General features: G+C 39.6%; 1 protein-coding gene across 5 annotated transcripts; it reads left to right on the top strand.

Moving 5' to 3' along the window:
* Window positions 1–30,282: 30,282 nt before the first annotated feature.
* ezh1.S (enhancer of zeste 1 polycomb repressive complex 2 subunit S homeolog) lies at window positions 30,283–63,996 on the top strand. 5 transcript variants are annotated; one of them, XM_041578380.1, is made up of 22 exons: window positions 30,283–30,313; window positions 31,092–31,190; window positions 31,891–32,011; window positions 32,841–32,969; window positions 37,527–37,646; window positions 38,686–38,806; window positions 42,424–42,534; window positions 43,779–43,943; window positions 47,666–47,768; window positions 47,952–48,115; window positions 49,603–49,694; window positions 50,799–50,979; window positions 52,477–52,673; window positions 53,340–53,431; window positions 53,927–53,967; window positions 56,968–57,093; window positions 57,970–58,148; window positions 58,862–58,957; window positions 60,448–60,529; window positions 60,791–60,871; window positions 61,706–61,790; window positions 62,577–63,996. In XM_041578380.1, the coding sequence occupies exons 3-22, from the start codon at window positions 31,895–31,897 to the stop codon at window positions 62,635–62,637; spliced, it is 2,343 nt and encodes a 780-aa protein (XP_041434314.1). In that variant the 5' UTR covers window positions 30,283–30,313; window positions 31,092–31,190; window positions 31,891–31,894; the 3' UTR covers window positions 62,638–63,996. The 5 variants fall into 5 exon arrangements, with proteins under 5 accessions (XP_041434314.1, XP_041434313.1, XP_041434315.1 ...); XM_041578379.1 differs by lacking the exon at window positions 30,283–30,313 and adding an exon at window positions 30,319–30,425; XM_018238353.2 differs by lacking the exon at window positions 30,283–30,313 and adding an exon at window positions 30,620–30,912.
* Window positions 63,997–72,089: the final 8,093 nt, after the last annotated feature.

Here is a 72,089-nt window from a genome sequence, read left to right as displayed (position 1 = left end):
AGACAGCACTTTATTTGCTTTAGTAGCCACAGAATGAAACTACCTGAAATTATACAAATTATCTACAAAAATCCCTATCTACAAAAAACAATAGGGGGCACATTTACTAAGGGTCGAATATCGAGGGTTAACTAACCCTCGATGTTCGACCATCAAAGTTAAATCCTTCGAATATCGAAGTCGAAGGATTTACCGCAATTCGTTCAATCGAAGGAAAAATCATTTGATCGAATGATTAAATCCTTCGAATCGAACGATTCGAAGGATTTTAATACATCGATCGAACGATTTTCCTTCAATCAGAAATTGCCTAGAAAGCCTATGGGGTCCTTCCCCATAGGCTAACATTGGTGCTTGGTAGATTTTAGGTGGCGAAGTAGGTGGTCGAAGTTTTTTTAAAGAGAAAGTACTTCGACTATCGAATGGTCGAATAGTCGAACGATTTTGTTCGATTTGATGGTCGAAGTAGCCAATTCAATGGTCGAAGTAGCCAAAAATAAAGTAAATGTGCCCCTAGGTGTTTCAGGCACCTCTCTCTATGTTTCATTCTTAAGTCTTGCTTATTAATTTACTTTATAATATTATTGGATTCAACTGCATAACGTGTCCTTGCTGTATTAATAAATGACAATGATGATGGAGGGTGCCTCTGTGCCACACCCTAAAAGAGGAGATAGAATGTCCCATTGTCCATAGACAAGGCAAAATACAAGCACAAGAATGAAAGCCAATTTTTTTGAATACTCACTATATAAAGAGCCTTGAGGAACAGATAAACAAAATTAGTTAGTGTGCAAGATTAGTTAGTTAGAGGTGAAGGGACTGACTAATGGAAAGGACGAAAAGCATGCACAAAACCTGAGGTGGATACCGACGAAAAAAGGGTGTTACCTTGGCTAACAAGAAAGAAAGGTATTTCCATCCCTGAATGCCTCCATAAGTCTATGATGGGGTCCAGTGTATAGTGCCAGACACAAATTAAAATCTTCAAGAATCATACTCCTCAAGCTGTAGATCTAGGGATTTTGTTCCTGGTCGCAACATTAATATTGACTAACCTACACCCCTATAGTGACAGTCCTTACTGAAACCTTCTACTGTGCCGAGGAGGCTGGGCCCAATAGCAAAGGATTCCTGTTTCTCCATCTTCTAGTCAGAGGTGATGTTTTACCTATGGGGTTAGAGGTCTGTGTTTCTGTTTTTCCTTGAAGTGATAAATCTTAATAAACATAAAAGCAATGTTGCCTTCAAACTCCAATACCACCTGAGATAGAACTAAAGCCCATGTATTATCAGCTTCCATTCACTGGAATCTTAGCCTATCCAAGAGCACTGATATAAGCAGGTATTACATTTCACAATAAAAGAACCACAATTTCTACAGCTTCTCGTCATAGCAAGGACAAACAAATTCTAGAATAAAGCTGAGAAAGTATCAAGATTATATCCACCAAAATAATAGGAATGGATGCAAAATATAAATTAAATACACACACACACAAATAGAGAATAATAACCAAGAAATGACTTATGTCCATTTATTTTTTAATCTACATTTACAACATGTTCTCATATAGACAATACATTCTTTGAATGCAACAATAGATACAGACTCTTTGGGAAGAACAAAAGGAAAAGAGATTACAGTAGGTCTCAAATATTTCTTATCTCCTCACCCAGAGTCTCATTTTACTGAATACAATGCCAAGCCTGCATCTTAATGATGCCGCTGTACACTGTCTGTGTTTTGTTAAGCCCATCCTCACAGTATTGGCTAACCAAGAGAAAGTGAATTGCGAAGGGTGGAGGTTAACTGATTGCTATTCTTAAGGGTGGAGAGGAAGTTGGTAGAAGTTTTGTTTACATTCTAGTACAAACCTCCTTCCTCACATTTTATCACTGTAGTTAGTACAAATCCACCCACCCTCCTTTGCTGAGAATCTTAAAGGTGCCGAGTACACCCTTATTCAACAAAAGTTCAATAAAAATGACTGTTACTGACTATTGTTTTGACCATAGAAAATCAATTTTTTTTGTTAGTTTTTTTAGTTAGTTTTGAGCTAAACAGGAAAATTGAAGTCACACAATGGTAGGTCCTTGCAAGGTAGATAATTGGGTTACCAGTAAATACCTCCCTTCATCCTCTGTTTTGTTAGCAGGAGTTCATTATGCAGGGGGATAATTAGTGCACTGGAAATCTAATTATCTACCTCTCAAGGTCTAAGCATGGAACGTCAATCACTCTGTTCTGTTTTGCTAAATAACCACTTTATTTAGCACTAGGGATTAACTACAGATCTATTCTGCATATACACAATACATATATGTAGTTTATTTTGGGATGCTATTTTAATAGTTCTATAACTAAAGGTCCCTTTAGCATCTTCCCAAAAACATTCCTTTACAAGTGAGCCAAGATATTTAATTAGAAGCAATGATTTTGTCCCCTGAAAGAAAAATGCTCATTTGCTGTCACCATTTTAAAGTGTTCCTTATGACCCTTTCCCTTCTCGTGTAGGCATCTGTGTTCATCAATGTCACTGGTCATGCCTAGTGATGGGTGAATTTATTCGCCAGGCGTGAATTCATGGCAAATTTGCCCGTGACGCCAGCGCCCATTTAAATGCCGGCATCAACTTCGATGTTATGTGAATTTTTCACCAGTTTTGAGAAGTTTGCTGGAAATTGGCGAAATTCGCGGCTAAGCGAAACAGGACAAATTCGCCCATTACTAGTCATGCCCAGTCACAGGTACCTAGAAGACTCAAAATAATAATTTTCTTCTGGGCTTTATCCATAGCACCCGCATCCTTTTGTTCAAATATGTTAATGTTGGGGACTGAATGTTGCTATACAATCTCCATCTAGTGTTCCTTTCTGCTTGCTTTCAATTATTGAAAACCTGCAATGCTGCTAGCTTAAAATTGAAAACCTCTGAATATATCCTCAAGTTTACCTTTATAATTTTTAGGGATGCACCGAATCCTTCGTGAAAGATTCGGCCAAATACTGAACCGAATCCTAATTTGCATATGCAAATTAGGGGTGGGAAGGGAAAAACATCTTAGACGTCTTTGTTTTGTGACAAAAATTCACGCAATTTCTCTCCCCGCACCCTAATTTTCTTATGCAAATTAGGATTTGGTTCGGCCAAGAAGAAGAATTTGGCCGAATCCTGCTGAAAAAGGCCGAATCCCGAAACTAATCCTGGATTCGGTGCATCCCTAATAATTTTGTTAAGCCTAATGCGGGCATAGATGTATCTCTCTGAGCAGCTCATGTGTATGGACAGCTGTGTATACTTTAGAGAGTTCAATTTATGGCCTTTGTTTGTGGTTGACCCTCCAAATGTTCCTGCTTCAAACTCCAAGGTGGCTTGGCCACATACTCCTGAACTCTTTCTAGGGTAACTTAAAATGGCTACAGTACAGAGGTTATGGCCAATCATCCTGGTAGGAATTTACAAAAAGTTAGTGTCATGTACACTCTCACTGCGCTCCTGCTTACACGAGTCAGTCAACCACTCGTTAATTATTGAAATTTATCATGTATCGTCTCTTTTAAAATATCCATACCTGTTATAAAAAAAACTTAGACTATCGAATTGCTACAATTCGATGGTCGAATTTTGAAGTTTTACCACTTCGAAATTCGACCCATATATGTACATTCATATTTTAAAAAGTAGTTTTTTAGTGTCAGTATCTCTTTAATACACTTACACTTAGGTCAATTTGAATAGGGCGAGTACATATAGGTCGTATAGAAGTCTTTATTAGTGATGCTGGTGTCAACAGGGGCCACTTATTGTTTCAATGTTAAAGGAACAGTAACACCAAAAAATTCAAGTATTTTAAAGTTATGAAAATATCATGTACTGTTGCCCTGCACTGGTAAAACTGATCAGTTTGCTTCAGAAACACTACTATAGTTCATATAAACAAGCTGCTGTGGAGCAATGGCGGAAATTAAAAAACGGCTATATGGCACAGGTTAACTAATGGATAACAGATAACACCATTAGACAGACAGAGCTTATCTTCTATCTGCTGTGTAACTTGAGCTTTTTCTCCTTTGAATGACTGCCCCCATTGCTACACAGCAGCTTATTTATATAAACAATAGTAGTGTTTCTTAGGCAAATATAAATTTTCATTACTTTAAAACACTTTTATTTTTTGACATTACTGTTCCTTTAAGGAAGCAAAATAAAGACAAAAGAGATCCTCTAATGTCCTAGACATGAGCTCACCCTAAAACAAATGGGGCATGCCAGTCAAATGGTAAAAAAAAGTTAAATAAAAATGTTTTAATAGTTACAACTTTTAAAGACAATCCCACTTTAAAATATGGAAAAAACGCCAGATTTTTTTTTAATCATTTTTATGACTTTTCGGCATACAGGATATGATGTCACTGACATAACATTGAGGAGTATGAAGCTTCATCTTATCAGTTTGCCAGGTCTAAGCTGGTGAAGGAGACTCTGGTAACATTCTGTAAAATTTGAATTTGCGGGGTAACGATCATTCACCTGAACGAAAATTTGCTTGTCGATAGAGCGTGAAACTTCGCTAGTGAATTGTCCTCTACTCCTCTAAATTGGCAATGTCCCTGTGCATGGTATTTCTGATGAATTTTTACTAGCGATGGCCACTTCTCCCTTAAATAAATCTGCCCCCTAGTCTTGCCCCTCTTGAGTCTGTTAAATCCTTCTCCCATTGAGCATTATTGGTCAATATTTATATGCAAAGTGTATATTTGCTGTATCCACCCATCTATTGTACAGCTTTGTGAAATACTTGGCAGTTTATAAATATGTGTCAATAATAACTGAGCACAGAGGTTCAAACCACAAACTTTGCCTCGTGGGGATTAGAACCCTACCAGGGCCAAAATGATGTTATAACATATTTTAGGCAATTTAATGATTATATAAATCTATATACAGTATATACTCAACCTTTTTTTTTGTCAGCCTTTAAGTAAATCAAAGTTTGTATCTAGGTTCTGGAATAGGTTTACAGAGGGTCTTGTACTGGCAGATGTGCTAATTTGACTGAAAGATTTAATCATAATTTTAGGCATTTATATTAGTTATATACGACATGACAATGAAATTGTTGATACTGTTCATTTTGTGTGTGCTTTTTTTCTATCATGTTTTTTATGAAACTGACCAATAAATGCAGGCACAGCAAAAACGCCCCTACCATGAACTCATACTTCAGATGGATAAAGCTTGGACTCTGGTCAGGAAACTGAGGCCCACCGGTAAGGTCGGTGCGGGTGGATATAGTGTTATTTGCCTTGGGCAGGTCAAGCAGATGCTGAGCTACGAGCATCCTGTTTCCAGCCATGCAGTTTGTGAACACTGGATAAGTTTTTATCACTCATATAAAAACGCCCCTTGCTGACACGTAAGGGAGGATAGAGAGGTGTCAGCTTCATGCTAACAATACACTCCTGACCCCAGAGAGCCATGGGTTGCTTGCTGAGAGCTGCCATATCTATTTTAGGGAAGAACCTTCTTCCTGAAAAAGTTAAGCTATTTTATTTTTAATATTGTTTTGTAGCGGATGGAAAAAAGTGAACAGATCTTTAAACTCTGCCTTTTCTTTTTACAAGAGTAGCGAGGTGCTTCTCTTCTTATAGTTTCTTGGCCTCTGGCATTGTTGCTTTAAGCCTGTTGTAATAATTCACCACCAACTGCAATATTGTGCACACTTTCTCTTTAATATACAGGTATGGGACCTGTTATCCATAATGCTCGGGACCTGTTGTATTCTGCATAAGGGATCTTTCCATAATTTGAATCTACATATTTTGTCTTCTAGAAAATCATGTAAATAGTAAATAAACACAATAACTGGTTTTACTTCCAATAAGGATTACTTATATTTTACTTTGGATCAAGTACAAGGTATTGTTTTATTATTACAGAGAAAAAGGAAATCATTTAAAAAATTGGACTATTTGATTATAATGTAGTCCTTAATTCGGATCTTTCTGGGTAGGGAGTTTCTGGATAACTGATCCTATAGGGATCATTTAGCATGAAGCTGCAGTCCTGCAAATTACCTTGCAGTGAGTCGCACCAAAAATCACATTTGTTATACAGTAGGTGCTTGCATCAAAGGACGATGGATATAGTTTTGCTCTGTGGTGCTCAGTCCTTTCTGTGCCCTGCTCTGAATCTAGTGCAGTTGCGTCTATTGCAATGATTGACGTGGGCTGTACCAACGTGGTGGTGGTATCTCCAGGGTTCCCACAATGGCATGTCAGTCGCCACAGGAAAGTTGTACATGTCACTTACATGCCATATGGTGGAAAACATTTTCAACATCATTTCATCCAGTTGGTGTCATGTGAGAGTGCAGTTGCACTAGCTGAAATGCTGGTGACCACAACTGGAATTCTGGAGAAAAAACTGCATTGTGGGAAAAACATGGCAATTGCTCTCAATATTGCCCTTTGCTCACTGCATTTGCAGTTGTAAATGGCCCCCAATGGCATGTATCCTGCAATAACCCTTGAAGGGTTTAGCAAGTTTTTACTATGTTACAAGGTATTATAGAATTGGAAGGTCTGTGCAAACTCTCAGTGTATTTGTAAGTGGCATAAATGTCCAAGGGGCAGATTCACTAAAGGGCGAATTGTCGCCAGCGTCCGATTTGCACATATCGCAACGGGTTACGTTTATTTTCTTTGTAAAGTAAGTATACCCTGGTACAAGTGAGTATTAGTAAAAGAGATAAAAAGGGGGAATGGAATTCATCAGAAGACAGAGGCTATAATAAATCATCATTTAGAGTAAAATGCTAAGGATAAAGTACAGAGATAAAGTATGAGAGGGTGGGGGAATACTCATTCCCCTTGTAGATTTCCCCTTAAAGGAACAGTAACATCAAAAAATGGAAGTGTTTTAAAGGAATGAAAATATCATGTACTGTTGCCCTGCACTGGTAAAACGGGTCTGTTTGCTTTAGAAACACTACTATAGTTCATATAAACAAGCTGCTGTTGAGCAATGGCGGAAATTGAAAAACGGCTCTATGGCACAGGTTAAATAATGGATAACAGATAACAACATTAGTCAGACAGAGCTTATCTGCTATCTGCTGTGTAACTTGAGCTTTTTCTCCTTTGAATGGCTGCACCCATGGCTACACAGCAGCTTATTTATATAAACAATAGTAGTGTTTCCTAAGCAAACACAGCAGTTTTACCAGTGCAGGGTAACACTGCATTATATTTTCATTACTTTAAAACACTTTTATTTTTTTTTTACGTTACTGTTCATTTAAGCAGGACTGGCCCCCAGGTCTACACAGTAGTGTTTTAACAGCCAAAGGTTCTGATTCTCAGGGGCCTTTTTATTAACATTCAAATTTCTATTTTTTCACAAATTTCTAATAATTTGTGGTTTTCCTTTATTTCTTTAAAACTGTAAAAATTCATGATTTATGAATTGAAAAAACCCCCCAAAAAATTATAATCTAATCTAAAATCTTGTCAGGTAAAAGTTGTTGAGGTCCAATAAAAGCCAATGGGAGCTGCGCTGATCCTTTTGCAACCATTTTAATCAATTTGGACTTCTAGAGGTTTCTAATTTTTTTTGCTAGCAATTGTAATTGAATTATTGGAGGTTTATTAGAGGTATTTTTTTGGTTTCTAAAACCACTAAAATGAGACTGTTAATAAATAGGCCTCTCAGTCTCTGCTAGATACAGGTCTGGTTTTGTGGAAAGGCCACCAAGGTCCAGTCTTAGGGTGGCAGGATTTTAATGGGCAGCATGCTGCCCAACCATACCCACAATGGTTCAGAAACACTGAGGATGCGCAGGAGATAAATTAGCTTTTTAAATTTCCGGTGTGGCAATCCCCATTGCTTCGTTCCCGATTATTAAAATTTGTGCGAATAAAAGGGAGGGGATAGGGCAACAAACGTCAGCAGGCCTAGGTGTGCCCACTATGTAAATCTGGCCCTGGCTAGACATCAGTCTTTTTTCTCATTACTCATTCTTTTCATCTGGTTTTAGCCATAGCAGTCTAAGGGGTTATGTAGTAAACACCCTTTATACAGATCTAAAGGGTCAATTCAGGTTGCAAGTGCAGTTGCGTTTACGCAACTTTCCTTGCAATTTTGTGTAAAACCCAATTCATTAAAGGTACTTGCGCCTAAATGCACTCCTTGTACTTCTGTATAGTTGCATTTTGTGCCACTTGATCTTTCCTGCCTCCTGTTCTGAATCTAGGGCAGTTGTGTCTATTGATGCAGAGGAACCCTGGAGCTACTGCCACCTCTGGACTAAGCAGTAGCTCAAAGGTTCCCTCAATGCCCCACATCAATAGACCTGAGCACTTGTGTCTAAAGAATTGGGTGCACACACCACTTTCATGCCAAACACCGGAAATGATGCCGGAAATTAACATTTAGAGAAATTTCATCTAATTTACATTGAAAAGCCAGTGCAATTGAGTTAATTCTAGTGCATTGCCCATTATATGATCAGGTGCAACTCTGGCTAGCACAACATTGGATTACTAGCAAAAAACACTGCATTATGGGAAAAAAGCATAGTACTAGCACTAGTAATTGACCCCAAACTTTGCAGGTTTTATTACATACTGTATGTGGGTTTCGTGTAAAAAATGTAGGCAAACTGGCCCACTGTGTTTAAAATTTACTAAATGTAATTTTTTAGCCTTTTATCATCACGTCTGTCATTTGTGTGTTGACACTTGATTTATAAATAGTTATGTGCCTCCAGATAATGAGGGGGGTCATCTGCCACTTTGTTAGGGTTAAAAAAAACTTGATTATATCACTTTATGTTGTCCTTCACTTGACACTTGTGCCATTTTGGTAAATGAGTTGAGTGGCTAGAATTGAATTCATCATTTAAATCTCAGTTAGGGTTAGTTCACACGAGGAGATGTGGGGAGATTTTGTCGCTTGGCGACTAATTGCCTCGTCTTCTGAGCGACAATTTCCCCAAACTGCCTCAGCCAGTTTTCCCATAGACTACAATGAAAAGTCGCCTGCGCTAATGCACACGCGGCGATGCGTTTTCAATAGTCGCCCCAAAGTTGCCTCAGGAAACAGGAATTTTTGTTTAATTTGTGGTTTTTATATTCAGATCTTTTAATGAATTTCATGACATTCATTGTTTTAGTGTTTATTTGTAATTTCTAAAACCACGAAAATGAGACTGAAGAATATGCCTCCCCATCTGAATGTGATAGGGATTTTAGATTGTAAGATCCACTGGGTCAGTGACTGTTGTAAATGATATATAATCTTCATAGAGGATTGCAGAATATGTTGATTTTATATAATAAAGAATAATAGTGTGTATGTGTTAAGATAAAAAATAAACGTGTCAGAAAGTAACGTGTGGTGAAGAGAACACATGAACACTTTGCTTACAATAGACAAAAAGATACAGGTTGTAAATCCTTTGTGTGGGTTTGTTCTGGGTTTCATGAATAATATGCAACCTAGAGTTCTATAACTATAAATAATTACATAAATATACCCCCAAGTCCAGATGTGTTCCTTTGTAAAAACTGCATGGCAGTTCTGATGAAAGGTGCAAAGGTCTGGTTTGCTTTGGCTTCCTTTCAAAGAGGTTTTTATTTCAGTCCCTTTGCCTCCCCTTCTCTCTACATATTTCCTGTTTAGATAAAGTAATCAGCAGTGTATGGTGGTTACAGAAAATATAATTTGATGTTTGAAATAATGTTAGAACAAATCGTGTCTTTTTCTGAGCACAGCATTTTTTGTTTTGGAAAAAAGGACAGATCCAATGTTGTATGTTCCCTCTGTGACATCCCTAAAAAATCTAGTAAACACTGCCATTTTAAAAAACCAAGTCATCACATTTCTTTGTGTTTTACATCCTCAGTGGCATTCAAAAAACACAGCAAATTAGAAAAAAAGTCACAATATCAACCATTATTTGTCCCTAAACTAATAAAATAGAAAAAAGGGCTCATATGCAGTATGTCCGCAAGTGCAGCGAGATGCAATTTTGGGCACAATATTCCATAATGCAGCATTTTCCCCAAAATTCTAGGGTTCCTGTGGTTGCAAGGGGTATTGGGACAAATTGAATGCACTTGCACTTTGCCATAAATCAGGAATGTTTTCCATTTCTGGCTGGTGTCACTTATAGTGTTTGGCATGGGAGTGACGTGTGCGTCTGATTCTGTAGATGCAAGAGTGATATGCTTATTAATGCAGGGAGGTAAGGGGACCCTGGAGATACCAACTGGTCGGAAGGTGGTTCTAGCTTCAGGGTTCATCTGCATAAATAGGTGCAACTGGTTTGAGGTTCAACTTCATTTGGAATAGGAGGCCGGAAGGAGTCACCAAGCACAACTGTACAGAAGTGCAAGGAGAGCATTTTGATGTAAGTACCTTTAATAAATAGGGTTTTACACACAACTGACTGTGTATCAGACATAAGTGAGCACTAATTACATTCCTGGGGGAGGGGCAGGTGATAATGATGCACAATGTTACAGTTATATTACCTGGTGGGCTTCCTTGGATGGGACCATTGCAAATGCCCTCTATACAACCAGATACCAGACACAAGAGGATTTGCCACTCGTAAATATCACCATTCATCTTACTTCCATCTGATGGAAAGCTGATTACTTTAGGCTGATTAGTGATTACTTTAGGCTGATTAGTCTTGCACAGGTCTGGTTGGGCAGACCCATGCCCATCCTAGACCCACTGACCCAGGCTGCTATATGCCCACCCAGTCCATCCTACCTGATGCTACCCACCCTCCTTCAACTTTGACCGGTCAGGGGGAAAATACTTTTTCACTCAGGGAGGTGGAGCAATCAACCCTGGTACCCAGACAGGGTACCCGTGGATTGCACGCATGGTCAGGAAATTGGGTAATTTCACCCTTAACCTGACTGTGTTGTACCCAACCAAATGCAGAAGCATTGTAATGATAACAACTGAAAATTAATGTGTTTGATGCTCAGAGCAGTCAAACATATTTGGAAGAACTGGCAAATCAGCTTTGATAAATGTAACAATGTCTGAAAATCATGGATAGTAATGGAAAAAATATGACATTATTAATGACTTAGAGGTGGGCATTGAAAGTACTGTTTCTATCTTTGCTGATGATAATAAATTGTGCAGAACTATAGGTTCCATGTAGGATACTGCCACTTTGCTGAGTGATTTGACTAAATTGGAAAACGGGGCAGCAAATTAGAATATGAGGTTTAATGTTGATAAATGCAAGGTTATGCACTTTGGCAAATATAATATAAATGCAAGTGTGTTGGGCTTTCCTTAACTGAGAAGGATCTAGGGGTTTTTGTAGATAACAAGTTGTCTAATTCTGGGCAGTGTCATTCTGTGGCCACTAAAGCAAATACAGTTCTGTCTTGCATAAAAAAGGGCATAAACTCAAGGGAAGAAAACATAATTATGCCTCTTTATAGGTCCCTGGTGAGACCTTGTCTGAAGTATGCAGTGCAGTTTTGGATATAAATAAGCTGGAGAGAGTGCAAAGATGTGCAACTAAACTGGTTTGAGGGATGGAAGACTTAAATTATGAGGGTAGACTTTAAAAATTGGGGTTGTTTTCTCTGGAAAAAAGATGCTTGAGAAAGGACATGATTACACTTTACAAGTACATTAGAGGACATTATAGACAAATAGCAGGGGACCTTTTATCCCATAAAGAGGATCACCGTACCAGAGACCACCCCTTCAGACTAGAAGAAAAGAACTTTCATTTGAAGCAATGTAGGTGGTTCTTCACAGTGAGGACAGTGAGGTTGTGGAATGTACTGCCTGATGTTGTTGCGATGGCTGATTCTGTTAATGCCTTTAAGAGTGGCTTGGATGATTTCTTGGACAAGCATAATATCCAAGGCTATTATTATACTAAAATCTATAGTTAGTGTTTGAGTATATATAGTTTATGTGAGTATATGGAGGGGTCATTGTGTGTATGTATAGATGCTTGGTTTCATTTGGAGGGGCTGAACTTGATGGCCTTTGGTCTTTGAAATGTTTTTTTTGTGTTTCCCAGTATCTGCTCAGTAAACTAGATTAATGACTTTAAATTTCATATATTAATTACTGGTATTCTCAATAGTAGCAGCAGCAACAGCTTCACACTAAACCTAATGCCCACCTTTCCTACACATTCAGTACAGAGAACAATTTCCTTTTTACAGACCTGATTTCTTTTAACTGCACCCTTTCCAAAATAGGCTGAATTATTACAACGTAGATTATGGTCCCAAAACGAATGACTGTTCTAAGAAAGAACTGTGGTATTTTTAAACTCTTTTAAAACACATCCTGTACAAGTAGTGTGGATTTTCAGAAATGCAGACTTTATTTAAATTCACATTGCATCTATTCTCATATAGGAAGCAAGGATGAGAAGCAAAACAAAGTACTTCTTAGGGGGTAAAATAAAATACAGATAATCCCTCTAAATCGTAACCAGAGATGAGATTTGTACAGTTTAAGATTCACTGACCCATATGCAAGAGCCAAGACAAAGTCAGTGTTGCATTTAAAATTCATAAAGGCAATTCGACTAACGTAAGACGAGTTCTCATATTAACTATGTGTTTTTGGTGGCATGGACATGAGAACAGTTGGTTGGGAAATATTAAAAAAAAACCTGTAAACTAATGGATGTTTAATAATAAAATTGTCCTTCTTAATTATTTTTTTCTTATAGTTTCATGATTTATTTGTGACTTCTGTGGCCTGTCTTTTTTTTTTTTTGCAGCTGCAACCAACTCATTCGTGCTGTGAGTCGCTGACAGTTTACACCTGTTCTAATTGGCTGATTCTGCATGAGTAGTCAATGTTAGGCAGAGTTAGCATACTAGTAAGCCATTTATATGTCAAAAATGTTTTGAAAATAAAACCTATGTGTCAAAAAGAATTAAGCGCCCACTGCAGTTTTGTATATGAATTTTTAACATTGAATTTATTCACGTTTTGACTTGTATACACAGCCAGACTGCATAATGATGGGTTCACTTTTGTGGGTTTAATGCTTTCTAAGTATAATTTATTTATTTACATAGTAACATAGTAAGTAAGGTTAAAAAAAGACACACGTCCATCAAGTTCAACCTTTTAGTTTTTCTTTTTAATTTGCCTAACTGCTAGTTGATCCAGAGGAAGGCAAAAAAACCAATCTGAAGCCTCTCCAATTTGCCTCAGAGGGGGAAAAAATGTGTTCCCAATCGGACTAGTCCCTGGATCAACTTGTACTATGAGTTATCTTCCATAACCCTGTATTCCCTCACTTGCTAAAAAGCAATCCAAATCCTTAAATCTAATGTATCAGCCTGTACAACTGATTCAGGGAGAGAATTCCACATCTTCACAGCTCTCACTGTAAAAAACCCCTTCCGAATATTTATGGGGAACCTCTTTTCTTCTAATCGGAATGGGTGACCTTGTGTCAGCTGGAAAGACCTACTGGTAAATAAAGCATTAGAGAGATTATTATATGATCCCCTTATATATTAATACATAGTTATCATATCACCCCCTTAAAAGCCTCTTCTCCAGCGTGAACATCCCCAATTTGGCCAGTCTTTCCTCATAGCTAAGATTTTCCATACCTTTTACCAGCTTAGTTGCCCTTCTCTGTACTGTAATCTTCTTGTGTGGCCATTTTGGTTAAGGGCATTTCAGCTGTTTTGCCATTGTCTTATGATTCATTCCTGTTCCTGTTTCCCTCTTCCTGTCTAAGCTGAGATCAATAATGGGACAGGCCACACCTACCTGCCATGTTGTAATAAATGTAGCAGAAGCAGGGGTGTAACTATAGAGGAAGTAGACCCTTCGGGCTACAGGGGGGCTGGAGGTATAGGGGCCCATGAGGCCCTAATTCATATACAGTTTCAATAAATATTGGTAAAACAAGTCAACCTCTAGACATTTTGGGGGCCTGAAAAATGATTTGCTGTGGGGCCCAGTAATATCTATTCCAGAAGTTACTGTGCTTGTCTGACTGACTGACTTGTCTGACCTGAACTAACACAGCAGAATCATTTAATCCACTACCAGCCAGTTTATCACACATCATCTTGCAGCCTAACTAGGGTTGCTACCCGGTAAAACACCTGCCAGGGCCGGGGCCGGTATTACAAATTTACCGGCAATGTAGCTGCCTGTAATTTGTAATACCATTTACAAAATCCCTTGCCCGCCGATGAAAACTTACATTTTCGTCGGCTTCGGTGGTGGCCCCGCCCCTTTTGTGACGCTACCCCCGTAGCTCTGCACCTTTTGTGTCGCCCCTCATCGGCTCCACCCCTTTTTGCATCACATCCCGCGCCTTTATTTTCCGCCCCCACCACTGGCCAGTAAGGTGGCAACCCTAAGCCTAACCCATCATTATAATTGGTCTAATATCCCTTCAATGATGTCTGACAAACTCTCAGAGTCAGTTATAAGTTTTGTATATGATTGTTAGGCTCCAATTTCTCCTCCTAGCTGTAATCTTGCACCAGTTAGCTTCTAGCAGTCTCTTAATAATGCTAATAATGATTAGCTATAGTTCAAATACTACGTAATAGGTTTAGCCAGAGATGTGGTACTGCTACCTGTCCGGATTTCACCCGGACATCCTAGATTTTGCAAGGGCTGCCTGGGTGAAAACTCCGGATTTCCAAATTAGGAATTCTGAAGTAAATGACAATCGCTGATTGCCCCATAATCAGTCCTGCCCCTGATGTCACCTGCACTTCCCCTCCCCCTACATCACTTAGCTGCTTTACTGAGCCACATATACCATATGCCAATCCCCTACCTAAACCATATTTTATCCCTATGGCAGCTTTGTCAAAAGCAGTGTAACAGTTTGTGAATGAGCAGAGCCTACCCATGGGTGAATTTTTCCCATACGGATTAATCTGGCATATGTGGCTCAGTAAAACACCTGAATGACCCACTGGTGGATGGAGTTCAGCAGCACAGTCTTGTTGAAAAATTCTGAACTCACATTTGTGCCACGAAATCTGCAAAACTGAAAAATTCACAAAACGCACGAGCTACAATTTTATACGTGCAACTATTTGGTCCAAATTCATTAAAGTCAATGAGGCAAATTCACTAAGATGCGAAGTTGCGCCACTTCGCCAGGCGTAGTTTCGCCAGCGCTCCGCAAATTCACTAAAATTCGAAGTTGCGCTCAGGGGTAGCGTAAGGTTGCGAAGTTGCGCAAGCGTTGATTCGCTATGTAAAGCGAAGTTACGCTAGCGAAGGCTAATTTGCATACGGCGCGAAATTCAAATTTCAATGGAGGAATACGTATCAGCACTACAAATGCCTAGAAAACCTTCAAATCAGCAAATAAAATTTTTATTTTGCCCTACACATGTGCCCACTGTCTAGGTAAGTTGCCATGAGTCAGGAAATGTAGGGGGGAAGGAGGGGAGCCCCAAAAAATTTTTCGATCTTTTTCAGCCTATCACCCATCATGTAGAAAACACGCCAGCGTTTTTTGGGACTTAGAAAAAAATTTGACTTTTTTTGAAACAATCCCTATCTACTCTATTGCGCTTCGCCAGGTCTGAGGTGGCGAAGGAAGTCTAGCGTAAAAGGTAGCGTTCAGTACACTGCGCAAGTTAGTGAATTTGTGGCCCTAATTCATATACAGTTTCAATAAATTTTGGTAAAACAAGTCAACCTCTAAACATTTTGGGGGCCTGAAAAATAATTTGCTGTGGGCCCCAGTAATATCTAGTTACACCACTGAGTCCAGAAGTTACTGTACTTGTCTGGCTGCTTTGCCTGAACTAACACAGCAGAATCATTTAATCCACTACCATCCAGTTTATCACACATCATCTTGCAGCCTAACCCATCATTATAATAGGCCTAATATCCCTTCAATGATGTCTGACAAACTCTCAGAGTCAGTTATAAGTTTTGGATATGATTGTTAGGCTCCAATGTCTCCTCCTAGCTGAATCTTGCACTAGTTAGCTTTTAGCAGTCTCTAAATAATGTGCTTAGCTATAAATCAACTACTACATAATAGGTTTAGCCAGAGAATTCACGAATTCTGTGCGAATTACCACATTTTGCCGCAAGCGAATTAATTCACCTGCAAAAAATCGACTGCATCAAAAAAATAATTTGTGAGTGTCAAAATTGTCACGTGCATAAAAATTTTTAGTGCCGAAGCGCCGAACGCTAGCGTTAATTCGCTAGCGTTTGGCATTTTCGTTACTGCGCAAATTCACTAACGAACGCTGGCGTAGTTTCGCTAGTGTTACTTCGCACCCTTACGCCAGGTGAATTTTCGCTAGCGACGTAACAAATTTGTATATGAATTAGGGCCACATGGGCCCCTATACCTCCAGGCCCCCTGTAGCCACAGGGTCTGCTTCCTCTGTAGTTCCACCCCTGCTTCTGCTACATTTATTACAACATGGCAGGTAGGTGTGGCCTGTCCCATTATTGCTCTCAGCTTAGACAGGAAGAGGGAAACAGGAACAGGAATGAATCATAAGACAATGGCAAAACAGCAGGAATGCCCTTAACCAAAATGGCCACACAGCAGGTTACTACAATAAGAATAGCCATATCACCTAAAATGATCATGTAGCGCTATAGTAAACTGACTTGTGCTAGGGCAGTTTAAGATACTTTCCTTGGTGGGCAGAGACCACCGATGAGCTCTCTTTCTCAGGGGTAAGCCCTCGCAACGGTGTAGAAGCAAGGGTGTAGTGTAACTGTAACCTGGTGGATAGCACAATGATGGGCGCCATTAGTTCTTTAACAGTTGAACAAATAACAGTATTTATTGAACAATAGCACATAGATCATTTAGCACATTGATCCACAATGGAGTATAGAACATACACAGCAGCATAAAGGAAGCATATACTCACAGCACGTATAGGCTGAATCCGCACAGGCTAGGGAATATACAGCAGAGAGTAAGTTGACAGCATGCGATGGGTCTTGCCCAGTTTTCAGGATATCTTCCAGTGGCAGACTAGGGGAACTCCTGACATCCCTATCTCAACACTTGGTTCCTTACTCTGGGTCAGTAATACCCTGGGATCTTAATCCCTCTAATCTCCTCGGCGGAGCCTTGAGCTGCTCAAATAAATAACCTCTCTATCACTCCTAGAGTGATCTATAAAACGAGTATAGCTGTCTAATTACTAGGGCCAAGGCGCCTAGGGTCAGCACTACCCATTCCCTTCCAGCCTGCTTGGTTGGGCTAAAGCAATGGACCCAGAGCACATGGTTCCTAAACCTTTTATACTCTGGCACAGTGCCATCTGGTGTACACTGTGTGAACTGCAGGGGTTACATAAGCACAAGGTCCCCATAAGGACCCACTGAGGTGTCCATATTACTAGGGATGTACCTGTCTGTAAAGTGTAAGGGTGTCTAAGATTTTCACATCCCTACAATCATATTTATATTTTGCATACTTTTCTTTCTCTACAATCATTATAAGTATATTTTTTTATCTGTTTTTGGTCAAAAATATTTATATACCATGAGATACATGAATTTGGTGTATTAGGGGTAGTTTTGTATACAGAATGTATTTGGGACAAACGGCACCCCATAGTCATGATTCAGCCACACCAATCACATCATATTTTCCCTCCAGCACCAGCACCTCCAGCTCTCCCATTTTACCAGTCAGACTCCTTGCATTTGCAAACATACATTTAATACTGGTACCACATTGAACATATGACATGTGGTCGAGTAAAATGGACGCCACAGATTATTACAATGGTCGAGTATACCGCTGGACAGGAGCAGCGCAAATGACATTGGGAGAAAATATGCACACCACCAGCGATTGGTCTGGTCGCAGAGCCCAAGTTAGGAGAGAGGGGCCACTGCAGAGAAATAGATCTTATTCTGCTTCTACCACATCATCAATTTAAGTGGATCACAAACCACAGAGGGGCTTTCCAAAAGAGAAGGCATGCTGGAAGGAAGCACAAGAAAGCGAAGGGGCGAAAAGGTGGTTTCACGCAGACAGAGATGGTGGTAAATATTTCTAGCTTTCCTTTATCTACGGGGCAAATTGAGGTGTTAACAAGAGGGTTGTCTTATGGGCTAGTAACTGGTCCTGATTTTTTCCAGTTGGACATTGAACTATATTGTTTTAGAAATTATATCTTGTTGGTTCACCTTTAAGGTAACTTTTATTATGTTCTAGAACGGACAATTCTAAGCAACTTTTCAATTCGTTTTCATTATTTATTTTTTATAGTTTTATAATTATTTACCAAATTGTCTCAGAATATCACTCTCTACATCATACTAAAAGTTATCTCAAAGGTGAACCACACCTTTAAGTAAGGTACCACATAATTTATGTAAACAGGAATTTGGGACATTTCAGCAAATTATAAAGAACATGCTTTGATTATTAAATCTGCAGACAAAGGGGAGTCCTCGTAATAATGGATAAAGTTTCTTAAATAGAAGAGGCTATGCTACAGCTTTCAGATATTATTACCTCGCCAGGTTGTTATTAACCCCCTTTTTTCTATAGAAAATAAGATTGGGAGTGTAATAAAAGAAGCATTACATATGAATATAATTGATAATTCCTTGGCACAATTCTTGCATCAACCATTTCCGATCAACCCCATTTTCAATTTTCTCCCCAAAATCCATAAACGATTGGATAGTCCTCCGGGACGACAAATCATTTCATGTATGGACTCAATTCCTGACTGTCACGATCGCCGCCCGGAGCAGGTCCAAGAGCTCCGGGCGGCACATCCCTCCTTGCCGGCGTCGCTCCCAAAATGGCGGCGCCCATGGCCGCCACGTGGGTAGCGGCGCCGGCGCGATGACGTCAGCGCGCCGACGTCGGCGCAAGGGCGTCAATGACGTCGCAATGGCGCCAAATTCAAAATAAAAACGCCAACTAGACGCCAGAATGGCGCCCAAGTATAGGATTACTTCCCTAAAGTGTATCCTGGGTTTCCTGTGTGCCTTATTGCCTAATCTTGTTCCTGATTTATATTCTGACCCTTTGCCTGGACTTTGGACTTTGCTGATATCTGCCTGCCTGTGAACTTTTGCCTGGATCTCGACTACCCTTTTGATTAACCCTTTGGACACCGCGACCTTGTTCCCTCAAGAGGGCTTCCTCCTCGATCCTGACTACCTCCCTGGAGGGAGCTCCCGGCTCCCTGACATTATACTTGGGCCATGGATCCTACCGAGGAAGCTACGCCTGATGTCGGACGAGCGCTCCGCGGACTGGCATCCCGCATGGAGGAATATGAAGCCCAGCAGTACCGCATAGGACAGGCACTCGATACCCTTCTCTCCCGAGTGCCTCCAGCGCCTCCTGCTTCCCAAGCGGCTGCAAATCCTCCCATGGCGGACGTCTCGTCTAGCACAGGTTTCTCGTCTGGTGAGCCTCGCTTCAGTGGGGACCCACAGGCCTGCAGAGGTTTCGCTACACAGTGCCAGATCCAGTTCGAGTTTCAACCCTCGCACTTCCCCAATGAACGTTCCAAGGTGGGGTATGTGATGTCTCGTTTGGTGGGCAAACCGCTTGAGTGTGCAACATCTCTTTGGGAGAAGAATTCTCCGCTGACTTTTGATGCCAAGGCTTTTCTTCAAGCATTTCGTACTGTGTTTGATGCCCCGGGTCGGGTCACTAATGCCCCTTCTCGTCTTCTGCAACTCCGGCAGGGAAACCGCAGTGTCAGTGACTATGCTATTGACTTTAGAACTTTGATGGCTGAGACTTCCTGGAATGACGATGCCTATAAGGCCGTATTCTATCAAGGTCTGTCTATTCGCATTAAAGATGATCCTGTCTCCAGAGATTTCCCTGACCTGCTGGAGGATCTGATCGCACTTTCTATTAAGGTGGACACTCGGCTCAGAGAGCATCAAGTAGAGAGGGAGCGCTGTAAAAGATTTCAACCCTTGCTGGCACCTCGCTTCCAGAGACCTCTCCTGCAGACTCCTGCTACTCAAGCCTCTCCTTCTCCTCCGGAGGAACCAATGCAAGTTGGAAGGGCTCGTCTATCCGAACAAGAAAGACTCCGTAGACGAATGGCTGGCTTATGTCTGTATTGTGGCAGACAGTCTCATTTTGCGAACTCTTGTCCGGTGAAGCCCACGAGTTCTGTCCCCCGAGGTATTTCTAGGGTAACTCATGTAGGGGGCACTACTCCGAAGTCTCAAGAGAACACTCACAGGTTTCTCCTTCCATTACAGATTCGCCTAGCCACTAAGACTATTGTCGGCTCCGCTTTCATTGACTCTGGAGCTGCTGGGAACTTCATGGACGCTCAATTCGCCAAACACATGGAAGTTCCCTTATTCCCATTGTCTACTCCTCTCCGAGTCACTGCCATTGACGACAGACCCCTGGAGGCTGAATTTATCTCCATGACGACTGGGGAATTGCCTGTGCAGGTTGGGACGCTGCATAAAGAAAGACTTTCGTTCCTAATTATTTCCTGCCCATCCGTTCCAGTTGTGTTGGGTCTCCCTTGGCTGCGCCTGCATAATCCTTCCATTGATTGGTCCGCAGGACAGATTTCCCGTTGGAGCCCATTTTGCCAGCAGCACTGTCTTCCTGCTGAACCCCTCCAGAGGGTGAATATCTCCTTGTCTGATCTGAAGACTCTACCCCCCTTTTACAAGGAATTCGCTGATGTGTTCTGTAAGAAGTCTGCAGAATTCCTTCCTCCTCATCGACAATACGATTGTCCTGTCGATCTCCTGCCTGGAACCATGCCCCCTAGAGGTCGTACTTATCCTCTCTCTCCAGCGGAGACCACTGCTATGAAGCAGTATATCCAAGAAAATCTCCAGCGGGGGTTTATTCGCCCTTCTACTTCTCCTGCCGGGGCTGGATTCTTCTTCGTGGAAAAGAAGGATGGAGGCCTACGTCCTTGCATCGACTACCAGGGTCTTAATAAGATTACGGTTAAGAACCGGTATCCCTTGCCCTTGATTGCCGAACTCTTCGACCAACTGAAGGGGGCTAAGATCTTCACTAAGTTGGATCTCCGTGGGGCATATAACCTTATCCGCATCCGGGAAGGTGACGAATGGAAGACAGCATTCAACACTCGGGATGGGCACTATGAGTACATCGTAATGCCCTTTGGTCTCTGCAATGCCCCCGCTGTCTTTCAGGAATTCGTGAACGACATTTTCCGGGATCTCTTGGGAAGGTTTGTGGTCGTATACCTAGACGACATCCTGATTTTCTCCAAGGACCTTGCAAGCCATCGCTCCCAGGTGAAGGAAGTACTCTCTCGTTTGAGGAAGAACTCTCTCTTTGCCAAGTTGGAGAAATGTGTATTTGAAGTGTCCAAGATTCCTTTTCTGGGCTATATCATCTCCCCAGAGGGTTTCGAGATGGATCCCGTTAAAGTGTCCGCAATCCAAGAGTGGCCCCTCCCGTTGAGCACCAAGGCGATCCAGAGATTCATTGGTTTTGCCAATTACTACCGGCAATTCATTAAGGGGTTCTCTTCTTGTATTGCTCCTATCCTGGCCCTCATCCGAAAAGGGGGTAAACCCAGCTCATGGCCCCCACCTGCTATAGAAGCTTTTCAATCCTTGAAGGATGCCTTCACTTCTGCATCAGTTCTCCGCCATCCTGATCCGGAGTTACCCTTCTTCATCGAGGTGGATGCTTCTGAAGTTGGAGCTGGAGCTATCCTGTCCCAAAGACATCCCTCTGATGGAAAGCTGCACCCTTGTGCGTATTTCTCTAAGAAGTTCTCTCCTGCAGAACAGAATTATGATGTTGGAAATCGAGAACTCCTGGCTGTTAAGCTTGCCTTAGAAGAGTGGCGTCACCTCCTTGAAGGTTCCTTGATCCCAGTCACGATCTACACAGATCATAAGAATCTTGAATTCATCCAATCTCTCAAGAGGTTAAATCCCAGACAAGCAAGGTGGTCTCTCTTCTTCTCTCGATTTAACTTCGTCTTGACTTTTCGCCCTGGCTCCAAGAATCGGAAGGCCGATGCTCTGTCTCGAAGTTTCACTCTGGTGGATCGTACTCCTGAAAGACTAGAGCCTATTATTCCTCCTGTCAAGATCATCGCTTCCTTGTACCCTCAATTCGCTGACCAAATCCTGGCTGGTCAATCTTCTGCTCCTCCTGATACTCCCATTGGGATGGCGTTTGTCCCCTCCGAGTTACGTCTGCCCATTCTTCAACAGACTCACTGTTCCAAGCAAGCTGGACATCCCGGTCCAGAAAAGACTCTTGAACTCCTTCGACGTTTAGTCTGGTGGCCGACTATCCGAAAAGATGTCAAGGACTTTGTTTCTGCCTGTATTGTTTGTGCCACTTCCAAGTCCAGCCATTCTCGCCCCAGTGGGTTACTACAGCCGTTGCCTGTTCCCTCTCGTCCTTGGACGCATTTGGCAATGGACTTCATTGTTGAACTTCCTCCCTCCTGTGGGAACACCGTGATTTGGGTTGTCATTGACCGCTTCAGCAAGATGGCCCACTTCATCCCTCTACGGAAGCTTCCATCTGCAGTGGAGTTGTCACAGTTGTTCATCCAGTTCATTTTTCGCCTGCATGGCTTCCCAACTGAGATCGTTTCTGACAGAGGGTCTCAATTCACGGCTAAATTCTGGCGTTCCCTGTGCAAAGATCTAGGTATTAGTCTTCAGTTCTCCTCAGCTTATCATCCCCAGACTAATGGAGCGGCTGAGCGAGTGAACCAAGCCTTGGAACAGTTCTTGAGGAACCACGTTTCCCTTTGTCAAGATGATTGGTCTGATCTCCTCCCGTGGGCGGAATTTGCTCATAACAATGCCTGCCACACTTCCACTGGAAGGTCCCCATTTATGTCGGTGTATGGTCAACATCCTCAAGCCTTCCCACAAGACTTTGTGTTGTCTGATGTTCCGGCCGCTGATGACCATGCAGCCCACATGTCTGCTGTTTGGGCTGCAACCAAGTCAAACCTGGAGAAGAGTGCTCTGGTTCATAAGACGTTTGCAGATCGTAGACGTAGACCCTCTCCTCCCTACAAGGTTGGTGATAAAGTTTGGTTGTCTTCCAGGAACATTCGGTTGAAGGTACCATCTCCTAAGTTGGGTCCGAGGTTCGTAGGTCCATTCTCCATCTCGGAGGTGATCAACCCTGTGGCTGTCAGACTTCAGCTTCCCCCTGAGATGCGAATTCCCAACGTGTTTCATGTCTCCTTGGTGAAACCCGCTACCTCCAACCGCTTTTCCGTTGTCCAGCCTCCCCCTCCTACCATCTCTGTGGATGGTCAACAAGAATATGAGGTGGAGAAGATCCTCGACTCCAGGATCTCCAGGGGCTCTCTTCAGTACCTCATCAAGTGGAAAGGCTTCGGCCCTGAAGAATGCTCCTGGGAAGGACGCTCTGATGTCCATGCTCCTCGCCTGGTGAGGGAGTTCCACTCCAAATTTCCCCAGAAGCCAAGTCCTGGTGGTCCGGAGGCCCCCCGTGAGGGGGGGGGGGGTACTGTCACGATCGTCGCCCGGAGCAGGTCCAAGAGCTCCGGGCGGCGCGTCCCTCCTTGCCGGCGTCGCTCCCAAAATGGCGGCGCCCATGGCCGCCACGTGGGTAGCGGCGCCGGCGCGATAACGTCAGCGCGCCGACGTCGGCGCAAGGGCGTCAATGACGTCGCAATGGCGCCAAATTCAAAATAAAAACGCCAACTAGACGCCAGAATGGCGCCCAAGTATAGGATTACTTCCCTAAAGTGTATCCTGGGTTTCCTGTGTGCCTTATTGCCTAATCTTGTTCCTGATTTATATTCTGACCCTTTGCCTGGACTTTGGACTTTGCTGATATCTGCCTGCCTGTGAACTTTTGCCTGGATCTCGACTACCCTTTTGATTAACCCTTTGGACACCGCGACCTTGTTCCCTCAAGAGGGCTTCCTCCTCGATCCTGACTACCTCCCTGGAGGGAGCTCCCGGCTCCCTGACACTGACGGCGATTGGGTCCAATGCGGCTCCGTCCTATGCAAACATATTCATAAATCATTTTGAAAACAGGTTCAAATACAGCAATAAAGTGTTCCACAGTCTCAAAATTCGTATGAGTGAATGCTAAATAAACCCCAGAGACTGTGGTCACTCGATACAAAAATAAATGGTTCCAAGTAATATGATTACGCTTTATTGATGATATGTTGATGATATTTTCGCTATATGGATGGTAGGGATGTGCGGGCTGGCACAAAAACCTGCAGATCACTCGGGTCTGGTCAGCTCCTGCATAAAATCTTTGGGTCGCGGACTGGTCGAGAATTTTTCGACCCGCACACCACTAATGGACGGGTACCCCTTGTACTTTACAAGCCTTCCATGATGAAGTAAATTCTGTACTTCCCCATATTAACTTTACACTGCATACTAATGATCAGAACATTGCTTTTTTGGATACTATGGTAATTAACGAGGAAGGAGGGTTATCAACAGATCTGTTTGTTAAACCTACAGACAGACATATGTTACTTCATTTTGAGTCCTTTCATCTGGTACATACCAAGAGGTCATTCCCAGGATCTCAGTTTAGTCATGTGAAGCGTATAGTTTCAGACACCAACATACTATCCACTCAGTTGGATGAAATGGAAGAAAAGTTTTTGCAGAGGGGGTATGTAGCACCACTGTTAAAACAACAGCGTACACAAATTGAGACCTGTGGGAGTGGATCTATTAGTCTAACTAGAGAAAAGAAATAGTGCTAAATGCATCACGTTTGTCTCCAAGTTCAGCACGGTGAGCTGTGAGGTGGCCAAGATCATTCGTAAATACTGGGGATTGCTGAGAGGTGGTATCCCTGAAGTTGAGAGTTTTTGAAATCTTCCGGTTATGTCATAAAAAAAAAAAAACAGAACTATTGGGTCCATGCTTGTGGTCTGATTTGGGGGGTCATTTGCAAGGTCAGCAGTTTTTGTGAGAGATATAATTTACCATCCCCCAAAGGCCTTTTAGGATTAATGTTATATTATATTATACTTGTATATCTACGACACCTAGAGACATTGGAATCCCATGGCCTAAATTCGGGAATATGACCTACATTCCATATTCCGGTAATTTTGTTTTAACTTGTGTTTTTTTGTTGTTTCATTTTCTATTCAGATATGTAATGGACATACTGTTTATATATATATATATATATATATATATATATATATATATATATATATATATATATATATATATATATATATATATATATATATATATACTTTAGCTTCAAACCAATAACAAGAATGTAGGTCTATATAAATTGTTTTTGCATTTTAATATGTTATTGTTAAAGGGGAAGCTTCCACACCAAAATTTGATAAAAAGGCCCACATAACACAGAAACCCCTAATATACCCATCACAGTTACCTGTTTCTTCAAAAAGTATGAATAAATGCCATTTTCAATGCTGAAATGCAGCCGGTTATCAGTTTTTCTCTTTCTGCATCATTTGAAATCCTGGCAGGGAAGGAGCTTACAGACAGCATGCAGGAACTACATAACCCACAAAACATTGCACTGTGATGTTCCATTCCTTATTGAAATCATGTGTGCAGGGAATTGTGGGGTTTGGAGGATGCAGGCTAAGGACAGCTGGCTGTTGATATAAAGTCACAGTAGTCAGCCAGCTCAGTAAAGTAGTCGGACAGATCAGAAGGAGAGCAGGGGGTTAGGCTTAGGAAACTGTCAGAAACCATTAAAAACCATGAAAAGTCTGCATATTTTTTAATTGATGTATATTGTAAAGTTGCTTGAAATTATGTGTACTTTTCAAAAAGCTTGTTATGTTTTTGTAGAGTTCCTTTTTAATTCTATTGTGAGATATTCTAATTAGCCTGTAGATGGCACTGTAGTAAAATGTTAGGCCAATTGTATTTCAGAAGCTTGAAAAAAGGCCAAAACTGGGGCCGGAAACATGTCAAGAGATCTAAAAACCATCTCTAACAAATAAAGGCTTTTTAAAGGACCAGTAACATAGTATACAAGGAAAAAAAACACAAAGACAAAATTAAAACGTTGAAATCGCTAAATCTTTATTAAAAGTTTCAAATTTTAAACATTAGCCCACATTAAAATATGAAAAATCTGGCGAAGCAGACTCTGGCAAAAAGGCTAATGTATGGAAAAGTTCGCACTTTGTCTTTTTTGTCTTACCATTGTCCAAGTTTCTGATAACTGGCCTTTGGATTAACCCTAATGCTGCAAAATAACAACAGTCCTTGGAAAGTACAACCTGAAGCCATCATAGTAATCAATTGACTGTGGCATAAATTGCGGTTACTCACCCGCCCCACCGCAAATTAGTTTTAGGGCCATTCATTGCCCCCTTCCCTCTCGCTCCCCCAATGTGCTTTAGATCTGCCATTTTGCAGATCTTCATGTAGTCTTCGGGTCTCTTCGCGCATTCGCAGTTGGGCCAAGTCAAGAATTGGCTTCAACCGCGCATGCACACATCAGCGTTGAGACCTGAAGACTACACAAAGATCCGCAAGATGTCGACTGGGAGATCAGAGCTCAGCTGCTGGGTGAGAATTTTTTACTCTAAAGCACATTGCAGGGAGGGGGGCAATGCCTGGAAGCTTAGGGGGATGAGTTCTTTAAATTACAGAATCAGTTTAAGCTTCTTGCTTACCCTTGACATCTGAATCTCTGTCCCAAAGATTTAATGTACTCTGGGGTTTCAGGATCAACTGCCTTTCATAATTACAGTTAGTTAAATACTTAATTTGGTTTGAAAATAAACTTTTTTTCAACTGATGTACCTTTTATTTTTCAGTCATGGTCCCAACGGGGTGTGACATTTGCCATATTGAGGCATCCCAAATTAATATGACTATAAGGAAGATGATTTGTAAACAATGTGGATGCCAATTTACAATAAGGGGCACATTTACTATCGGTCATGTATGCCTAAAGAGTCATGTATGCCAACACTGTGTGCCCAAAATGACCCAATTCTGAAACAATTGTATCAAATTGTGTAGGAATCCAATTCCCCTCAAGGTCGCAATTATGCTGGTTTTATTGAAAAACCCCTGCTTTCTGGGTATTGCATATTTGTACAGGTATGGAATCCATTATCCAGAAATCCGTTATCCAGAAAGCTCTGAATTACGCAAAGGTTGTATCCCATAGACATAATATCCCATATTCGAATAATCTAAACTTTTAAAAATGATTTACATTTTCACTGTAATAATAAAACAGGACCTTGTACTCAATCCAAACTAAAATTTAATTCATCTTTATTGGAAGCAAAACCAGCCTATTTGGTCTCTTTAATGTTTAAATTATTTTCTAGTAGACTTAAGGTATGGAGATCAAAATTATGGAAAGATCTATTATCCAGAAAACACCAGGTCCCAAGCATTCTGGATAACAGGTCCCATTTACATAAGTAAATGACCCTGATTGAGTCTGTGAGTCCTATACATTGGGCTGACGATCGGATTTTTAATTTGTAGACCTTCATTGTTGCAATGCTACCATCTTGTGGAAAGTCAAAAATTACCAAAATGCATTTTCTTTTGTACCCAAAGTCTCTTCAGAAAGGAACTCCTCTATACTTGTTCTTGCTTTGCTGCATAAGCTACAAGATACAAAGAGGTATATTTATCAAAGAGTGAAGTTTGGGATCCATGCATTTCTACGGGATTTTTAAAGGAGTATTTAAAAAAATTCACGATTTGATAAATATGCCTTTCAAAATGCCATAGAAATGAATGGAGAGTAGAGGACTGTGGTGGTCACTAATTTCACGCTTTGATAAATATACCCCAAAGTCCAGAGTGCTTCTGCACATGAAGCCCACTAGCAATGTTATTCCTGTGCTGCAATCATCACCATGTTGGCACCTGCACAACTCACACCTATATTGATACTGGTAAAATGGCATTGCAACTTGACCCCATGTTACCAACACAGACATAAATTTGTGTCTGCATTAGTAACAAATAAAAAAACAAACTAATACAAAAAGTATTGTAGAAGTGATATCTATATTGGCTAACAATAAAAATACATTGCAAGCTTTTGGAGCACCAAGGCCCCTTCGTCAGGCAAAATACAAATGAAAGCTATTCATGAAAGGTATTCATGGGCAATAAATTAGAATGTTACAGATAGATAAAGATCAAATGTAGAGATAATACAATGAATTAGGGTGGGTTGTAAATAGTCCAGGAGTCTGGATTCAGTCAGTTCACGTATTGTGACATGAAACCTGACCCTAAATTAAGGCCCTGTCTTAATGTGTTAAATAACTCCATACATTTGAATTTATAATCTTCCTTTCCCGTTCAGTTTTAAAGTTCCCTTGTAGAATTAAGACCTTCATGTCCTGAAAGAAATTAGTCCTTGAATCTCCGCATAGTTGTGCTCAGTGCTGCTGAGCCTATTGTCACTAGCGTACCCTGGAGTTACTGCCATATAGAAGGTGGTGGTAGCATTGGGGTTGCCATAGCGACCAGCCAAATTGTGTGCATTTTGATTAGGGATGCAACGAATCCAGGATTCGGTTCAGGATTCGGCCTTTTTCTGCAGGATTCGGATTCGAAGCCCGGCCGAAACGAATCCAAATCCTAATTTGCATATGCAAATTAGGGTCTGGAGGGAAATTGCTTGATTTTTTTGTCACAAAACAAGGAAGTAAAAAATGTTTTCCGCTTCCCACCCCTCATTTGGTATTCGGCCGAATCTTTCCTGAAGGATTCGGGGGTTCAAAATAGTGGATTCAGTGCATCCCTAATTTAATGCATCCAATGCAGTTGACTCGCCGCATTTTTCCTTCAATGTCATAATTAAACAGGGATTATGGGGGAAATGCTGCATAGTGGAAAAAAAATTACTCCTTGCCATACCTCCCAACATTTTGGAAATAGAAAGAGGCACAAAAATAATTTTTTGACCATGCCCATTTTTGTGGCCACACCCCCTACTTACATGTTCATTTCACAAAATTTGGCAGGTTATGAAAGTTTGAGCACATTTCTGTGGTTAGTTATTAGAGTTTTGCTAATGAAGGTGAATTGCCCTTTAACCTGCAAATCAGTTTCCCCAAAAAACTTGTTTATCTTAAATTGTTACAACTGTTTCTTTGCTTATCTTAAAGTGTTACAAAAGTATCTTAAGTGCACGTGGCACGTATTCTGGACTCTGGCAAAAGCCAATTAAGTATTAAAAACTTTGTATCTTTTTCCTGGCTGTTCAGTGCAGGAGAGAGAAAGTCAGGACATTTCAGTAACAATCAGGGACTGCGCGTTGAGCTGTCAAAATCTGGACTGTCCCGCAAAAAACGGAACAGTTGGGAGGTATGCCTTGCATCCTAAATTGCACTTTTCAGACTGCACTTTCAGTTGTAATGCCTGGTAAAGTCAGGCAAATAGTGACGTGTTGCATTGGCAAAAAGTTTCCTAAACTATTGCCTTTTTTTTCTAAAAAGGATTGCTCACCTAGGGAACAGATTTAGTCAGTTAACTCAGGGGTCCCCGACCTTTTTTGGACCGGGGACCGGTGTCAAACTATTTTTTTCTCTCCAAGGACCGGGGTCGGGGAGGGGTCAGCGGGGGACGGGGTCGGCGGTTGGCGGGGGACGGGGTCGGCAACAAATTTGGACGCGCCGGCGTCCAATTCGGCGTGCCACGTTTTTCCAGTGCGGGAGTGTCCCCAGCCCGCTTCCAGCCCGGTGGTTTTGGACCCCTGAGTTAACTCCCACGGGTGGGGGGAGAGGTAGGGTTGCCACCTGGCTGGTATTTTTCAAAAATATGAAAAAAACATAAATATATAGGAAGGCCGATGTTTGTTTTCAGAAAAGGTGGCAACCCTAGGGGGAGGTGTTAGGCATGAAACCATACATAGTGAAATTTATTTCTACAAACACTGAATTAATTATAAATTTATACGTTTTAGCTGAAAGGCACTATGTGAAAGGCGTTTTAATTTCTATGGCAACCAAACACTTCATTTGTAAATTTTTGCTGAGCTGTCCAATCAGAAATCAGAATATAATGATGTATTCCAGACAGAGGCTTGGAACTGCAGAGAGTGCTACCCCCTTTATAAACAATGGTTTCAGTTTTCACACTTCCTTCATTCCAGTTGGTAGGCTAAAGTGCTAACCATGCCACGGAGCCCACCCATTCACCAGTGTCAGTGTTTTTATTGGCTCACTGAGGAAAGCAATATTGTCATTGGTTCTTCCCCCTCCCAGCAAAAATGTTGGTGACTGTCAGCTTCAGCACAGCCCTGATGCAGTTAGGATTGAGGTAACAACATGGCATTAAAGGGTCCAACAGACTTGCAAACCAGAGAACAAACAGAGCATTGCTGGTGAAAAAGACAAGCTGCAGTCTTCTGTCTCCTGTCAGATAGCTGGAGGTAGTTTTAATTCATGGACAGATAATGGGAACACCTTCCTGTATGTGCTATTGAATACTGTTAAGTTAGAATATACCTCCATGTGACAGCTGAGCAGCAACCTCCTCAGGTACCATTGTAATGGTTGAAGAGAGTTGTGGCTAGCTGACAGCAGGAGGGCCCCAACCTAGTATAACATGTAGTGTTTTAAAGGAGTGGTATGCCCTACTGAAGGCAGTTTTACACAGTAAATGGTCTGTGGATGAGATGTGATAGCTGCAGCTCGACTAACAGCCATGAACAGTACACGCAGTCTGATCAGGTTTAGAGCAGGGAGACGGGGTGGGACTTGCGCTGCTATTGCACAGGACTGACTGTCACTCACACGTATGACCACTTCCTCAGAGAGAATGAAAAGACATGCCCAACCCTCATTGCAGCCTACACACTGAGCACTGAGTGAGCAATGGATCTCTTTGCAGCTCTGATGTCATGACAGTTCTAAGAGGTAAAACAACAAAAAAACAGCTGTAAGCATTTTTTCCGAGGTACAGGACCCTGTTTACCTTCTGTATTATGTAGTCTGTAGGCTTAATGTATACACCTTTCTGGTGTACGGAGATTAGTAATAAGGTTGTGCTTAATCAACACATGCTGATAATAATACTGTTTTCTTCCTGCCTGCAGCATTTTGATGACAATAGAAATCTGATATTAAGCCAGATATCATGTATAGCCTGTGAGGCGTTCTGTCACCCCCAAGGATTGCTCTACCATCCTGCACAGGTATGAATATAATAATTGCCATTTTCAATACAGATCTGAGTTCATATATCTATTTTATAATATGCTTGTCCAGTTTGGTCAGTTGCACCAGTAAGTGATGTAACTAAAACCAAATTGCTAAACAGTGGGCATTTTGTTTTTTGGAACACACTGCATCCATTGAAATTAATTATCTGTGATAAGAAAAAACTGTTTAATTTATACTTTCTGCAATAGCCGCGACTGTTTCAGTTGTGATTATGACCCCCCCTCCATAAAGCAGCTCCACAGTTTATATATCCCAGAATATTTACAACTGCATGGGTCAGTGTCTGACCGTTGTAGGAGGAGAAAGTCCTTTTTCTTAATCAGCTAAAATAGGTATGGGACCTGTTATCCAGAATGATTGGGACCTGGGGTATTCTGGATAATGGATATTTCTGTAATCTAGTAGTCTTCATACCTTAAGACTACTGGAAAATCATGTAAACATTAAGTAAACCCAATAGGCTGTTTTTGCTTCCAATAAGGATTAATTATATTTCAGTTGGGATTAAGTACAAGGTACTGTTTTATTATTACAGAGAAAAAGGGAAATCGGGATTATTTGGATAAAATGGGACTTGACCTTTCCGTAATTTGGAGCTTTCTGGATAACGGTTTCCGGATAATGGATCTCATACCTGTACTTACGTTTTGCTTTTTTACTTTACCTTATTAGCACAATGGAGCCTCCAGATCCAAACTACACTAAAACTTTGATGTGTTGGAAAGAAAGAGTGCGGTCAGAATACATACGGCTGCAGCAGTTGAAACGTTTTCAGTCCAACACCGCAGCAAGTGTAAGTTAAAAAGCAGACTAATACATGAACAACTCGAATTAGACATTTAAAATTTTATGAGATATGAGTGTTTATAGTATAAAATTATTTGCACACTGAGGTGTTGGATTTCTGACTTAATACCCTTTGTGATAACTGGTTAAAAAATGGTGCAGCTCAGTCATACATATGAATGTCCATATTGCACTTCTGCAAGGATGCTTTGCTACAAAATGAAATGGATCAATACCTAATAGGTTTGTGGCAAAAATGAAAGGTTTACTAGCTGAAAATATTAGTGGTGATCTGTTTCAGTTTGTGGTGTCTTTAAATGTACAGCACAGATTGGCGCAAATTAAGGGTAGGAAGGAAATAGTAAATAATAAATATAAAGGGGCAGAAATTGTAGCAGAGAAAATGGTTGTATGGAAAACAAAAAATCGCAAAACAGTGAAGAAAGTATAATGGGAAAAAGGAAATACTTTTTAAATTTTTTAATTATTTGCTGCTCTCCACTTGAGGAAAACCTCCAGTGGGGGAAAGAATATGGGGGTGTCAGGTGCCCATTAAAATTAAGTCTATGGTAGAGGGCCTTGCTGTAACCGGGCTTTCTGTATAATGGGTTTCCTGATAAGGAATCTCATACCTGTACTTGTCAAATCATGTTCACTCAGAATATTAATATCTATATCATACTAAAAGTTCATTTAAAGGTGACCCACCCCTTTAAATAAATGGATTATCTAGCTATGAATATATGTGGGTATAACACTTTTATAAGTAAAGTTTGCAGGTCACTATGGGATTACATAAAGATTTTAACATTATGTCCTTTTTCTAATCATGGCAGATGTTTTATGTAGAAAACCTGAATAAAGCACAAGAAAGGGCAAACCTTTTAAATGAAGACTGGAAGAAATTAAGTGTGCAACCCATTCAAATGATGGAATCTACAAGTGGCCACCCATTTTTGAAAAAGGTATTGCAGAAAAGCATGTTTACTTGTGCGTTATATGGGATGGTACATGCCCAATTTAAGACAAAAGGACCTGGGCGTATTAGAACTAAGCCATAGCAAACAATACAAGTTCCCCTAACAATTCCGGTTTCTCCAACAATTCAGGTTTCCCTTAACTCGGATTTTGCCAGGCAGATCAGTTGCACATTAATGATATTAATGTGTAAAAACTGCTAATATGAAATTAAAAGCAAAATGTATATACACTACATTTACAAAAGAGCTCAGAAAAGCATTGTACATTGGTATATATGTGGAATTCTCTTTTATTCTTACGAGGAAACTTCGGCGACTTCGGAAAAAGAATCGCTCTGAGTGCCATCACGCCGGCGGGAAGGCAGTTCAGGGAGATTAGTCACCCCCAAAGAAGAGGAGACTTGTCTCTGCCCTTACAGAGCAATTGGTTTTAGATGGGCTCAGTGACTCCCCATTTGAAAGAGTCAGAAGAAAAAGGCAAATAATTCAAAAATTATAAAAAATAAATAATGAAGACCAACTGAAAAACTACTTAGAATTAGCAGTTCTATATCTTACTAAAAGCTATCTCAAAGGGAAAACACCCCTTTAAGAAGTCAATATCAACTGCAAGACCACTGTTCATCTTCCTTTAAAAGCAAGTCAATTTCTTTGACATAATATATTTGATAGATCCATGCTGATGATTACTTATAATGCCATTCTTCAGGGCTGAATCTTGAATGTGCTTTTTTAAGCCTTTTTAAATGACTTGCTTAATACAGATGTTAAATTTACAGGCCTATAATTGCCAGATGGAGAACAGAACTCTTTTTTAAATATTATGTAAAGATTCCCCTATTGGTTAACACCATACCAAACGAGAGGGACTCTAGAAAAATCAATGGTCTGGTCTAAACTGATATAAGCTTTCTAAGTAAACATAGCTGCATTAGACCTGTAGTCTTGTTCATACACTTCAGATATGGGATTCATTATTCGGAAACCCGCTATCCAGAAATTTTCCAAATTACAGAAAGGCCATTCCCCATAGACTCCAAACAATCAAAATATTTAAAAACGATTTCCTTATTCTCTGTATTTATAAAACAATTCCTTGTACTTGATATACTGGAAGCAAAACTAGCCTATTATTTAATGTTTACATGATTTTCTAGTAGACTTAAGATATGAAGGTCCAAATTACAGAAAGATCCGTTAGCTAAATAACAGGTCCCGAGCATTCTAGATAACAGGTCCCGAGCATTCTAGATAACAGGCCCCATACCTGCATTAACATTGATGAGATGTTTAAGAGTAGCCTAAGCCTTGTGTACTACTACAGTGTATTGTTGTATTTAGCACTTCTCTGCAATACTACTCCCCCTTGTCAGACCTCTAGTATATCGACAAAACGTTGTGCTTTCTTCATTGATCTGCTCCTCATATTGCTGCTCAGCATGAGTTTCCATCTCTGGCCTTCCCATATCACCTGCTATTACAATGCACTCTTCCAACCCGACAGACATCTGTATTTCCAACATACAGTGAAACCTCAATTTTAAGTACCTGATTTTAAGTTTCCCCGCATTTTACATTTTTATTTGTGGTCACACCAATTTATAATGCATTTCAATGGGTGCATTTCCCTGATTTTAAGTAATGTTTTCCCAGATTTTACATCAAAATTTTGTCCTGATGTTCCCAAAAACTGTTTTTCCCCTCTATGAATGTTATTTGTGAAATAAAGAGATTTCAAATTATAACCAGATTTATATTTTGCCATGGTCCTGCCTCTAAATGGTCAATTCCAATTAGTCTGCCCCTTATAAGTCCTGCACCAATCACCTATTGCTTTAGGTTGTGTATGTGCCTTACACATGCCCCCCCCCCCATAGTGTTACAACGCTGCAATACTTAACCTTTGTTGTTTGCACAGTAAATATTGTATCTCAAAGTAAAATGGACTCCTGTGCTTATATCCTTTCAGTACTTGAAGAAAAAGTTACTTTAACTCATTCCCCTGATTTTACATCTTCCTGTATTTTACATAAGTTTTTCCTGGTCCCCTGAAAAACGGAAAATGGGGGTTCTACTGTATCTTCATGCCCCCCCCCAAAAAACGTGCCCTCAATCCTCTGCTGTCTTCCCCTTATTACAGTGTCTTGACCTCACCATAACATGGATCCATTGTCAGGTCAGGCTCTCTTCCTCAGTATTTATCCCTACTCAATGCTTTCACTGTCAGCTGTCCTGCATCATCCAGCCAAACCCTAACTCATACTCATAGATGAACCGTAACATTAGGGTTATAGGGTCAGGGATCTCTTTACAGCTAGGAGGACTAATAATGCATGCATGAGGGCTGAGAGTGGGTGGAGTATGGAGGAGGCCTGAGCAGGGGCCCTACTTGAGGGGAAAACTCCAGGGGGAGCGCCCCCTTCCCACTGTGGATGCCCTTGGACATTAGTACTGTATTTGCAAGCGAACCAATCATTTTCTCATTTCCTATTTTTGCCTTGTAGATTGCCACCCTACAAAACTTGTAATGATTGTAGGTCCTTAATGGTGTGTGTTTTCACTCGTAAACTTCTAAATATGTGTCCTTAGTATGTGCACTAAAGAAGTTTACCTTAAAATTATCTTTTAGTACATTATAGATGGACCTAAGCACCATTTCAGTTGGTCTTTGTTACGTTGTCCGTGTCATTGATGCTTCCAACAAAAAATAGTTGGTCATCATGCCCCTAATTCCCTTCCTGATCTTGATACTGATGCCTGTTTGCCAGGTTAATTAACCCTTAGCAACCAGATGGCAGGCTGCATTTCAACCTAAAAGCTGTAGAATGAATAAATGTAATCAATTTACAAAAAAAACACAAATATAGAATGGCTTCACTGATCCTTTTCCTTTTTTGTGCTTCAATGGAATTGTGCCCTGCCCTATTGCTCCACTGCCTAACCATAGGTCCAAACCTGGAATAACCATTTCCATGGCATTTTAAGTAATGATGAGACACCATACAAAACACTGATGAGCCCCAATAAAGGCAAAACAGGCCGGTGGATCTAATCAGTAGCTATGCTTTAAAGAAGCTGTGTTTTAAAGTCCAGTGGTTGAGCTTTGGGTGAGTTTAGGATATTCCATAAAAATGTACATTTTAGAAGCAAAATTCCCTTTGCATTCAAATGAGGGTGTTCTTACACTAAAGGGCAGATTTATGAAGGGTTGACTTGAGAATTCGAATGTTCTAACTTTTTTTATGATCAAAACTGTTGAAATATTTGATTTCTGAGATTTATCATTCTCTGGCCCTTTAAGAACTCAAATTCGACTATTCGCCACCTAAAACCTGCCCAATTGCTGTTTACGTCAATGGGAGAGGTCCAGGGATCAATTTGGAGTTGTTTGCAGCCTTCCTGACATTCAAGTTTTTTTCAGAGAAAAAAACTCAAATCAAATTGTTTAAACACGAATCAAATTCGATTCGAAATTCAATTTGAGTTTTCAGGACGATTTGATTCATCCTAGTTTTAAAGATTCAAAAAAAATGTTAAATAAGTTTTGATTGGTCGAATTTCGGATTTATGGGAATTTAGGGGAGTTTTTAAAAACTCCCATGAATTCGAAATTCGACCTTTGATAAATGTGCCTCCAGATGTGCTGTTCATGTGGAATCACTTCCCTGTCTGTATATGATGTTTGATAAACTTGTGCTGCAATGATGAATGAAAGGGCAAAACTGGAGCTTCAGCATAGAGGGTCTTCCTTCCAGATTTCTACCTGGATATCCTCAATAACATTCTTGATATGGGGCCATTGTGGTACATACCAGGACACATTTGTCTTTGTATGTGAGATACATTGCCTTTCCTGCTTTTTTCCTTTGTTAATTAATATTATCTCAGTAACGTACTGTATGTAACATGTACTCTTTATAGATTCCACTAAAGGGGCTGGTTCTCCTTTAAGTTAACTTTAATATGTTATAGAGTGACCAATTCTAAGCAACTTTTCAATTGGTCTTCAATTGGTATTTTCAATTGGTATTTGATTTATTTGCCTTCTTCTTCTGACTTTTTCCAGCTTTGAAATGGGGGTCACTGACCCCATCTAAAAAAAACAAATGCTCTGTAAGGCTACACATTTATGGTTATTGCTACTTTTTATTACTCACCTTTCTATTAGGGCCTCTCCTATTTATATTCCGGTCTCTTATTCAAATCAAGGCATGGTTGCTAGGGTAATTTGGACCCTAGCAACCAGAGTGCTGAAATTGCAAACAGGAGAGCTGCTGAATAAAAAGCTAAATTACTCAAAAACCACAAATAATAAAAAAATTAAAACCAATTGCAAACTGTCTCAACATATTCCAGTCTGTATCATTTGATAGACTATATTAAAGTTTAAATTTTGCAATCTCCAGTGTTATTTCCTATTGAAACTGCAAAGTAATTTTTCTTTACTAATTGTCAACAGAAACTTTAGGCCTTTCTCTGATCTTTGATGTTGGTGAGTGATAAACAATAACATTGAACCGAGCTGTCTTTTTACTTCTGCAGTCCACAGTAGAAAGCAGCTTCCCAGGTTTTGCTGTCCAGACCATATTTATGGGATCCCTGAACACCGTGGCTTTAGTGCCCATCATGTATTCATGGTCACCCCTGCAGCAAAATTTCATGGTATGTACGTATATACGTGGTTTTTATATATGCTGCATTTATTCATCACAATAGTTACCGGTATGTCCAGTTTGGCTAAGAGCAATGTAAAGAGAAGCACCGTTTGAATAAAAAATATCTTGATATTGTCCTGTGAGTTAATAAGCAGCATTTTGAATTTATGTTTACAGTTTTTGTTTTATCTGTATTTTGAGAAGAAGGAAAGGTTTAATCGCTGGGTGTGCCAAATGTTAGGCGCCCAGTGATAATAATCACTTACCTGATATCCCAGGCAGGTGCTCCTGCTGCAAAGTTTGCTGCTTACACTTTAATGATTAATAGATGTAGTTGGCCAGCTATAGTTCATACAGCACTTTGGAGGTCTAGATAAAATTAAAATGATGACCTCATATAATTAAGTCTGTAGAGCCTCTGAGCAGACTGGGGACCATAAAAAACCTTTGGAGGGCCACTCCAGCCCACGGGTCTCAAGTTGGACAGCCCTTACCTATGTCAACCAATCATTAAGAAGCAAACCCTTTTCTTGGTTGCTATGGGCAACTGTACCTGACCAAACTTAGTGCCTTTTATTACATATGGGGGTTAACCTTTAGGGGGTTATTTATTAAAGTCTGGTCAGACTTTTCAAGGGGAAAAACATAATTTTTTCATTTTTTTTTAACATTTTTAGTGATTTATTAAACCCGATGGTGTTAAAAGTCTGAATAAAAAGCTCAGACTTGCCAAGTTCAAGTAGAAGTCAATGGCAGATGTCCGTTGATATCCTGATCTGCGCTGGCCTTCCTTCAATAATCCAAAGACTTTGATGGTTTTTTGGCCGTCCAATCTGAAAAAAACTGTTTTCAGCGACAAATACGAAAAATTCATATCATTCTATCAATTTCTTTTTCCCTCACAAGAAATGTTCATAAAAATGTATTGATAAATAGGGGGGAAAGTCTGTGCAGATTTGGTTGGAGTAGTTTTCAGAAAATAGTGAGAACTTTTCATATTTTGATAAATAACCCCTTTTATCTTCCTTTGGTGTATGGTATTACAGGTGGAAGATGAGACTGTTCTATGTAATATTCCTTACATGGGCGATGAAGTCAAGGAAGAGGATGAGACCTTTATTGAGGAACTGATCAATAATTACGATGGCAAAGTGCACGGAGAGGAAGGTGGGTTTGTCTCCCTTTAGGGCAAATTCACTAAAGGACGTAGCGCCTAACGCTAGCGTTAATTCGCTAGCGTATCGCATTTTAGTTAATTCGCCGATTCACTAACGGACACTGGCGTAAATTCGCTAGTGTTACTTCGCACCCTTAGCCTGGCTATTTGCGCAACGGACGTAACTACGCAAATTCACTGCCGCGCGCATTTTTCTGAACGCTACTTTTTACGCCAGACTTCCTTCGCCACCTCAGACCAGGCGAAGTAGATAGGGATTGCTTCAAAAAAAAGTAAAACATTTTCTAAGTCCCAAAAAATGCTGGCGTTTTTTTATGGGTGATAGGCTGAAAAAGATCGAAATTTTTTTTGGGTCTCCCCTCCTTCCCCCCTACATTTCCTAACTCATGGCACCTTAACTATACAGTGGGCACATGTTTAGGGCAAAATAAAAATGTTATTTGCTGTTTTGAATGTTTCCCAGGCTTGTGTAGTGATGCTACATATACCTCCATTGTAACTTCAATTTTGCGCCGTATGCAAATTAGGCATCGCTAGTGTAACTTCGCTTTGCTTGGTGAATTAACGCTAGTGCAACTTCGCAACCTTACACTTCCCCTGAGCGCAACTTCGGATTTAGGTGAATTTGCGTAGCGCTGGCCAAAATACGCCTGGCGAAGTCCGGCGAAGCGGACGCTGGCGCAACTACGAATCTTAGTGAATTTGCCCCAGATTGTGTGTATCTGTTAAAACCGAAATATAACTCCCTAAATTTTTAATTATTTGTCTTCTGCCTGTTTCTGACTGTCAGATTGGTGGATCTACAATTTTATTGTTAATGTGTAACTTTGTACCATAATGTGTACCATTATATCTACTTTTCCTTTTTCATATTTCTCATTCAAACCCCTGTCTGGTTGCTGGGGTAAATTGCATCCTAGCAACCAGATAGCTGCTGAAATTCCATACTGTAGATCTGGTGAACAAAAAGCTAAAAATATAAAATAGTATGAGTGTCTACATTATATATTATAGAATATGAGTGTCTACATCATACTAAAGGTTAATCCAATGGTGAACCACGCCTTTAATTACACTGTAGTATATATATTTGAGAGGCTATGTTGAAAAGCACACCTTTAAAAACATGCTACATTGTTTCATGCGCTGAATGGCTACTAAGTGTCCAGTCTTATTTTTCAGTAGGGTGACCACTTGAACAATGTAACTGGAGACTCATAAAAATGCCCCTTGGGGTTGTAGGACAGCAATGATTTGAATCCAATCCCTGCAGCATCTGTTTTGCTTATAACACCGGTGACAGGATCCAGAGCAGTATTGAACTATATGTTTCTAGGCAGAATCTACAGCCAGGTGTTTAAGATTTAATTGCCCTTTGACGGATAAGACTAAAGGCTGACTGGACAGGAGAGGAAGGTTAGTTTGTTTATGACAGAATAAAAGTGGAAACAGATGGAGTCTGCAGCTGGAGCAAGTTTTATTGGGGATTGCCAACTGGATAGTGTTTTCATATAAACACAGTACTAAGGAAATGAGCAGTAGTGTCAATACAGAGGAAACAGAACCCTCAGCAATGGGCGAGGGGGGAGGTATCTTCCTGTTTGGGGGGCAATGGGTAACACGCAGCGCACATGAAATCGCAAGATGTCTGTAATTTTGCGCTTTGTGAATGGTCTGCAGTGCTTCATGTTTATGACCCATACATAGTTACATAGTTAAACTGGGTTGAAAAAAGTCAAAGTCCATCAAGTTCAACCCCTCCAAATGAAAACCCAGTATCCATACACACACCCCTCCATACTTTCGCATAAATGATATATACCCATATCTATACTAACTATAGAGTTTAGTATAACAATAGCCTTTGATATTCTGTCTGTCCAAAAAATCATCCAAGCCTGATTTTGTGCGGACAGCCAATATAAACATTTTGCAGGGAGGTCTGGGCCCCAGAAGTTATTCCACTAGAAATGAGTTTGCCATGGCCGACCAATAAAATATATTTGTGCACGCAACATGGAAGGTTACTCCATCAGGTCAAAAGTGTGGCTGCTGTTTCTTGCTAGCAATATGTACCATTTTCTAAGCAACATGTATGTGTAGTGCTTTGTGTCCTTTTACTGTCCCCTCAGTATGACTTGGCCAGTTAGAATATTGCTACTACCCACCCAGTATTTTAAATCTATAATATTTGCAACACCATCCCAGGTATCCCTTGTTGCTTCTTCAGTCTCATAGACTTAGGGATACTAACAAATATTGATTTTAATATACTGTACAGAGCATGTGTAAACCGAGATAGCTCCAACTGAGCCGAGAAATAAAGGTATGGGATCTGTTATCCTGAAACCCATTATCTAGAAAGCTCAGAATTACGGAAAGGCCATCTCCCAAAGGCTCCATCTTATTCAAATAATCCACATTTTTAAAAATTATTTTCTTTTTCTCTGTAATTTGTACATTTGTACAACTAAGATATAATTAATCCTGATTGGAAGCAAAACCAGCCTGTTCAGTTTAACAAATGTGTAAATGATTTTCTAGTAGACTTAAGTTATGAAGATCCAAATTATGGAAAGATCCATTATCAGAAAACCCCTGGGTCCCAAGCATTCTGGATAACAGGTCCCATTCCTGTAATAAAAAGATGGCAGTGCTTAAAAATATTCCCGGGCTGGTGCATTTTTGAACAGGAGCACCGGTCCAGGGAAAACAGTTTATTACACCAGGGGGCTCTTAATATATTCACTCCTGATAGGAACACAGAAAGAAATGGCAAAAACAAAACATGTGACCCATCAAATTTGCCAGCCCAGGGTTATAGCCATCTTGTGATTATGAAAAATTGCTCCCTGCACGGCCAGTATATTTTTGTCATGTTACCTTTCTCCCTTCTTAGCTTTACATGAAAAATGTAAAGGGTTTCCCGATAAGCTTTGTTATTTAGACAATCAATTTAGGGACAGATTTATCAAAGGTCGAGGTGAATTTTCGAATGAAAAAGATTCGAATTTCGAGCTACTTTTTGTGTACTTCGACTAGGAAATAGTCCAAATTCGATTTGAATTTAAAAAAAAATTTGAATATCGAAATGTATCATGTATTGTCTATTTAAAAATTCGACTTCGACCATTCGCCATCTAAAACCAAAATTGCTGTTTTAGCCTATGGGAGACCTCCTATAACCTATATGGAGTCAATTGGTGGACTTTGAAAAATCTATGTTTTTTATGGGAAAAACTTCTAATCGAATTCGATCGAATGTGCTATTCCTTCAATTCGAATTCGACCAAATACGGACCTATTCAATCAAAAACTGACCTATTCAACCAAAAAAAACTTTGTCTTAATTTGGTCTTTTTGAATTCAAATTTGAAATTTTTTCAATTCAAAATTTGACCTTTGATAAATATGCCCCTTAGTGTCCCTTTTATGAACAACTTCTATTCTATTACACATCGCCCGTAGCTTTTCTAGATATGAAATTATGTGTTCCGTGTTTTGATTATTGATTTGTGGAGAGGTACTTTACCTGTGTATATAAGGTTGAATTAAAATAATTCTGTAAATATTAGTACTAATAAAAGCAATGTTTTACAATTTTCAGAATTAGACTTGAAATCAACTGTGTTATCAAGCCCTCGATTACATGACCGTGAGCGGTTATTCAGGTTTGGCCAGTCCTTCTCTTTGGGACGAAACAGTACCATCAAAACAGGTAAATTAACTTTTTTATTTAGGAAGTTGGACCAAGTGATGATTACGCAAGGAAAAGAAAATATTATACTTTCAGAAACAGATATATCACTAGCACTGAGGCATGCAATGACAATTTAGGGGCTGATTTACTAACTAATAGTGTAGCTACCCATAGCAACCAATCCGATTTTTTTTCATTGTGCAGTGGACTGTTTAAAACTATTGATGACAGCCTAGTGTGTTTAAGTAGAGAAGAGGTAAAACTAAATCAGACTCAATGCAGAGAAATTAAATTGGACTTGTGTCATTGACATACCGTTTGGCAATGCAAAGACAGTATTTTATGATAAAAATACTTAAAGTTTTAGCACAATTATGACCTACGTTTTCTGAAAAGCATATGATAGCTTCGACTGATGCAGCATAAGTCAAACCCAAAGAATATATATTAGTAGTATAACTTGAAAAACATGGCTGGATTTTACATAAAAAATTACATTTACATAAAAAAATGTAACTTATAAGATCCTGAACACACAGGTTTAGACTCTCTTTAACAATCTTTCCTGATATCCAAGCTTACCTCTGACATTACTAGCACTACAACAACCTCTCCTCCTATACCTGTGCAAATGCAAGCACTTCTGCTTCCTCCAGTATGTGTTTATGTTAATGGGTGACTTCATTTTGGGTGTAATTGGGTGGACCCCAGGCCCGGACTGACAATATGTGGGTTCTGGCACAGGAGGGGCTGCTATAAGGTGCCATAGACAGTCAGTATTTTGTGGGCTGGTGGGGTTTGTTTGGGCCTCTGTCTGGGCCCCTGTGTACCTGAAATGGCAGGGCCTATTTTAATTTTCAGTCCGGACCTGGTGGACCCACAGCCCCTATTTTTAATCTGTTTTTACCCGGACCCACAACAGCTTTATCTGCAACCTATCTCACTATCCTTTGACTGTTTTAAAGCTGGAAGGGATGGTATCCAAAGGCAAGGATCAGAGAGAAGCCCAACAAACCTCCTTCTTGATTTCTACTGCAGTCACACTGAGCTTAAAGGCAGTGCAGAAACCTGACCTAAACCTTGTCTATCGGGTATTATCTCTGCCTCCACGACTATGATGATGGCTTCAGAAAACTCAGACAGAGAGATTTGTCTTCTTTGTCATAGGGCAACTGTCCTCAGCAGTTTATTGGTTATTTGATTATAAGATAACCTTTCAACTTTTTAATAATAATAAACTCGGCTTATGTCCTTGTGTGCAGGTTATGGTATGCTGGATGATGCTTCATTCATAGAACTTATGGAAGCTCTACTTCAGTACACAGAGGAAGAGGAGAAAGGGCTAAGTCACCATACTGAAGGAACAGGAGAGGAAGTAAAGGGAGAGGGTCCCATGACCCGGAAGAGGAAACGCATTGCTGAAGAGGGTGAGTGGATAAGTGAAAGCAATGGACCCATGTAGGATATTTGATTTAAATCAAACCTGTTGTATTTTTAGCAAGATTCTCTTTTAACTGTAATCTTTACTTTGTAATTGCTTACATTGATTACACAATGAATAATTTTATACGTATATATATATATATATATATATATATATATATATATATATAATACACATAAGCCATGAATATCTTGTAAATTATATCCGTATAAACTGTGAGTTCTGATGTAATCCGTTATGAACGGTGAGTTCTGATGTCATTTCTGTCACATGACTCATTGAAACTTGTGTATTATAATAAATAAAGTACCCCCAGTTGTAAAATATGAGGGTATTAGAAGTTACTTCTGAGTTCCATGACCTGTATAAAAACACTCGGCCTTCAGCCTCGTGTTTTTATATGGTCATGAAACTCCTCTGTAACTTATAATATCCTTATATTTTACAAGAGGGGGTACTTTATTCACTATATATATATATATAATATATATATGTTCTTGGACAGCACCACCTTTCATTTAGCTACCTTGTAGCTGCCCCTGTGCACGGAAATCCCATAAATCAGTGGTCCCCAACCAGTAGCTCGAGAGCAACATGTTGCTCACCAACCCCTTGGATGTTGCTCCCAGTGGCCTCAAAGCAGGTGCTTTTATTTTTGAATGGAGGCAAGTTTTGGTTGCATAAAAAACAGGTGTTCTGCCAAACAGAACCTCCTGTAGGCTGCCAGTCCACATAGGGGCTACCAAACATCCAGTAACAGCCCTTATTTGACATCCCCATGGACTTTTTCATGCTTGTGTTGCTCTCCAACTCTTTTTTAGATTTAAATGTGGCTCACGTGTCAAAAATGTTGGGGACCCCTGCCATAAATAAATAAAATAGAACAAAAAACCAGCACCTTCAAGACTTTGCATTGGCATTGGGATACCAGCAACATTCAATACACAAATAACTTATTTTATATCTCGTAAACATCTAAAATTCTCTGTTAATATAATAGTGTGAAGATGCTCATATCTGTGCTTATTTTTAAATGAATGTTGCTGGTATCCAGCCATTTGAAGGGCTACATTTTGTGTATATGCATACAATAACACTTTTTGTTAATGAAATTTCCGGTGTTGTTGGTCTTTTTTTGCTAACTCAAATTTTTCCAAAATTATTGGTTTTCTAACTGGAATTTTGTTGCTAGATTAATCTCAAAAATTCAACAGATAAAACCTGTCAAGTTTCTATAGAATTTTCATAATTTTACCTTTTGAGAATTTGAAGGAGAAATATTTCTTTAGATTGAATACTTGAAGCAGCAGATCATTTCTGTCATAATAAGGGACCTATTCAAGGATTTTACCAAAAGGTACTGTAAAAAATCTGGTTGTTCCAACCCTTTTTTCAGTTCAGTTGGTTTCAAATAGTCTGCCAGAAATAAATACTTTTTCCAATTACTTTCTATTTTCTATGTGTGACCTTTTTTTCTATATTAAAGTGTAAAGTTAAATTTTTCACCTTCAAAACCAGGAGGAGGGGTGGTCGCCGACGCGCTAAACTGTTCTAAATTCTAAATCAACATTTAGTTGATACATTTCTTCTTTTTGTCCCTGCTGAGCAAAATCCCTGGGTTTCAATTAAAGGCAGCTGTTAGAATCGATACAATAGCTGCTAAAATTCCAGAGATGCTGCTGAGAATTGTATAGTCTAAGGGGCACATTTACTAATGTTAATTAACCCTCAATATTCGACCCTCAAAGTTAAATGCTTCGACTTCGAATATTGAAGTCGAAGGATTTAGCGCTATTCGTTTGATCGAACGATTAAATCCTTTGAATCGAACGATTCAAAGGATTTTAATCCATCGATCGAACGATTTTACTTTGATCAAAAAAAGCTAGGAAAGCCTATGGTGACCTTCCCCATAGGCTAACATTGATGCACGGTAGGTTTTAGGTGGCGAAGTAGGTGGTCGAAGTTTTTTTTAAAGAGACAGTACTTCGACTATGGAATGGTCGAATAGTCAAACGATTTTTAGTTCGAATCGTTTAATTCGAAGGTCGAAGTAACCTTCAAAATTCTAAGTATTTTTTTAATCCTTCACTCGAACTTAGTAAATGTGCCCCTAAATGTTGCAAAATTTTAACAGTTTCTGCGCTTGAATTACTGAGTTGCCAGACTGAAACACCAGAGACCGGAACATTTAACTTTAAACTTAGATTTTGAAAAAACAGTAAAAAATGGAAAGTGATTGAAAAAAGTTTTTATTTCAAGAGAACAATCTGAAAACAACTGAACTGAAAAAGTGTTTGGAAGGTGAACCACCCTTTTAAGGTACTTGCAATAAAAGGTGGTCCTTGCATCACAAGGTGGTCCTTGCATCAAAAGGTGATCCTTGCATCAAAAGGTGGTCCTTGCCTTTCCAAATAATTGCATAGTGCTGCTCAGCTCCTCCCACCTCCTGTTCTGAATGGAATGTAATGCTTCTATACAGTGGCCTGCACTAATCACTGTAGGGTGCTTACAGTAATTCTAATTCAGGTAAACAAATAGGACGGTTTCTTCATTTGTAAGTTACGCGTTCAGACATTCCAGTCAACGAATGGACATTTTTCTTTCTTTCAATATGTTTACTTCCACTGGCTTAGTTCATTTTTGTTATTTTCAATTTATTGTTGTCAGTCTCTTAAAATTGTATTCCGTTTTCAATCTCACTATGCCATCATATTGAATACGTCTTTCTTCATCTGCATAATATTTGCTGTCATAATGTTATTACTTGTTTAATATGAAAATCAAATAAAACATTTTCAAAATAAATAAGAATCAAACCGTTACACAGCCTTACTGAATTCAGGCTTGGTGAATTTCTACCCTACTTCTTTAAGGGGCAGATTTATCAAAGGTCGAATTTGAAAAACTTCGAAATTCGAATTCAAAAAGACAAACCGAAATTAAGTCGAAGGTTTTTTTTGCCTGAATAGTTCCGGTTTCGATCGAATAGGTACGCATTTGATCTAATTCGAAATAAAAGTTTTTCCCAAAAAAAAACGTTGATTATTTGGAGTCCAATAAATGACTCCAAATAGGTTCTAAGAGGTCCCCCATAGGGTAAAACAGCCATTTTGGACTGTTCCCTAGTTAAAGTACACAAAAAATAACTCAAAATTCAAATTTGTTAAATTCGAAAATTCACCTCGACCTTTGATAAATCTGCCCCTAAGTTTTAGTTTTTCTTTAGGGCAGAGACACACAGGCAGATTCGAGACACACAGGCCCAGCGACAAATCTCCTTTTCTTCAGGGCAACTAATCTCCCCAAACTGCCTTCGCTGACTTCCTAACAGCTAGAATGAAAATCGTCGGCGTGATGGCAATCGGAGCGATCGCCCGAACTTTCCTCGTGAGACAACTGCGAGCGACTTCGGAAAATGAAGCACTCCAAGTGCCACCCCGCTGGCGATTTTCATTATAGCCGGCAAGAAGGCAGTTCTGGGAGATTAGGTGCCCGAAGAAGAGGAGACTTATCTCCCCGAATCGTGTGAAATGACCCTTAAACTTGCTTTTTCATGTTTGTTCTCTTTGTGTATTACAAAAATAGGGATAATGGCAAGTATTATAAACAGGATCAGTGAAAATTAGGATCTTAGTTGTGGCTATATAGGGAAAAAAATAATTCCTCCTAGTTTTTTTATATTCTTTATGTGATATGTTTCAGGTAGCAAGAGCGTCTGTAGAAGCCTTTTGCCGAACAACCTGATCTTCAGTGCAATATCAGCTGTGTTTCCAGAGAGAGGCTTTCCAGATGAAGTGAAAAAACGGTACTATTCTTAAGAAGATCGTTATTTTGAACACACACCTAGAAATAAAGATTAATAACAAACTAAGAGATTTATGTTTTGCTCACAATGTATTACTTTTTTTTAAATTAAAGGAAGAATTTAACTTTTTAAAAGGCAGATTGGGTTGTCTAGAAAATTATTTGCATCTTTTTATTTTCCAAGGTACAAAGAACTGACAGAAGCATATGATCCCCATGCTTTGCCTCCCCAGTGTACACCTAATATTGATGGACCATGTGCCAAATCTGTGCAAAAGGAGCAGTCTCTTCACTCCTTCCACACCCTCTTTTGTCGCCGCTGTTTTAAGTATGACTGCTTTCTACACCGTAAGTTGAATAATAGTAATGTTTTTGAAGGGCCGTGTGTAGCATCAACCAAGCTTGAGCAGAATGTAAAAGTTGTAAAGGAAACATTTTAAGGACCTTTATTTATGAAGACATCAGAAAAATATGTACCATTGCAGTCTTCTAATCCAAATCGGTTTCTATAAATTTATTCGTGAGTCAGAATCAAACTGCTGAAAGTTCTCTCATTTTGTAGAATACTTTGCGTGACACTGTTTAACAGTGATAATACTAATAAAATAATGCAAAACCCTGATATAGCTGACATTATGCACCAATTTCATTGACTGATCAGAAGTTTATGTTTATGTATTGTTTTTTTAGAGAGAGCTTTGGATTTATTTGCCCCTGTTGACACTTATGCTTGTATCTGTGGCAAGGGAATTGAATTATACGTCCTATTATATGGCTACATCAATCAGGCCCAGCTCTTGAAGCTTTTATCTTATAAGGGCCTTTCCTTCATCCACACTTCCCATAGTTGGAGTATTTGGTCTCCTTTCTGGATCCTGCAAATTATAAACCCTTTCTATTCCACCTCTTATCATAAGTCTCCTATTTTGAGGGACATACTGTACATAATGTACATGTTTTGCATTCTCTCTGTCCTCATACAGCCTTGCTTTCCTCATGGGTGACTTGAATTGCCATATTGATGATCCAAGTTTTCCTTGGGCCTCAAGTCACTGTTACTACACTTCCTTGACTTAGTCATCACCTAACACTGCAGACCAGGGATTCAATTTCCCACTCTCTTACTACCATTTAATCTCATTGCTATTCTCACATAACATGACACAGTCTCCTACCACTAAAAGATTATTGTGAAGAATGCTGAATCCAGCCATCTTTGGCATCTGTAATAAATGTATGACTCAACTCTGCAAGTTCCTTCTCTAACCCTGACTATCTTGACTACAACTTCAACAACTACAATAACAACAACAACAATATTCCTGCATCTTAATAAAAATTGCTCATAAAACACTGTTTTTTTCAGGCTAAAGAGTCTACATTTCTCAACCCATTCACATTTGTATAACCAAAGGTGCTCTTCTCTTTATATTCTCTCTTTTTGTGAGCTAATCACAACCTTCCCCTGTCACAATTATGCTGATGATATAGAGATCTCTTTCCTGAAATCAATCAATGACTCACTGCTGTAGCATACCCTGTGGCTGAAACTTCTAGCATTTAAGTATTTATTCTCTCTGCCAGGAACTGGTAGTTAAAATGATTGCAAACCGTCTGTATATTCTAACAGTTGACTTGTGAAGTAGCCATGTAGTGCTCTCACCGCCTTCCACTACACAGCAATGACTGTTCTCTGCCACAGAGAATTTGGATTTGAATGACCACTACCTGTATTATTAAATCTGCCTTTTGCTCTCTACTCTTATAGAATAAACACATTTCAACTGTCTGTTCTGTAATATTTATGTTTACTATAAAAGATTTTTCCTTTACAGCTTTCCATGCAAGTCCTAATGGTTACAGGAGAAGGAGTCGAGAAATAAAGATTGAGACTGAGCCATGTGGAATTCATTGCTTTTTGTTGCTGGTAGGTTGACCATTCAAAGAGTGATAGATATTTTGTGTTTGTGGTAAATACAGTATCTGTACATCTTTTATGTAAATTATATACTTTTTGAAACGTATTTTAAAGCAGTAAAGTTAAATTTATATTTGAATGCAGCAGCAGGTCATGATATAGGCTATTTAAGGGGGCATTCGGAGCTTATAGTGGGCTTAAAATCACCAGTCATTACTTTGTAATCTAACATTTTATAAATTATGATTTGAGTATTTGTTTACCATTATAAGGATATGGTATTTCTGGCCACAAAACAACTTCAGATTAATGTTTTGGGACTGAGGTGAGTGAAGATAGTCTCCAAAACTGTTTGGCTGTTCTTTACAAAGGAAGCACATACAATGTGAGCAGAAGAAAGGGAGCACTCACTGATCCATCGGGGATGTTCCTCTGTGCTACCACGTGGTATCGCCCCTGAAGCGTGATAGATCCAAACAAATTATTAACATCCACAGAGCACCAGCCGGGTTAAAAACATCCTTTTATTGGAAAATATTAAAAAAAATATGAAGCGCACCATTATCTACACGCTTGGCGCGTTTCGTGGTCACAACCACTTCCTCAAAAGCAGTGTATCAGTATGTTCATGTCACCATTTAAAATAACCGAAGCCAGATCTCATTAAAAACATTAACCCCTTCAACACTTTACTAAGAAAGCAACCTGCTTCTCTGACACAGGAGAAGTTTATTGATTGATGTCTCTTTACATGACATTGTCAATGTAGTAAAGCAGTGCTTTGCCTGGGAGTAGAAGCATTAAGCTTGTAGTGGGCTGCCTCCTGCAGGTGTTATGTATGACAGAATTGTTCTGTCTGCTTGTATACCTCCTGGCTCTCTCCTAGCAATTTCCCCATCATGGTGCCACCGCAAGAAATGCTGTCACTACTTAACATTGATAAATATAAATCCCACAGCATCATAAGAAAGTGTTTTAAATCACATGGCAGAATAAAGAAATTCATTTGAAAACTCACGTCCTTAATCTATACAAGATTTTGTTTGCCTGTTCTGTAAATGAATTGAATTGTGGGTTCTACCAAATGCATTCATCCTTCTTTTTCATGTCTAGGAAGGAGCTAAAGAATATGCCATGACGAACAATCCCAGGTCCAAATGCTTGGGGAGACGTCGCCGGAAAACCTCAGCCCTTGCTGCCTCTGACTCAAGTACATCAAACTCTGCTGTTATGGAATCTAGAGAGGGGGACAGTGATAGAGACACTGGCAATGACTGTGCTTCTAGCTCTTCAGGTAATGAAAAGCTTAACCTAATGTAGAAACCAGTATAATGTTGCATGTGTGTACAGAACCTGGTTTGCAGAATATTTTTTATTATTTTTATTTTGATGAAAAGTGTCCGTGAAAGTAAGCAGATGCAGTTAAGAGGGACTCTTAAATCGGAATAGTATATATGAGACATAGATTGTGATACAACAGGAAAATAAAAGGAAACACAAGATAAAAGAACAAAGGAAGACCCCTTACCAGTAAGAAGTGCAGATCCAAATTGTTAGGTATCCAAGTATAGATATTCAACTAATCTTCTCAGAATAACTACCATTGCCAGGAACAAATTTGTGCTGGATTTAGACTGTAATTAAGAGTTATACATTTAAATACCAGTTACCCATCTTAACACATGTAAGATATTTACTGACAAAAATGGATCATAGAGTTTACTGCACAGGGACAGTTTAGCTATGACCTGCTGGTATGTTGTACTAAAAGCATTTTGCAGTGTAATAAATAGTGCTCACTTTTACTGGGACTTTCCAGGGCCTGCTTTAATTTCTCAGTAGCCAGAGAACCTACATATTTTTTTTTTTATTAAAACATAACAGCTGATAATAAATCAGGTTGAGTCTGTGTTTGAGATGGATATATTCAAGATATCAGATGCTCATTTTGAACAGGAGATCTCCAAATAGATGAATACTTCTCATTACAGTTTTATAAAAACTGTTCTTGCACAGTTTGTCTTAAAGAAGAGTGGGGGTGCATGCTAAAATCAGGCTAAGAAGGGGGAAATAGATTTAAGGTTATCCTTATACCTGTAGTATCTATTTATCCATCCTTATTGCTTCCAGAATGTATAATCTATATGTCACATAAACAAAATTATTCTGATCCTCAAAATATTCGGTTAGAGTTTGTTTTGTATTGGAAAGTAACAGTGTTTGTGGTTTGGCCAAGTATTCTAGACAGTTTCTGGGTATCAAAATAGTATAGGTAATACTGAAGTTATTTACACTTGGTGAATCCAACATTAGGTTTGGCATACCAAGTATGTTCCCTGGTAAAGTCTTCAGTTTAATAGAATGTTGCTCTGGTATTTCTGTTGGTTTATGGTGTATAATGTATGCTGTGTATCAGCAATATGAATACATGGCAATACCCTCCTTCTTTGCTTCTACCTGGTCCACAGTTTCTGAATCTTCCTGTATATGCATCTTGGTTCCACAGCAAACAAGGCTGTGGATAGATTGTATCCTTGGTTTGTCTCTCTGGTGAGATGAAATGTTAGAAAAGTACTTCTTTCATTTATCAATAGAAGAGTAAAAGATTAACTGCACTTGCAGCTGCAAATTTTAAACAAGTTACTAGGCTTCTTCTTCTTTTCATGTTATACATATGGAAAAATCAGTTTGTCTTTACTGTCTATACCTTTAAACCAGTCTCACTAAATCAGTAACTATGTTTGATCTTTTTTAAACTGCACTTTTACAATTGATTTTCCTGATATTGCAGAAGCAAATTCACGGTGCCAAACCCCTACCAAGCAAAGGCAGGGAAGCCTGAGTGTGGAGCTTCCAGATGTATCTGAGCCTAGTGAGCCAGTGAAATGGACCGGAGCCGAGGAGTCACTCTTTAGGGTCTTCCATGGAACTTACTTCAACAACTTCTGTTCCATTGCTCGTCTAATGGGCACCAAGACATGCAAGCAGGTTAGTGGGAATTATTGCTCTGGGTTATAAATCTGTAAAAACGTATTTGTTATTGGCCAGCATACTGTATATAGAACTCATTACAGTAGTTATTTACAGACCGTTTAACTTAATTACTTAACAAATAATCTGAATTAGTTGCCAGATAAACAAATCTTCAAGTTCCATAAAGCACAAACAAGTAGTTGGTATACAAATGTCCTCTTGTTCTGAAGTTAGGATGTAGTGGCCAAACAAAACAAATTAATCCAATATATGGATCTCAGTTGGACCCTTATGTGCTAGTTGAAAATTCAGATAAAAATATATTTTACATATTAAATAATCTGTGTAAAAAATGAAAAAATCTGAATAAAGCATTAAATAATCCCAATAGAATTATTTTGCCTTCAATAAGGTTTAATTATCTCTTCGTTGAGATCATCTGCAAAGTATTCATATTATTACAGAGAAAAAGGCAATCATTTTTAAAAATTTTAATTATTTGATTAAAATGTACTCCATTAGAGATGGCCTTCCCATAATTGGGAGCTTTCTAGATTTCCAGATAATGGATCCCACACCTGTACTAGGCATAAGCAAGCAGAAAGTGCCCTGTGTGATGAGGTTGCACCATGCATCTCTCATTAGCTTTTTCTCTGATTTTTTTTGGGGGATTTCTCAAAGGTTTTCCAGTTTGCTATGATGGATCCACTGCTCTTAAAGATACCAGCAAAGGAGCTAATGAGCACTGCACAAAAAAAGAAACGGAAGCACAGGTACAATTATGGCATTAAAATATTGCCTCAAAGTTTTGCGTAGCAGTGTCAGTGTCATGTTTGTGATTATGAAAGAGTTAGGCAGCCAAATTATTATATAATCCATGGCACAAATTTAATAACTGGCAGTTTGACAATATTTAAAGGGGGTAATGCAACAGAGTTTGGGTGAGTGTTTGCTAATTTTGAACCTATTTGTGGCACATATAAAGAAGGAAATAGGAAAACTAACATTTTTCCTATTAAAATTAATTTTCCTCCCATTAACATTTCTCTTATGTCCAACTGCCTGTACACTGCCAGTCCTACAATAGCCAGTGAGCAACTGTAGATGGTTATTTAAATTATTTCAAAGTATCTAGCTTGTGGCAACGCAAATCAATTTTTAATCTGTCTGAAAGGTAGGGAGAATTATGAATAAATCAAAAAAGTAAAATTTGATCATATCAAAAATGTATTGGATGCTATTGTAACATCCTTTCCTTTCCCCTGTAGATTATGGGCAGCTCACTGCAGAAAAATACAGTTAAAAAAAGGTGAGATTTTAGATGGTCAGTAGATCTTGTATGCACCGAATGCTGTTAGTTAGAAGAAAAGGGGAGGCAGATACTGTATGTGCAATAAGTGCAGCTGATAACTAGATCCAGAAGACCCCCTACTGAATTATACTTGATATGTAACTAAATCAGATAATTGGAGCTTCAGTACCATTTGGTTGGATGGTAATAGCAAGATTCCTGGAATCAAATGATGTTAGTATAATTGTTGAGTTTACTACAGGACCTGCTGCAAAACCAAATGGGCAATATATAGTTTACTAGAGAGGGAAAGAGATTAATATACTATGTATTCTTGTCAGTAGGCTCTCATTTTTTGTGAGATTGGGTCAAGCCTCTGGAAATGTCACCCAGAAAGTGTAAAGAGTGAACAAAGTGGTGAATTCTTAAGCCAAAGCTGTATGTTTAAGATGGTTTGGGGAATGCTGCAGCAGTTAGATCCTCTGTTCTTGGATACAGCTTTACATTCATGCTGTACCTTGGTTTAATTAAAACATCATATGGCTTAAGGTAAAGTTCTAAGACATCTGCCTGTACCACATCTCATTCCCAAACCAAGAATGTTAATATGAATCCGGTCCTCCCTCCCTAAAGTTCCCTGATGGAGCATTGTAAGTGGGATTTCACAAGAGCATTTGTGAGGATGGGCACTGATGTTGGGGATCAGGCCTGACTCGCAATCCACATTCTAATTCATTCCACATGTCTCTAGTTGAGTTGAGGTCAGAGCTCTGTGCATGCCATTCAAGTTTTTCCAACAGCTTCAAATCATTATTCCTCCTCCACCAAACTTTTCAGTTGACATTAAGGGGCAAATTTACTAACCTCCGGAAATTTGCCAGCGACGGCTTCGCTCACAGCGCAATACTTTGCCAGGCGTAGATCCGCCAGGACAATGCTAATTCACTAAAATCTGAAGTTGCGTCCAGGGCACCGAATGCTGGCGAAGTTGCGCTAGCGTTACTGCACCAAGCAAAGTGAAGTTGTGCTAGTGTTGCTTAATTTGCATTCGACGATAAGCTAAAGTTCAATGGACGTATACCGTATGTTGCAGCAAATACATTACACTACACAAGCCCGGGAAACCTTAATAAAAGAAAATAGAGTTGTTATATTGCCTACATATGAGCGCAGTGTATAGTTTATGTGCCATATGTTAAAGGTAGGGAGAAAGCTAGCGGTTTTTTTGGGGGTTTTTTTTAACTATTTTTTGAGGAAGTCCTATCTACTCTATTGAACGCCTGGTCTGAGGTGGCAAAGGCAAGTCTGGTGCAAGAGGTAACGTTCAGTAAAATCTGCATCTTAGTGAATTTGCGTAGTTAAGTCCATTCGTCAGAGCGCAAATTCGCCTGGCGTTAGGGAGCGAAGTATCGCTAGAGCCTAACTTCTTCGCTAGTGAAGTTATGCCGGCGACCGTTGGTAAATCAGCGAAGTTCCGAAATGACTTCGCCGTTTAGTAAATTTGCCCCTAAGCATTCAAGCAGGTAGTGTTCTGTAATCTGCTGAATTCACACAGTGAAATGCGATTTATCACTCAAGAGGACACCAGTTCACTTCCAGCATGGTGTATATGGCAGTAAAATCCAATGTCAGTGACAGTTGCACCACTCCATCCAACACTTCACATTGCACACGTTGATGTTAAGTTTGTTGGCCTCTGATGACCCATAAAAACCTCTCTAGTTTTTGTGCTGAATGGCTTGAATTTAGCAGTGATGCTTTTTAGACAGCATCTGGCAGAAATTTGTGACACTTTTAGCCATGTACAACAGTGTATATTTCAAGCAATGGGAATAATCATGTACTTGATACAGCTTGTAAATCACAGCAGGAATCATTTTATATACACACACGTAATTATACACACACATACGCGCTCACATTGTTTTGTGTATATATTGTATGCTGCAACATCTACCATCATTATATGGGAAATGTATATAATAAATATTTGGGATGTGTAGAGCCAAGGATTTAGAGGAAACATTGTGGTCTGTAAAGTCACTTCATCTTACAGATACAGGTGAATATATTCACTGATCAGCAGTCTGAGCAAGAGTTATTAATTTAGAACAGTCCATCAGATTCAGATTGGCAATACTCAGGTGATACTAAATCTATTTTTGGGAGAAAAGGTTTTTTACTAATATTCTGTATGGTTCATTCAATGAATCTCTGAAGAAGACAAGAACGATAAAATCTGCACAGAAGCCCAAGACTGTATAGGCAAGCTGAATAGGCAAGCGGGTTACAATATAGGCTCACCTATATCTGACAGTTATTCATTCCTACACTAGGATCAAGCCAATCAACTATTCAAATTGTTTTAGATTACTAGTGGGAGCACAATCAGAAAATCAAAAATGGCCAAAAAAAAAAGCCTTACATGAGATTAGAGTTGTTACCCAGATATCCTATATAAACCAGAGTCCTATAAAAATAAATTATCATGTAGAGGTGAGAACACAATGAGAAGTGATCCAACTTTAATAAAATAGAAATTACAGTCTTACCCAAATAATAGCCGCTACACTGCACAGTACTAAACAATTTTTGGGAAAATGGAAATACACTCCCCTTCATCACAGGGGCAAACTATAGGAATTGGGTCTCTGTTGTAAGATATTATAATCTATAAGGTAGAGGAGACAAAATCAGGAAGAGCAAGTACATTTTTGAGTTGAGTTGGGTCCCTTGTTTAAATTTAGACAAGATACATAGAAGTCATACTCTCGGGTTGAGGATTCAACTATAACACAATGGTAGCATATTACATAGGTCAGGATATTTAATAATTATTCTGAAAGAGTGAATTTCTAATGAAGGGTAAAACGTTTTTACTTACCGTATAAACTATCCTGTTCAATGTCTCATTTACATTTTAAGGGGGTTTGAACTGATATGAAATTGTTACGAGAATACATTGGAAACCATGGCTTCTGCATTTCTAATTGTAAAACTCATTCTGCCACTCATCAGATAATTCTGCAAATCAAGTGTACAATTACCAGCCTTGTGACCACCCGGATCACCCATGTGACAGTACATGCCCCTGCATCATGACTCAAAACTTCTGTGAAAAGTTCTGCCAGTGCAACCCAGATTGTAAGTAGGAGACTACCAGTTATGATGGACGAAACAGCCTGTCTTCCTAAAGACTTGAAGTCTTTCTTTGATTAGGTCATGTTCTTTCTTGACCTTTTATTGTTCAATTTTATGATTTTTTTCTGATGTTTTCCAAAACGGAACACCTTATTTAAAGGGAAAATATAACTACCATCACCCTTTTTTAACATGATCTCATTCTGCTGGTCTTTTGAGAAAAAAAAATCCACAGATTGAAAGGAAACATGACTTGTATGAACCATTTTCAAACACCGTTAGGCTCACAGTGTCATGCAACCTCTCCCTCACCTTGTTCCATTCTGAAGTGATAGATTCTTGAAGTCCCTCTGTTTTCCAGAGAATCACCCATTATTGAAAGCAGAGGGACTTCGGGGTATATTTAATCTAAGATTGAAGTTAGAGATCGCCACAGTTCACTAGAGTGAAATTCCGCCACTCTCCATTCATTTATGATAAATACTCTTTTAAAAATCCCATACAAATGAATGGAGAGTGGCGGAATTTCACTCTAGAGGATTGTGACTATCTCTAACTTCACTCTGATAAATATGCCCCTTCATGTTCCAGAAACCATCACTTCCCAATGAACAAGGTGAGGGAGGGGTTGCATCACACTGCGAGCCTAAAGGAGTATTATGGTTTACTTTCAGTCTGTGGAATGAGGTATGTCTGTGTTAAAAAAAAAAGTACATTTATATTTATTTTTGAAAGTTCAAATAGTGTTTATGAATATTTCTTCATATGCCCAATGGAATGGGGTCATTGGGGCAATGAGTAAAAGTACCAATAATACACATTAAGTCATAAATAGTACCTTTTGCTGTCAAACTGTCTATAAAAAAAATTCTTTGATAGGTCAGAACCGCTTTCCAGGATGCCGGTGCAAAACTCAGTGTAACACCAAGCAGTGTCCATGTTACCTTGCTGTACGAGAATGTGATCCAGATCTGTGTCTGACATGCGGTGCATCAGAGCGCTGGGATTCTAAGGTGGTTTCCTGCAAAAACTGTAGCATCCAGAGGGGACTGAAGAAGGTATGTGATGACCCCATTTGCTAAGAAGGAAAGTGAATATTCACAATAGGGGAAGTATTTTTGCCAGACCTGTTTTTATTTGTGAAGTTTTAATTGGCAGTACATCCTTTATCACTGGACAAAGTCCAGATTATGTTCAGCAGTCTTTTTTGCTCTCAGATACTTTTGTCTCTATGTAACCAATATGTATGTACTTGCTGATACTTACCTGAGCGTTTATTCATAATGTTGTCATGAGATTTGGGACAAAAACCTCAAATATCTGTAAAATCCCACATCGATAAATCAGCCCCTTAGAGTAAACCCCTTAGATTTTTCTTAATTAAAGGCATATACAAAAAGTATATTCAAACCATTTCTGATATATCAAACAAGGGTTTATCCTGTCCCTTTAATTCAGAGCCACTGTTGAACTTTGACGTTTTGTTTTCTTTCAGTATGACCCTTCTCCACCCGTAAGCCTGGGTCATTGCACAGGGTGCCACCCTAGGGTTCAGGGAATGCTTATGCTCAACAGCAGCTATCACTGTGCACATGCTACACCCTGGGCTTACAAAAGGAAGGTCACACAGCACATGAAACTGTACTATATGATAGACCAATTATACCGTAAACAGGGAGGAAGAGAGGAAGTACCCCTTTTAAAAACTGTTTATTATGCACACATTCCTGCCACATACTCTAAAAAAAATACTTCTTCCTGCCTTTTCTAGCATTTGCTGTTAGCACCGTCCGATGTTTCTGGGTGGGGGACCTTCATTAAAGAGTCTGTCCAGAAGAATGAATTCATCTCCGAGTACTGCGGTGAGGTCAGTGTGCACACAGAAATGCTTTGAGCTTTTATTAAATACACCCAAACCGTGTTACTTTTGAAGGCCAGAATGTATCATGAGCAAGCTGTTTACCAGTACATCACTCTCAGTGCATTGCTTCGGATGCCTCCATTGGATGAAGGTTCCCTCTAGACTAGACCATAAAGGGTCTGGCCACACCAGCAGATTTGGGGAGATTAGTCTCTCCATCGACAAATCTCCTCTTTCTCAGGGTGACAATCTCCCGAACTGCCTTCCCCCTGTTCTCCGCCAGCTAAAATGAAAATCGCCTGCGGCAATGCACATGCGGTGCGTCGTCACCCGAAGTTGCCTCGCGAATCTGCTTGTGTGGCCAGACCCTTAACTAGAAGATTAAAGCAACCTATTATTATACATAAACAGCTTCATTAGATTACGCTTTTGGGTGTTTCCCTTCAGATGTGTAAAAGGAGGGCTTGAGAAATGGGTGTTGTCCATTTAAATACAACAATAAATTCATTATTTCACTGTGATGCAATGAATGAGTCCATGAGAGGGGGAGAGCAAAACAGTCCGTTCTGCAGTTTTCAGACCCTATCACAGAATTTAGGTTGCTGACAAGAGCGAGCTGAAAACTGTCATTTATTTTCTGTGTTCCAACACACATTTTTCGAGTTTAACCTTTTGATCTGTAGAAACTTGCCTAACTGCAAACTGATCCAGAAGACAAAAAAAATCTAAAAACTTTAGAATTTGAGAGGGGGACATAATTGTATATATGTAGGTGGTTATTCTTCTAGGTGCATAGGTTAATAGTCATTTCATTACTCCTTCCTTTCCTCACCAACCTGCTGTTTAATATCACATTTTTGTCACCTTTGTTCCAGTTTCTTTCATCTACTGACATACAAAAAGGCATATGGATACTGTACAAACTGTGTTTTGTGTGGTTATGGAAAGGTAGAAAGCAGGGCTGCCCAGAAATGTATGCACCTTCACTTTAGGGGGCAGATTTACTCAAGGGCGAAGTGTCAATTCACCACGTTACCGCTTTAAGGGACTTTGCCTGTTTACTAACAGGTGCAGGCGTCACTTTGCTAGCAGAGGAGATAGACGCTAGCGGTGATTAGCACTCTAACGCCAGGCAACTTTTTGCTCTGGCGAGTGGGCGTTACTCTGCAAAATCACTACAATGCGGATTTTATTGAACGTTACCTCTTTACACTAGCAAAAATTCGCCAGCGTCCAGGCCCAGGACAAAACTTCGCATTTTAGTAAATTAGCGTTGTCTGAGCGAATTTTCGCCTGGCGAAGTGTTGCAATGGGTGCGAAGCCGTCGCTGGTGAATTTTCTCCCAAGAGTAAATGAGCCCCTAGGTGTATCCCTTGCAACATAAAGGGGTTATGAACAAATTAGTTGTATCATACTATGATGATCTCAAGATTGACAAAAATATACAGCTGAGGTTTTCTTGCTCAGTATTTATGTCATATCTACTTTTATTTTAGCTGATTTCTCAAGACGAAGCAGATCGAAGAGGAAAAGTTTATGACAAATATATGTCCAGTTTTCTCTTTAACCTCAACAATGGTAAATAATTTATTTTGTGTACCTTAATCCTCTAGCACTAGTGTCTTACTAGTGAACTTCTTAAATCATCATAAGAGCTTACTTGATTCTTTCATGTATTCACATTTTCAGTTAGAATTGGGTCTGCATAAATGTTACAGTTTGCTATTAGACTCTAATAATGTAGCAACTGGGGAATAACTTATTTTTAAAAAACATCTTTAAAAAAAAACTGTTTTATTTCTTATACGTTATTTTTTAATGTTCTCTCTCTCTTTCTAGACTTTGTTGTTGATGCTACACGTAAAGGGAACAAAATCCGTTTTGCAAATCACTCTGTTAATCCAAATTGTTGTGCAAAAGGTATGTAAAACATTGTCTCACACTCAGGATCCCATGTCAGTTATGGCAAAATAATGAAGCTTGAATGCTTCTGTCTCAGCTTATTATCATTTATTAATCTCAGCTTATTATCATTTATCATATTATCATTTATTCATAGCACCAGCAAGTTATGAAAGGATTTATTATTATATTATAACAAAGAAGCATTGCAGCTGCAGGAGAGAGAAGCTGCTGTTCACAAGAGCTAACAACAAGTTGAGAAACATCTGACACATAAAGTTGCTGGAGTGAAGGGTTTGTTAGATAAGCATACTTAAAAGTGTGGATCTTCAGAGGCTATGGCAGGGGTAGGAAAGGAAACATTAAAGCTCAGAAGCAATTTGCAAAATGTAGGGCCCTTGAAGTTGAGTGGTTAAATGAAAGACATAAGGGTCTGCCTGTGGCTTACTCCAGTGGCTTCAGTTAATTGCTAGAATCTGTTTAGGTAGTATATCACATAGTAAGCATGTAATTTACTTACTTTATGTACACAAGAGGTACATACAAGATTTCTGAAATTAACTTAAATACTAAACATTAGGAAGGATTCACTTGAAAAAAGGTTTACGTTGATTGACAAGTGCTTTCTGCAACCTCACCATGTAACAAACAAAAAATGCCCTCTTTATGGCCAGTCCTATTTTAAACAAAGTTTACCTTTTTAAACTGGAGATGTGCAACACGGATGGTCCGGGTATTCCTTTTAGGAAAGCTCAGTATAATACTTAATTGGTGTATTTAGGCAACAGGTAGATTGACGGCAATCTAGGCCAGTGATGTAAATATAAATACAGCTTTTCTTATCATTTCAAGTGGTTATGGTGAATGGAGACCATCGTATTGGAATCTTTGCTAAAAGAACCATACAAGCAGGAGATGAATTGTTCTTTGATTACAGGTAAGAGGGTGCTGGGTTTAATGGAATAATATGTACAATATATTGATGTACATGACATTGCCTTGGGTAGCAATATTCTTTCCACCATTTCATTTCAAGCCTCTAAGCTTATATAGCTGGTATTTTATAGCTTAGTTATAAATTGTTGGTGTTTTGCATACAAATGAAAAGCTGTAAATATTCATAGTCAATGACAATACGTCATTTGAATTGTGATACTGTTATGTTGGTCTTCAGTAATGTCTACCTGTGGGTTCTGGCTGAGAAATGGACACCATTTTGAGTGTGGGTTGGGTGTGGGTGATCATTGCCTACCCACAGCGACAATAACTTTTCATTTGTGAACAGGCTCCAGGTAGCTAGCCTTCTTATTAGTTGGATAGTGTTTCTGGAGCACACCCTTTCTCTGATGTTAACTAGGGGGATCAGGTCAAGCTTGGGCCTTCACGTCTTTTTTTAGCCTTGAGTTGGGTTGGGAAGGTGCAGGATAGAATGACACACATCACTAGCCTCCAGGTTCTCTGGTGCAGCGTCGGACTGGGCCGGCGGGAAACCGGGAAAATACCCGGTGCGCCCTGGCCTTCATGGCCCAGCCATGCGTTTGCGCATGCGCGCTGGCGTGCGGCCAGACGTTCGCGTATGCGCGGGGGGGGCCCGGAGTATAGTTACACGGTGGGCCTCCCCATGTCCAGTCTGACCCTGCTCTGGTGGGTTTGTGTGTTATGTATATCACTGGAACATAGTGACTGTTTAGACAGTGTTTTATTCGCCTCATTTCTTTTGCAGATACAGCCAAGCTGATGCCCTGAAATATGTGGGCATTGAACGAGAGACTGACATCATGTAATGTCATCAACAAGTTGTTTCCTGCACTTTGTCACTGCACCTTGTGAAGATGCTGTTTGTTGTTGTCTCATTATAGTTTTTCTTTACAATACCCTTTGAATGCATTGGGGTTGGATGCCAGATAAACGCCTGTTGATGCCAGGCATTAGTGAGCTCTCTTGTTTGCTTAACAATTTTCTCTTCTATACTGCTACGAACGTGAATTCTCTTTAATGTAGAAAAGAGTAGAAATGCAGTGAAGGAGGAGAGAATGAATGAGTGAACAAAAAAAAGGAAAAAGAGAAAAAGCGACACAGGCTAAAAACTGAAAGAGAAAAAAAATGTTAACAGAAAAAAGAAAACTCGAAAAGAGAGGTACTATTTATAAGAGTAGGCAAAAAAAAAGCTCTTTTGAAGAGTGGACCCATTTGTGGTGAGCACCTGCTTTTCACATTGGACGCCATTCAACTGTACTGTAGTGAAAAGAGCTCTGTGCACACAATACTTCTGCCTTTGTGCTGTAAAAAAAGTATTGTCTATCATCTGTTGCTATAAAATTAATTTTTCTGGCTTCAAAATCCTAGGATCATACATGAGGCTGATTGATATGGCAATAGCTGGGAATGCAGTTGTCAGAAGCAGTGAGCTCATTGTTGCTAAATTACTCTGACCATCATGTTTAGGCCACTTCTGTATGTTGAATCACCTGTGTCCATGTGTATCACCCTCACAGTCAGTGTCTTGGAATGAGTAATGGGGGTGTGCGAGAAGTTACAGGACAGGAAAGGTGAAGTAGTGCAGGAAGTAGTGTTCTGGCTATTATGTTACACATCCAGTCACTCCGACCTTTATACATTACATTTTTGGCTAACTAACTATATTAGAAACATTTTTTGTTTTGCACAGGCTATCTATTTACCCAGTTTTTATTTTTACATTGAACAATTCCTTTAAGAGCAGGGAAATGAGTAGATGTTGACTGTTATGGAACTGCAAAGGGAAAATGAACATGTGGCATATCATAGAGTGGGGGATGGAGTAAGTGTTCATCAACTAGCATTGGTAAGAGGAGTAATGAACTGGTGGTTATGGCACAAAGCAGCAAGTGAGTAAGCAGCAGACAGAAAGCTGATGCTGATGGACTGAAATGTTGGGGAAAGGGAAAATAATGATTGTTTTATGATGTTATTTACTGTAGGGAGATGCTGACTGGTTTTGGTGGGAGATTGGTTGAGTTAATAAGGAGGAGATGGATAGATGTGTTGGCTTTCATCTTGCATTCTACCTTAAAAGAGAAGTTAACATTTAAGGGGAACTATCACGAAAATGAACATTTAATATAAGCTTCCTCATACTGAAGTAAGAAACTTTCCAAATACAATCAATTAAAAATTCTGAGTTGATTCTAAAATAATCAAGTTTATATTCAATATCCCTCTCTCAGCATCTGTTTCTCTTCGTTCTGTCTTCCTGCAGCAGCTGGGTGTCAGATAAATGATCCAATATATCTTATAGGGGGGCTTTCCTTCCTAGCAGATGAATTAGAGCACTTTAGCACAAAGCCTGCATGTAGAGAGATGGGATTTCAAGTGATTTTAATACAGTGAGCTCTAATACATCTTCTAGTCAAAAGGAGGCCCCCTATAAGATACATTGGATCTAACGGTCAATGATTATCTGACACCCAACTGCTGCATGAAGAGAGAATGAAGAGAAACACATGCTGAGAGACAAATAGTGAAGATAAACATGATCATTTCAGAAACAGTACAGAATATTTAATCGATTGTATTTACAAAGTTTCTTATTTCGGTATGCTGAAGCTTCTATAAAATTTTTGTGATAGTTCCCCTTTAAAATAAGCTTGAAGTGTGATGTAAGCAATCACACTGCAATTAGTTTTTGGTTAAACAATGTTTTCCAGATTGGAATGTATCTATGATCTTTTGGTTTGGGTATGTACATTGTCTTTTCTTCCATGTGTATATACTGTAGCTCTTTGTCACAGTGAGAAAATAATTGGGTCAAATGGCAAACTAGACATGGGACAACCAGCTTTTCCTCTCCCCTCCCATTTCCAAATTCTCCACTCCTTACTGTGTATACAATATCTCCGTATAAAGATTCATCCAGTAGTATATTTTCTCTCTCTCTTTGCTTCTACTTTGCAATCACCCCCCCCCCATCCCATACAACAATGTCTAATCTAGCAATGTATCATTCTCGACGCTATTGAGAGAAATGTTTTTTCTCCCCCATGGGAAAGTTCCATTCCCTTACCCAGAGTTGCACTGCTTACCCCACTGTGCCTCGCCATAGCACAATGAATCAATTTGTACCACTAGCGATATACAACAAATTCATCCAGATGGTATAATGCTGTGGTTTTCACAAACATTTTTCAGTTCTGTTAAAACAAAAAGCCCATTCACTTTTATCCACAATGCCAAAATGCATTGGAATATAATTAAAGGAAAACTATACCTCCAAAATGAACAATTAAGCAAAATATAGTTTATATCATATTAAGTGGCATATTAAAGAATCTTACCAAACTGGAATATATATTTAAGTAAATCTTGCCCTTTTACATCTCTTGCCTTGAGCCACCATTTTGTGATGGTCTGTGTGCTGTCTCAGAGATCACCTGACCAGAAATACTGCAGCTCTAACTGTAACAGGAAGAAGTATGGGAAGCAAAAGACACAGAAACTCTGTCTGTTAATTGGCTCATGTGACCTAACAAGTATGGTTTGTTGGTATGAAAAAAAATCCGCACAGGTTTTGTCTCCTTATTTATTAATACACTTTCCTGAAAATTTTGTTAGCTGGAAAGAAAACGGAAAAATCATAAAAAGTAGAAATCGTACAAATTTTTCAGATTTCCCACCTGCAAACCCCAAAATCATCGGCTTATTACGCGAAACCCCGCGCAGATGAAAAAAATATTTGTGACGTCTCCCATTGACTTATATGCAACCTCAGCAGATCTAAGATGCCAGATTTTCGGATTCTGTCTTTTTCCATCCTCGGGGTATAATAAATTCCGAAAAAAAATTTTTGTCATTCGGAGTTTAGTAAATAACCCTCCAAATGTCAGAATGGAATAAAGCACATAGGTCTGTACAATATATGTGCAAAAATGTTGGTAACCCTGGAAGGTCCAAATATCTAGAGAGGTTTTTTTTGGCCTCAAGCGTCTCCACTTCAGCTGTTCGATGTCTCAACTGCAAAGGCACATTTAAATGTCTAAGTTAAAATATATGTATGATTTAAACGGTTGTTGTCCATAAGAAACAAAAATCTATATATTTAAATCTACAAATCTGTTTGTATTGATATGCATGGTTATAACTTTCTATTCAATGTATTCAAAGCTGGTGTAACAACTTTATGTGTGTTCATATTGTCATCCAATAAATTATAGAATTTAAGAGAACTTGTCTTGTGTATGTTTTAGCAGTCACTTAGCATCACACTGTTTTTGGGCTTCACACTTGGGGGCAAATTTACTAAAGGGCGAAGTGGCATATCACTACACTGGGGAAAATTCGCCAGCATGACGTCACTTTGGCACTTCGCCGATTTACTAACGGGTGCTGGCTTAATTACGCTAGCGAAGGAGATGGACGCAACTTCGCACTCTGATGCCAGGCGTATTTTCGCTCTGGCGAAAGAGCATTACTACGCAAATTCACTAAGTTTTTGTTTTTACTAAACGTTACCTCTATCGCCAGACTTGCCTTCGCCACTTCAGACCATGCGAAGTGCAATAGAATAGATAGGACTTGGTCCAAAAAAAGTTGAAAAAAACGCTGGCGTCTTTTCCTTTTTACTGGGTGATAGGCTGAAAAAGATCGTACATTTCTTTTAGGGTACCTTCCTTCCCCCCTACATTTCCTACCATATGGCACCTAAACTATACACTGGGCTCATGTGTTGGGCAATATAACAACTCTATTTTCTTTTATTAAGGTTCCCTGGGCTTGTGTAGTATAATGTATTTGCTGCAACATATACGTCCATTGAAATTTAACTTCCCACCGTATGCAAATTATCTAACGCTAGCGCAACTTCGCTATGCCTTGCGTAGTAATGCTAGTGCAACTTTGCAATCGTTCGGCGCCGGCGACGGAACTTCATGAATTAGCGCTGTCTGTGCGAAGTTGCGCCTGGCGAAATGTGGCGAAGGTGCCAAAGCCATCGCTGGTGAATTTTCTCCTGTTAGTGAATTTCCCCCTTGGAACCTCACGTTTGAACCAGGACACCTATAAGGGCCCATGCACACTGGCATGTGAAGGTACTACAGGTATGGGATCCGTTATCCGGAAACCCATTATTCAGAAAGCTCCCATAGACTCCATTATAATAAAATAATCCAAATTTTTCAAAATGATTTCCTTTTTCTCTATAATAATAAAACAGTACCTTTTACTTGATCCCAACTAAGATATAATTAATCCTTATTGGAAGCAAAACCAACCTATTGGATTTATTGCATGTTTGCATGATTTTTTAGTAGATTTAAGGTACAAAGATCCAAATTACGGAAAGATCCATTATCTGGAAAACCCCAGGTCCTGAGCATTCTGGATAACAGGTCCCATACTTGTATTTCTATTTTTCATGAGGGTTTGTGTGCATTGAATGTGCTCGTGGATGTAACCAGGCAGAACACTGAATACTTTCTTCCTTGCTGCTAAAATCAGGGGGAGCTCCAGTGCCCGGAATTCTCAGCAGGTATTTCACTGGTCCAGTCCGACCCTGAAGTTAGCTAATGTGCTACTGTGTGTATATATATCATAAACGGGACTAAACATTTTATATAATTACATTCCAGTGGTTAATATCCCATGTGTGTCATAGACCTCCAATGCCATAAGCTGAGATACATGTACAGATATTGTCAGGCCCAGACTTCTCCTTGTCATCATTTTTATTGGGTTTTCCAAAAACACAAAAGGTTTTTCATTTTAAACAAAGACTGGGAATCTGCAGATACGGGCAACATGTTTTTTTGTAGTTCAGTACAATTTTGGAGATGTGTGTGTCCAGGGTTGTAACTATAGAGGAAGCAGACCCTGCAGCTGCAGGGGGCCCAGGAGGTATAGAGGCCCCATAAGGCCCTAATTCATATACAATTTCAATAAATACTGGTAAAATAAGTCAACCTCTAGACATTTTGGGGGCTTGAAAAATAATTTTCTGTGGGGTCTAGTAATATCTAATTACACCACTGTGTGTCCAATGACAAACTGCAACTGAGATTCTTGTACTATTCATAGTGCTCATTTCATTGCGTTTATGGTTCTATGTACAGAATGATGATACTTACGAGCCTTTAAGAATTCTTCAATAATAATATGTGTGTGCATGGCCCCCTTTAAGTCCACGTAGAGATCAATGTCTTTATCAGGAACATTCCCTATGATCCCTCTTGTATAGACTTCACCGTGTCAGTGTTCCAGCCGGGCAGTGCAGCAACAAAAGGCAACACATCCTTGTGTAACACAAAACAGCAGCAAATAAATCATATCACTGGGCCATGCAGTCATGTTAGTAACATTCTCATAGAATAAGGTCCTCCGTATGTAGTGTCCCTGTGTAGTGTTTATTCTTGGTATGGGGACAATCACATGTACTATGATGTCTAACCTCTATCAGCGCAATTATTCTTATGTTACAGAATTATAATCAGGCTTTCACAAATGTATAAGGATTTCAGTTCCACCGATCAGACCAGCAGTCTTTTCTGTATCCTGAAGGGCAAGAAAATGTGGGGAGACTAAAGAGCAATTCTTTGGGATATTAATATTGAGTAGGTAAAGCCAGCGAACACAACTGAGAATCTTCTGCTCTTTAAATCAAGGTTTGGAATGTATGCAATACTGGACTTTTGAAGGACATATTAAATGTGACCTGTTAAATACACAGTACAGTTATGTTATCTGTTATCCGGAAAACCGCTATCCAGAAATTATGGAAAGGCTGTCTCCCATAAACTCCATTTTATCCAAATAATCCACATTTTTTCTCTGTAATAATAAAGCAGTAGCTTGTACATGGATTAAACTAAGATATAATTTATCCTTATTGGAAGCAGAACCAGCCTATTGGGTTTATTTCAAGGAGAAGGAAAGGCTTGCAGCACTTGGGGCTGCCAAATGTTAGGCACCCCCAAGTGATTGTAATGACTTGCCTGAAACCCCGGGCCTGTGCTCCTATCAGCAAAAAACTGCAACGGCCCAGGGTTATTCCAGTGAGCACCACAGAGCAATCCACTTCTGTATTCTACTTTCTTCGAATTTCCTGGGGGAAAACATATGCACAGTTGAATGAAATAGCCGACTTTTTAGTTAAATTTCGGCTTTTCGTTCTACTGCACATGCGCAGCCGCACGAAGAAAGAGGAAGATGGAAGAGAAGCACTCCGTGGTGCTCACTGGTATAGCCCCAGCCGGTGCAGTTTTCTGCTGATAGGAGCACCAGTCTGAGGTTTCAGATAAGTCAATACAATCACTTGGGGGTGCCTAACATTTGGCACCCCCAAGTGGTGCAAGCCTTTCCTTCTCCTTTAAGGTTTACATGATTTTCTAGCAGACTTAAGGCATGAAGACCCAAATTATGGAAAGATCAGTTATGCAGAAAGCCTCAGGTCCCTAGCATTTTGGATAATAGGTCCCATACCTGTATGTGTATTATTAGTGCCATAGGGCTGCCATATGTAGCAGGACATACATCCGCTCTATGCCAATTCATTAAAGTAGTTGTCCCAGGAGTATCTGCAGATCAGCAAAGACAATGAGCACCTTCATCAGTCTGTTGTCATCTAAATACAATCACCGGCCTGCGTTCCACTGCCTCAAACCCTTTCTGCCCTGACAGTCTTTCTTCCATTCGGTGCCTCTGTGCCTCTGGCAGGGGCATCTACACTGCACGTACCCCTTCTATAGCTCTGTTCTGGGAGCAGCTAATATCATGCATGTCTCATATGTGTCTGCTAGTGATGGGCGAATTTATTCACCAGGCGCAAATTCACGGGGAATTTGCCAGTTTCGCCAAATAAATTTGTGAATTTGCCGTGAAAATTCGCTGACGAAAGTTCGGCTGTGTCACGACTTCGACGCCAATGTTTTTCCGACAAAAATTTAACTGTGACGCCGGAGACAAAAGTTTCACTAATTTTTATCCAGTTTTGCGAATTTCGTGGGAAATTTGCTAAATTCGTGGCGAATCTAAACGGGACAAATTTGCCCAGCACTAGTGTCTGCTGGTGATCAGCACCTACCAGCACAAGATGTAGCAGAGGTCCATGACGCTGAAAGCTTTGGAAGTGGTTATTGTGGACAATGCTCCAAAAATCTCATATTAACTCCTTTACTTTACTCCCTTTTAAAATGAAAAACATCTATAAATATTAGGGATGCACCAAATCCACTATTTTGGATAAGGCCGAACCACCGAATCCTTAGTGAAAGATTCGGCAGAATCCGACCCCTAATTTGCATATGAAAATTAGTGGTGGGAAGGGGACATTTTTTTTACTTTTTTTGTTTGTGACAAAAATTCACGCGATTTCCCTCCCCACCCCTAATTTTCATATGCAGATAAGGATTCGGTTCGGCCGAATCCGAATCCTACTGAAAAAGGCCGAATCCCGAACTGAATCCTGGATTCGGTGCATCCCTAATAAATATATATAATTCATATACATTTTATAAAATTGTGTATATATATATATATATATATATATATATATATATATATATATATATATATATATATATATATATATAAAAAACAAAAAAAAACTTCCGCACACATAGGTCTTGATAAGTGAAAAAAAGCTGGTAGATTTATTTCAACGTTTCGGCTTACAAACTCAAGCCGTCATCAGGAAGGGCAGAGCCTATGGTGAACATGAAGTTATATACACACACAGGATTCAAAAATGGCGCCAAAACCATGCCAGTGACATCACAAAAAGTGGGTGTGGTTATAGTACTGAGTGCATCAGTGATAGTGTCATGGAGCTGAGCCAATCGTGTGCATTATATCAGTGGTAGTATCATAGGAGAGACCTCCAATCTTTTGGCACTCCGACCTGTGCGATGTTCACTGTGCTCTATGAGTGCACGCTTGTCACATTCAAATCTAGTGCTGAGAAGACCAATGTGTAGTCTCTGCTTGAAGGGGGCGGAGAATTCAGGACCTCCGGTCTGATGGACAGCGCTAAAGGCAAATAGGCTTTAACCTTTCCCAGTCTTACATCATTACAGGTCCTGCCTCACGTAACCCGAAACCCTGTCTGGGGCCGGCGTTCGACTATGGCTGAACTACACCTCACCACGGAGCGGAAAAAATTCCTGTGAAGACGGAAAAAAGAACAATACACATAGTGTAACCAATCACTAAGTTTCATCTGTAACACTGTATACATTAATATGACACGCTCAATTGGCTTATCCTTCTTAGTAACTATATAGTATCAGTCTTATTTGTGGAATGAAGCATTATCTCATACTGTACTGTCATTACGAGACCATTAGTTTCATTGTTCGTGATAATTTACAACATGTTATGGATCATAACACAGTGTCCTGTTCAATAAACTGTAGAAAATATGACAGGAAGCAATCTGCCATCATGTATCTGTAAATCAATAAAATGAAACCAAAAAAAATTATGAAAAGAACCAAAAGTAGTCAATTACATGTACTCCATCTGTTATGTCCGGCCTGGTGGTAAACCAATCCAGGTACCTAAAAGTCAGTACTTGCTGCTCAATTGGTCAAAGATAAGGTAGCAAGATCACTGTAGGTCAACAAGAATAAGTATTCAGAACATTTTGTCACACATAAGATGTGGAATACACATAGCTCATCAATAAAAATGGGACATGGGAAGAGTTTCATTTAAGCCTTTAGGGGCAAGGGTCTCCAATTTGTAAATCCACATGGATTCTTTCTGCATTAATAATAAACCTCTGTTTCCACCCCTACGTTGCACAGGGACATGGTCTATTAGCATGTGACGAAACTGGGGGAGAGTATGTTTGCACATCAACCAGTGCTTAGATACAGGTTGGTCGGCTTTGCCCGTGGACAAAGCCAATCTGATCGCGCTTCAATGATTGTTCATTCTTTCCCTGTATGTCGTCACAGTTTTGCCAATATAATGTAACCCACAGGGGCACCATGCCATGTAGATCACGTGATCAGACGTACACGTTAATCTATGATTGATGCTGTACCTGTGGCCAGTTCTGGGGTGTGAGAAGTACGAACCCTGAAGCATTCCACTACAGGTCAGGCAATTGGAGCATTTAAAACATCCTTTTTTCAAAGGCTTGTTGAGCCAAGTCTGTGACCCCTTGGCTTCAGCTGTTACATCCTTCACCATCAGAAGATCACCCAAATTCTGTCCTCTACGGTAAGCTAATAAGGGTCTCTTTTTATCAAGAGAAAGGAAATCA

The sequence above is a fragment of the Xenopus laevis genome, chromosome 9_10S (assembly GCF_017654675.1).
Source record: "Xenopus laevis strain J_2021 chromosome 9_10S, Xenopus_laevis_v10.1, whole genome shotgun sequence".
Classification (NCBI taxonomy): Eukaryota; Metazoa; Chordata; class Amphibia; order Anura; family Pipidae; genus Xenopus; species Xenopus laevis.
The sequence above is the reverse complement of the archived record's forward strand: the minus strand, read 5'-3'. Positions and strand labels throughout refer to the sequence as shown.

Coding starts and splice junctions, on each gene's coding strand:
- ezh1.S (XM_041578380.1), top strand. CDS start 31,895: ATGGAGCCTCCAGATCCAAACTACACTAAAACTTTGATGTGTTGGAAA. Junction 38,807..42,423: donor CAAAGTGCACGGAGAGGAAG/GTGGGTTTGTCT, acceptor TACAATTTTCAG/AATTAGACTTGAAATCAACT. Junction 48,116..49,602: donor GTATGACTGCTTTCTACACC/GTAAGTTGAATA, acceptor TTTCCTTTACAG/CTTTCCATGCAAGTCCTAAT.